Here is a 72,089-nt window from a genome sequence, read left to right as displayed (position 1 = left end):
CGGTTGACTTAGGTACTCGAGCTCTGAGCTGTAGGAATTAGTGTTTCAATACCCTAATGAGCTTTCAGCCTTCTCTAGGGTTCAGGTTTAGACATGAAAGAACCCAGAGCTTTAAAGAAGAATGCTTATGTATAGCATATTCAGAAAGAATAATTATCGCTTACCTCACACTCTTATTTTCAGGTGCTTTGCTTAGAAATCAAAATTCATCATCTTATTTACTACTCACCATTACAATGAGACAGGTGCCATTATGTCCAAATTAAATGTGGGAAAACTCAGTTATAGAGTGAATATACATTGTGCCCAAGGATTTAAAGTTAGGAAGTAACTTAAACTCGATGATTTGAGACTCCTAAGAGACTAATGGTTTACTACCTGTGGCACTGAATACATATATATGTGTTAGACATTTAAGAAAAGTACTTAAATTTTCCAAGTAGATTTCTTAGAGAACTAAAAGTTTATTAGGTTTCTATTTTATTTTTGCTTTTAATCTATCACCTGTGGTTATCAGAGAAATCTTAATTAGGATTTACACATGTATGATTAAGTAAAAAAAGGAAGGAATTACCCAGGTAAATCAGACTCATGGAAATGTTTTCACATGAGTAGTTGAATATTTGAAACTTCGTTTTTGGCTTTAGTTTTGTCTTTTTGTTTGGCTGATTATTTATTGAATGTAAAGGTAAAACTCAGTTTTTAAATTCTGTGGTATGTGGGGTGAGCAGATACTTAGGAAGTTTTCTAGTCCTCAAGGAAAGAAGTGAAGAAAGGACAGGAAAGCATTACTGAAGGGGCTTGAAATGGAAGCTCATCTGCAAGCAAGATGATATTTATGGTTTAATATCTTGGAAAACCAGTTTTGAGGAGCTGATTTAGCATTCTACCATCATAGAGTGAATTGATCCTCTTGTCCTTGCCTGAAGTCAGATGTAGTTAGATGAGATGAAGCTGATATTATTTGTCTGCAAACTCACATGAGCCAAATGTTAACCAGCTATTAAAAGCTGAAATGTTATCTCTTTCCTGTGTTTTAAAAGACAGCCAGAGCAGAGCCACTCAGCATCACTCAAACATTCTCTGCCTATAGAGTTCAGTTAATTTATTTTATTTTAAAAAATGTATTTTCTACTGTAAGAACCTCTGAAAAGGATGATCATAATTGTTTTTGCCCATGGAAAAGCATAATGCCTAAACTTGTATGGTCCAGTTATTTTTTTAGACATGCAAACACAGCAGTTCCTTTTACATTTGACTACCCAGCAATTTCCATAGTATCTTCCCAATTATATATTGTATACATTCTTTCACTACATAATAAATATTTTTATTTCTTGATTCAAAATTTTATGATAGAAAGATCATCATGGCACCCAAAAAATGTGGAAAATTCCTCTTATTTTTAATGCCATCTGGATTTCTATAATCTATGCCAAATGACTATATGGATTCTAAAAATTATATAAAATTGCTTACTTAACTTCAATCTTACAATCTTTAGAACTTGATATGGAATTAGAGTCATTGTATTTCACCTTGCTGTTGATTTTTAAATATCTATTTTCAAAATAGTGAGAAAAATCTGAAAAAAAAATCTTTCCACGTAAAAGATTCCCACTATTATTTTTAATGACAAATGTATACAATTCAAGCAATGAACAAAGTAAAAAAAAAAAATATGAGACTCTGGCAAAGTTGTGGACAAAAAGGAACTCTCATACACTGTTGGTGGAAGCATAAATTAGTTCCACCATTGTGGAAAACAGTGTGGCAATTCTTCAAAGATCTAAAGACAGAAACACCACTCGACCCAGCAATATATACCCAAAGGAATATAAATTATTCTAATATAAAGACACATGTACATGTATGTTCATTGCAGCACTATTCACAATAGCAAAGACATGGACTCAACCTAAATGCCCATCAGTGTTAAGCTAGATAAAGAAAATGTGGTACATATACATCATGGAATACTATGCAGCCATAAAAAGAACAAGATCATATCCTTTGCAGGAACATGGATGGAGCTGGAGGCCATTATCCTTAGCAAACTAGCACAAGAACAGAAAACCAAATACTTCATATTTTCATTTAAAGGGGAAGCTAAATGATGAGAATACATGGGCACATACAGGGGAACAATACACAGTGGGGCCTTTCAGAGGGTAGAAAGAGGTAGAGTATCAGGAAAAACAACTCACGGGTAATAGGCTTAATACATACCTGAGTGATGAAATAATCTATACAAGAAATCCCCATGACCCAAATTTACCCATGTAACAAACCTGTACATGTAACCCTGAACTTAAAAGTTAAAAAAAAAAAGAAGAAAGTGTACATGTAGAAAAAAGGCATTTCCCCAAATCTCATCATCCAAAATGAATAATTATTTACATTTGGAGAAACTAATTCTAGTCACTTTGAAAAACACATGTACAAAAAGCAAAATAGATGAATAGATAAAAGTACATTCAAATAATAAAGTCTATTCTACAATTTAAATGATTTTATGGTCAAGTAATATATACAAGTCATAAAAAGCTATGTAAATTAACATCCTGTCTCCAAAAAATGATACAAATGATACAAATTAGTCTAACATCCTGACACCAAAAAACAGGAAACTAGGAAACACTTCAAAGAAAATATTTGAGATGGTAATCAAAAAACATGGGAGAATTTTCAAGATAAGTATGGTGTGTGTGTGTGTGTGTGTGTGTGTGTGTGTGTGTGTAAGTTCTGTGGTTAATGTGAGCGTAGGCAGTGTTTCTATGTATCCAGAACATCAGATACTATATCGGGAAGCTACAAAGCAGCCTGAATCAATTGGTAAATTCCATGTAGTGGTATAGATGAGATACAGACACAATGCAAGAAACTTAAATAAAGGAAATGAATTTGGTGAAGAAATTAATGCAGTAATAGAGGACTTTGTATGCCTTGAAAAGGCACTTCATTCTGTAGGTGATGTTGTGCAATAGAAGATTTTAATCAATGAAGGACAAATTTATGCTGTAGAAAGATGACTGGCAGTTGTTTGTAGATTAAAGCGATGAATGGTGAGAGTGAAAACATAGTGATAAGACCATCATCATTCTTTTAGTGAGAGATGATGCGATCTTTTGTTTTATCAACATTTTTGGTATTGCTTAGAAAATACAAACAATTCAGGGAAAAACAGTACCTGAAACATGAAAAAAATATTGCCTGAAATGAAGAGCAATATGGTTTCATTTTAGGAAGTTTGAACGGGAGGATGTCTATTTTCAATATGAAAATTAAGTGCAGTGCAGGAATATAACATGAGAACTAATAAGCAATTGCAACAAAATAATACCAAGGTGTCTGTCCAAAATTTGCACGTAATTGACTGCAGTGCTTCTGTATCAGGTGAAATGATTGATCTTGATAAGATACTCAAACTCTCAGACATCTTTTGTCAATAAAACAGGTGAAACATATTATCAAGATGCTTTTTTTTTTTTGTCAGAACTACAGAATCAAAACTGATGCACAACAAAACTCTTTGAGGAGTATAGCCATGAGAGTAACTTTGCAGTCATGTAAAATCTGTGGTAGTCAGGGATATGCAGTAAAGCTCTGAGCAAACAGTTTCACAAGTGTAAGGTGACTTGGGCACATTTAACCTAGAATGGGAATTAGTATCTTCTTTGCCATCATCATTCCCATTATTACGATTAATTAAATTCTAAACGCATATGTACATTCAGCTCTAAGAAGTTGGCACTATTTTAACACTTCTCTCTCTGTCTCTTTTAAATCTCCCTTTCTCTCTCTCTCTCTCTAGCCCACGGGAAAACATGGTATTAAATGATTTAGGTTACTAGCCTCAGTCAATAACCAAGTCACCACCCAATCTATCTAATTTTGGAGCCCATGCTGAATTAAGGAATGTTGAGAGTAAGCCTCTTTCTTCTGCCTGATTCCAAGGGATGGAACTAGAACAGTGAGCAGATAGCTCTGGACTGAATAGCAGAAAGAAATCATCAATAATATTTGTTGACCAAATATAATAGATTTATTTGAGATGACCCAAACAAGACTAGGTACTCAGTGTGGGAAAGGAGGAGGGATGGGTGGGTATCAGGCATGATTTTTTTTTTTTTTTTTTTTCCTTGAGATGGAGTTTCGTTCTTGTTGCTGAGGCTGGAGTGCAGTGGTGTGATCTTGGCTCACTATAACCTCAGCCTTCCAGGTTCAAGCAATTCTCCTGCCTCAGCCTCCTGTGTAGCTGGGATTACAGGGATCTGCCACCATACCCAGCTAATTTTTTTTGTATTTTTAGTAGCGATGGGATTTCACCATGTTGGCCAGGCTGGTCTTGAACTCCTGACCTCTGGTGATTCACCCGACCAGGCATGATTCTAAATGTTTTATATGTAATAACTCGTTGAATCCTTATAATAATATTTTTAACAGGTCCTATTATTGTCATTCCCATTTTATACATGAGGAAAATGAAGCTCTAGCAGGTTAAGTAACTGGCCCCATGCTGAAAGCTAGGAGCTGGGATTAAAACCCATGTAGCCAAGCTCCAGAGTGAGCTTCTCTCTAGAAACACTTCAAGCATCAGAACACATGGTTGAACTAAGTGAGTTTTAAGTTCCCTTCTAACCTTGAGACTCAATGATAGTAAGCACTCAGCTGGCTGACACATTCTTATAGAATATCTCCACATAGCATCTCTTCGATTGTGCACTGTCTGTCAAATTTGGAAATTCTTGAAAAGAACTATCTTTGAAGGTCATTCATCTGCAAGTGCTATAATGTGAAGGGAATTGAAATCCTAATTTGAAGAAATGCTCCATTTGCATCTACAGCAGCTTTATGATTTATGACAGGGAGAGTTTTCAGCTAAGATAGAGAGTTTTACAATGTAAGTGATTTTTCATTTTCCAATCTTAACAAGAACTTAGAAATAAAAAAATTAATCAATACATTTTAATGTTTATTAGAAAGAGTAATTTAAAAGGACATTTCCAAAGTTTTCTTGTTGAACACACTAGTTTACTAATCTTTGGTTGCAATCCCAATATAACATGCAAATAAAGTCTCTAAAAGTGACAAGATAGAAAACACTTTAAAAACTCACAAAATTATAATGTAGTAGTTCGCTAATCATGAGAATTCTCAAAAATACTAGCACTTAGCAACTTGAGGAAGCTCATCAATACAAAAAGTGATTATTGTAAATATTCATAAACCTTTGTGACATTTGACCCTCACTACACAACTTTCAAAATCCTATTTTTTTCATTTCTTTGAATTATTCTGTATAGGAATGTCACTAATAGAAGTGAACACAGTAAAATGTTGTGCTACTCACACCTTTCTATATTGCAACAGATAAAAGATAATTCAGGAATATAATTATTATATACATAAAATTATTCTTCTTCAAGCAGACTTTTTATCTAAATATAATAAAGATGGGATATTTTACATTCTCATGGAATAACATTTTTTTATCTTCTTCTCCCCCAGTAGGCAGAGAATAGCAGCAGTTATTGAAATGAAGGCAGTGAGGAGATACCAGTGTGAAAGATAATGCACAACCCGGTTCATCTAAATAGGTTAGGAAATTTCATTTCCACCAGATAATAACTCCTAGAGAGTCAACTTTCTATCTTAGCTGAAAACTCTCACGTCATAAATCATAAAGCTGCATGTAGATGCAAATGGAACATTTCTTCAAATTAGGGTTTCAATTCCTTTGGAATGAATCAAATGGGAATTTTTTGATTTTATTTCTCTAGGTCAGCATAGCTTGTCAGATTTAGTTATAATCAGTGTTAATAACATACCCACTAACGTTATGCTTATCCAAATGACACAGCTTAATAGTAGGAAAGTATTCCTTGAATAAAATAGAAGTTTAATGAACCACTGATTGATTCCTGACTCCAAACAGGTTCTTACAATGTAAATATAATTAAGTAATAAGCAACTGTAAAGACATTTAAATATAAATTTTTGCCTAACTATACAAGTGTTTGTAGTTTTCATTAGAAATTTCAAAATTCTGATTTTTTTTCTTTTCTTTTCTTTTTTTTTTTTTTTTGAGATACAGTCTCACTCTGTGGCCCAGGCTGGTGTGCAGTGGCACGATCTTGGCTCATGCAACCCCCGCCTTCTGGGTTCAAGCGATTCTCCTGCCTCAGCCTCCCAAGTAGCTGAGACTGCAAGCATGTGCCACCATGCCTGGCTGATTTTTGTATTTTTAGTACAAACATGGTTTCACCATGTTGGCCAGGCTGGTGTGGAACTCCTGACCTCAGGTGATCTGTCCGCCTTGGCCTCCCAAAGTGCTGGGATTACAGGTGTAAGCCACTGTGCCCGGCCTTTTTTTTTTTTTCCCATAAACTAAAAATTTGCCCAAATAGCTCTTCTCCACTCACTCTGGCCCACAGAATTTATGAATAGAATGATCATGAAGTGGAATTTTTGGACCTGGAACTCTTTACAACTCAAGTGTGATTACTTAAGAGTTAAGTGAACATTCTAAAGAAGGCAATTGGGAATGTTAAGATGCAAGGTTTCCATGTAATGGATGCTGCTGCACTATATCCTAGTATAGTTCCTAATGCACTAGACAATGATTAAAGGCATCTTGTAAGATTTTACCCATTTTAAAATCTCTACTTGTGTGAAATATTCAATGTCAGTGCTCCTTTTCAAACTTCAAGCTGAATGATGTGGAGAGTAGGAAGAGATAAGAAATTCCAAATGGACACATCTTCCAGAGAAAAACCTGTGCTAAATACTTGAAATGACAACTGGTTAACTAGTGGTAGCCAGAAAATAACTGCTGAACATTTTACATTTTTTGTTTTGCCTATGGGTATGACTAAATTTCAGTGTTTTACCTGCATGAACCCAATCTCAAATCCTATTTTCAAAAGCAAGCCTCATGTGTTTCTAGATATCTCTGATGCTTGTAAATAATTTAATTAAAATGACCAGGAATTATTTATTATAATTGCATGAAGGAGATTATTGTGGGTTTTAAGTAATTTTACAATATATATGTACTTTAGATGCCAATTGAATTATATATATACACACACACGATTTTGTTTTATATATATACATATAACACAGCCATATAAACATAATTTGCCTGTTTAATTAACAGCATTCTTAAAAGCAAATTATTTACAGTAAAAATGGGATACTATACTGAAACAATATCAATGGAAAAAGGATATTATTAATAGCCATATATCAATAGTTGTATTAAATCCAAAATCACGACTGCCAGCAAGTTTATATTTGTCTCTCTCAGAGTTTCCAGATGGATGCTGGGTGAGATGAAATTGTGTTTTACAGAGGCAATTAGTTTATTCTTAGGATGATTTTTCAACAGTAAGAAGTATGTACACTTAGCAAGGAATTCATTTTGTTTTCCTATGTGACAAATGGCAGTTCTTTGGTAGTTGGCCATTCAGCCCAAAGTGCCAGCTGGGAAACGAATCAAGACCATTTTTGTTTCCTTTCTTGGCATGTTGCCTATATGAATGCAGAAGAGATGCTTTTTAAATTATAGTACTAAAGAGAATCTTGGGTCCTGGCCTAGAAATGTATTAATGATCATGGAGATTTCAGATCACAGCATAGTGTGTGGTTAAAGTTCCAACTTACAGGTATCTAATTTCTCTTTATTGCAATGCTGATCATTGTTTAAGAACCTGTCTATAGGTTATGTCAGGCAAAAACAGATCTGAAGGTAAGAGTTTTTGTATAATCTCACGACTATATTATATACATTTGAGCAATACATATCAGAGTAGAAACTTAAAGTCTTTTAATGTTTCAGGAAAGTGGAAATTGTAAGAATGAGGTTAATTTTGGAAAATGGATTACTGAGGCAAACATACTTGCAGTCCTTGAATTAGAGCTTTTTGTGTGGCTTAAATTGAAATTACTTTTCCATCTGTTTGGTGACGTAGATAAGAGCTGTACCAGTCACTTTCAGTATGTGCTGGGCAGGCCATTTCACCCCTCTAAGCATTTGTGCCCTTATCTGTGACCATGATGTCAGTTGCACCAACCTTACAGGATAAATGTGATCCTATGCCAAAAAAAAAAAGCAATCGCCTATTTCCTGGCAAATGGTATGGGTTATTGTACTTGCTTGCATGCATGGGAAATTTTTTTGAAACTTGGAAAATAAGCATCTTAACTGCCATGCATCAGGCATGATAAATGGTAAGCATTTATAAACATTAACTTATCTAATCCACATTCCAGCCCCATATATATTAAAAGCAACAACAAACACTGAGTCTCTGAAATTTTAAATACCATGTCCAAGGTCATACAGCTACAGAGGTGTTAGGTGGCAGATCTGGCATTCAAATGTTTCCGCTTTCCAAACTCCATGCTCTCGTATAACATATTATTTTAGCTAATTGTTGTAAGTATCATTTATAGGGAAATATATAAATATGCATTACTCATATGTAGCGGAAATATAAAGCAATTGAAAATTTATGTAAATTGATTTATTTCCTTTTATAATTTTCATAAAGTATATGTAGATGTAAATATAAATATACTATATAAATATATAACACAGCAGTTGCATAGATATGTGTCTGTATGTGTGTGTGTATGTGTGTATATGTAAATTGCTTTATCTTCTGTTGATCATTTCTATAGCAAAGTTTCTAATTAATCACAATGTTTCCCAGGCTTTACGCTCACTTTCTTGGAGACGACACTGGTGTATCTGAAAGGTCACTGGGCTGGGAGGAAGAGAGACAGGTCCTATTTCAGACTGTAACTTTACTTTCCTCATTTATGAAATGAAGGTGTTATGTCTAAGGATCATTCAGATTCTAAGAAGGCCTTGTCCTGGGAAGGTGCTAAAGATTTTCTAGTACTGTGCTGTGGTGAGAGAAGGAAGATGAGCATCAGTAGACATTTCAGAAACATCCCATCTGCCATGACGTTTACAACAATTCAAAAAGAACGATAACAACCGAAAAATTTCTGATCAAAGCCATGGCTGAATTTATGAATTTGATTTTCATGCAAATTCAGCTCTGAACATGAAGTGAGTCGTGAAATGGAATTTGAAGGGGTCATGACTGACTGAAACATGACTGACTGAAACATCCATCTGCCCAGCTCTCTACCCAAGCCCCCATGCTCACAAAGAAGATCTCATTCAGGTTGATATTTATCAACTGCTATAAAATGGATTTAATCATTTGAAAACAGGAAAATCAAGTTGTCTTTAGACTGGTGATGAAACTCCTATTTGTTTTGGAGACTTTTCCCCCATTGGAAACATTAAAACATTACAAAATCTTACCTATTAAAAATTGTATGCAAATATATCTTAGGAATATGCTTGATTGCCTAAGTTTGTAGAGAATCAGTAAAAATTCTGATTTGCTGCTAAAGTTGTCATAAAAGTTTACAAAAAAGAGCAAAAAAGAAACGAGGAAAGCTACATTAGTGTAGAACTTTAATATCTTTCATTCAAATAACGAGGATGATAAAGCAGAAAATATCTATAATACATATATTTGTAATTTTATTTTAACTTTAATGTTTAGAACTTTTAATAATTTAGTAAAGCTGAGTTTTCAAGGGTAGTGAATAATTTATGTTTTAACTGAACTGCTTAATCATATTAATAGTTTTCACATCATACCTCCAAATGAGAGTCTTTAATGTTTCAATTCAGATTAGTCTTCATTCTTCAGTCCAGAAAAACTAACTCTCAAACCAAAGAAAAATGATTGATGCTGTAATTTACATCACTTTAAATTTGTTATTTCTATTTTATATTTCACCTCATATTGTATGATTGATTGAGAAGTTTCAATGGATAGAATTTGTTCTGAAAGTTAATATAATAATATTGTCTTGCAAATTCAAAACCAATTTTTATTTTACGTTTTTACAAACAGAATATGTCTTGTTTACTGGCTTTGATAATTTTGACCCACAAATGCATATTATTGTATGTCTCAAAAATGACCATGAAATTAAAAAATAAGAAATTTGTAGACAAGTAACTCCAATGTCCTAAAACTGAATTCATTGTCAGTTCTTTTATATCTAGATACCTGAAATAAAATTTCAACCTTAAGTGATTACTAAGAAATCTCACAGTTCCAAGAGCAGCTTTCATATTGTAAATTTGAGTTGTAAAACATAGATTCTCGGAGCTCCTCTGTGTTGGTTTTCCCATGAAACAGAATAGTATTACTGTTCTTATCAGTGTAATAACCAGAATAGCACTTTTAATATTGTATTTCTAGACTTTGTTTATGTTTTTAATTTATTTTCTTTACCATAGTTGTATTAACATTATTTAATCATAGGCCTAGCTATTTACTTTTCTGACAACAGGATATTATTTATTCAGAACACATAGTTTTCATATTAGCCAAAGCTTTCTGAAATCATTCTTGTGTGTTAGTTGAATGTATAATTAGGCATTTTTCTAAATACACAATAATTACCCAGTAGAAAATGCTACCATTTCTATTTCTTAGTTTTAACATACAAAGAGCGGTTAGTAACAATAACAGAAGTGAAAGATCCAAACACTCTTTGAGTTTTAAAGTAAGTTTCCTATTGAGGCATAACCTCTATAAAGGAAAAGGCACAAACCTTAACTATGCAGTTCAGTGAATTTTCACAAAGCGAAGATATCCAGGTAGCTGCTGCAGAACATTACCAGTTCAATTATTTGTAGTTGTTATGTATCCATATGTAACTCCAATGCTAACTTCTTTTTTTTCTTTGTTGAGATGGAGTCTTGCTCTGTGGCCCAGGCTGGAGTGCGGTGGCACAATTTCAGCTTACTGCAAACTCCGCCTCCTGGGTTCACGTCACTCTCCTGCCTCAGCCTCCCAAGTAGCTGGGACTACAGGTGCCCGCCACCATGCCTGGCTAATTTTTTGTATTTTTTAGTAGAGATGGGGTTTCACCATGTTATTCAGGATGGTCTTGATCTCCTGACCTCATGATCCTCCCGTCTCGGCCTCCCAAAGTGCTGGGATTACAGGCGTGAGCCACCGCGCCCAGCCTCCAATGCTAACTTCTACCAGCATTGATCAGTTTGACTTCTTTCATTAGCATTATATGAATAAAATTATAAGGTAAGAGCTTTTTTATTTTTGGCTTGTTTCACTCAACATTATATTTCTGAGATATACCCATGTTGTTGCGCCTGACGTTAATTGATCACCCTTCATTCCTCTGTAGTACTGCTTTATGTGAATATACAGGAAAGATACAGCCCTTGATGGATGAGGATGTTCATAATGGGGCTGAAGTAACTAAATGATACACCTGGTTCACATATTAAATTTTGACCTGTGTGATGTGTGGAAAAGGGACTGCAGTGCGTCACAGCATAGCTGTCAAGAACAGGTGTAAGAGACTGGGACAGCTTGGAAGGTGGCCTTAGGGCAGAGGTAACTGGGAGATTAGAAAATATTTTTATGTAAACTACAAGGGTTTTCTAATTACTAGTGTGTAGGAGGTGAGAGTGGGAAAACTGTAAAGACGGACATTTCTTTATCAACTGGGTGGATGGAAATTATTTTTATTAAGATTACTATCAGAATATCAATAATATCAATGTTCCTCTCCTGAGCATGTGAAGTCTGAGCTATCCTGAAATATTCATATCTGTTAACTGGGCATTTGACTAAATGGACCTGAAGCTCATTAGAGCTGGAATGTAAGGTTTGAAGCTATTGATACACAGGTAGTATTTAAAGCCATGAGAATGAATGCTATCATCTAGGAGGAAAATAGAGAGTTAAAAGAGGAGATCCTAGACTGAACCTTACAAAAATTCAATATTTTAGGGACCATATGAAAAGAGAACCTTGAAAGAGAGACAGACTCAGAAGAATTTCAGTTATAGAAGCAACAATGGTTAGGGTGGTGATGTAAAAGTCAAAAGAGAAGAGTGTAAGGGAGCGGGGGAACAACGGAATCAAATGCTGTTGGGTGTGTGGTAAGATAAGGACTGAAAAATGCCTATTGGATGTTACAAAATGGGTATGTGAGTTTGGCAGCCAGGTTGGAGTGAGCCATGAATGACGAAGAACTGAAGGCACCATGTGTAGACTACTCCTTTAAAAAGTCACCTGCAGAGGGAAGTGGAGTATACAGTGGTACCTGTGGATTGTTTTTCACGTTAGAAATGATAAGGTGCATTGGAATGCTGATAAGAATGACTTAATTGAAAGCGATACAAGATACTGAACAGATTGACAAATAACCCAAGCCAGAGAGAACTCACTCTCCCGTAGTCATCATTCGAAGCTCCAGAACCAACTTCCCAGTTGCCAGATTCAGCTGAGAGGTTGAACTTTCCCAAGGAGTGGCGTAAAGGCTTCCCAAGTAGCTTCTTAATCACTCAGACCCCCTCAGGTCACCTGAGATAGCACATGGCACAGAGACCACTCAACCAACAAGCAAAGCATTTGCAATCACAGTGCTAGGAGAGCAATAAACACCCTGCCCTGTGCTTTGCATCACCCATTACCCCAGGGAAGAGTCCAGTCATCCATCATAAACCAGAGCACCGATGAACTTTGTTTCATGGCTCATCCTTCAGGTCTCAGATAAAAGACAGTTCATTGTGGTGACTTCTCTGTGGACTGGAAAAGCCTAGAGATGAAGTACTGTGTTTTGTTCTCCCACTTACCTAATGTTGATTCAATAAATATTTATTAAACACATAATTAAGTTCCTAGGGCACTTTGTAATGCCTAACCCACAATAGATGCTGCAAGAAAATTTGTAAAATAAATAAAGAAATTAATTAATAAATGAATAAAGTCTAATAGAAGGAGTAATCAGGGTTGTTTTTTGTGGTAATTATCTCTCTGGAGCACATTTAAAAATTCTCCTGAACTTTGGTATTTAATGTACTGAGAACAATGTTTTGTCATATGTTTACTTACTTTTCCAAAAATTACACCCTTTATAAAACATTGAATCCATTGTGGAATGATATGAATGTTTAAAACACCATCTTTATTTATTAAGAAATCCTTCAAACAATTTAAATACATTGTTTTATGCAGCAAACTAATTTTTCCCTAAGCTCATGTGACATACCAACATAAGCAGCATATAAGTCTATGAAATTCTAAATTGTGTAGTATCCACCCAAAAATTAAAATACAGTGACCAACTAGGGCTTCACTCAAACATATGCTAGAAGGAAGAAACCCTGTCTTATTGCCTTAACTAAAGATCTCACTAGAATCATTCAAAAAGCTATTTATAGTTGAATATACAGACATTATTCAATATGGCTAGAAAATAATCAAATTAGAAAGTATGTTTTCTATTTTCTGACAGTAGGGTGGTGATATTTTCTGACAAATAAATCCAAAGGTAGATATCTGGAGTCTTGCATTTCCTTCTTAACACATGTAAATATATTGAAGGTATGCTTCATTTACCATCAGCTTGTTTCTTTCTTAACTAAAACTACAACACAGTCCTCTCTCCCCATTGCAAAGGCTGAGTGTCCAATGGATGTCAGTGTTACTTATACTGTGAAACATTTTTTTCTGAACTTTGCTTCCAGTTGTATGTGGTTTGAAAGCAGAAACCATGCTCAATTTGTGTTTTCTACCCAGATTTTAGAATAGCATCTGGCCTTTAGGAGAAGCATAATGTATTTATTAAATGAATGAATGAAGGAATGTATAAAAATCTTCCAGCATCAATGCAGGAGCAATAGCTTGAATGGTGAAGCAGTGACCCAGGACTGGTAACTATCACCAAGGCCTAGTGCTACATGTTCTTTAGAACATGATGAGTTCAACTAAGAGAGATTGTGTGTAATTTAAAAGTATTTTCCTGCACAAAACTCATGAGGATGGTCTAGTGTTAGGCGTGCTACTAGAGTCGCATCTGTACTCACTGCCCATCCTGCCACTGTTTTCCTCTGCCTGATTGTGGTTTCACCTCCGCATCCTAGTAGGATTCAGAATCACCATCCATGATGGTTGAAGGATTTCCTCTGCCCCTGCCCCTCCTCTGTTCTACCCTTAGACTGGGGAAGACTTTCAAGTATCAGCCTCACATTTACAGAAGACATTGGTTCTGAACCATTCTTCTCAAATACACAGATATGATGGGGCTGAGATGGGATTACAGAGGAGTACATAGCAAGCCTGCAACTCCATTAAATCTATCCTCCTTTAAGTTAATAGTGACCCAAGATTGCCAAATTTGATGACTGTACTTCTGGCTTCAATTTAATTAATGTCTCTGTCAAGCCTAAATAGCCATACCCCTTTTCTGAGCATAAAATTTTCATCTCTTGTGCATTTATTTATTTTTTGTCCATTCATTGATTTGAACAAATAATTTTGGATGCTGACTCCAAGCCAGCTGATACACAAATGCCTAAGGTATCATAGTAAACAAACAAAAATAAAATCTCTATGAGGAGAGATCTTATGTTCCGAGGGCAGAAGCTAGGTGAAGACATGAGAAACAAACACATAAATGAAAGGGCAGATAGTTATGCAAATCTTAAAGAAAAATAAAAAGGGTACGATGGATAAAGGGCCAGAGATATGGGTCAAGATTACTATTTTATTTATAGTTATCAGAAAAATGCCATGGTCACAAAGTGATATTTGAATTGAGACCTGAGAACATGAAGAAGCATAATGTGAATATCAGAGCAATGGGCCTTCCAGGAAGATGGAACAGCATGTGCAAATGCATTGAGGTAAGAGCATGATCAGTATATCTGCAAGAAGGATGATCTGGATGAAGAGGCATGAATAGATGTGATGGTAAATGATGTTATAAAGTAGCAGGTGGCTAGATTACATGGGACCCATGGGTCACAAGGAAGTATTCTGGTTTTACTTTTACTTTAATGAAATGATCTGACTTATAATACAAAAATGGATGCTTTATGGAAAATAAACATAAGGGGATGAAGAATGCAAAGAGAGAATGAATAGTTAGCCGACTATTGCAAAAATCCAATGAGATGATGTTGGATCAAGAAGTTGATCATGGAAGTACTGAAAAGTGGTTGGATTCCAAACGTATTTTGAATGGACAGATGGGTAATTTTATTGGTGGATTGGTTGTGGCTTGTGGCAAATAAAATGGATTTAAATAAAAAGAACTATGGGATAATTCCAAGTTTTTGGTCAAAGCAGCTGAAAAGATGGCAATATTGTTTACTAAGGTGGGAGAGACCACAAGAAATCAGGAGGGTAGAATTCTTATTAGCATCCAAGCTGTATTGCCTAGAACAATAAATCGGTAGTCTAAAATGTGGAAGTCATATTCATTTATGTGTGCTTCAAAATACCAATACAAAACTTATTTAAGTAGAAAAGTATCTCTACCAATAATATGTGGGTGTGCATGCACATGTTACTGCAAATAAAACACACACACACAACAACAAAAAAGCATTTAGACTTGAAGAAGTTCTAATTTTCACTTCAAAGAATAGATGACTTTCCCCCGATTTGATTTTTCACATCTAGACCATGGTGCTTGGTATGGACTATCATTCAGATTCTTCTAACTTGTGACATCAAAATACTGAATATATGAACAAGTGCCAAAAATAAATGTTCTGCTTCCTTAACGTTTTTCTCTTGGCTTGAGTTTTCTAGGGGAAAATAACCAAGCTGCAAATAGCAGCTGCGTCCTGACTGCTGAACTGTCACCAGACCAAAAAACAAACTATGTAACAAGTTTTAGAATAGAGTAGTTCTTGCTCAGGTGGTTACACAGGGATGGCATAACAGCCCCAAGACACACATGAGCTCAAGGCCTCATCATCACATACCTGGGAGGAAGGGTGTATGTGCTTCTCTCCATTCTCAAATAAAGACTCAAATAATGAATGTCCAGGCATCTCAACAATTTACCCCAGATTGTTTCCTTTCATTGAGAGACAGGGTATGGCCAACTCTGAGGAGAATATACGTACTGGAATATCTCTGATTCAGTCCATCTTATTCCTCCATTGTTATTCTCCTAATTACCTTCATTTTTTCTCCACCAGTTACAGTTGTTTGTGTTGATATGGGATCAATACACTATGAAACACAAAGAGGAAATGTTGTCATATAGTGCCTTTGTATAGATAATAGATTGTAAGGATTGCAATATGAACACTTCACTTAGCCTTCTATGTGTAATCTACAAGATAATTAAAACTAAAAAATGGTTAAAATAGGTGACAGTGGGGACATAAAATTATAGGTTAGAAGAGTTTTACTTTTCATGATAAGTCCTTTGGCACTATTTATTTTTAACATGTGCATCAACTGCTTCGATTATGTATATTTTTAGGTAAATAAAAAGGGAATTTACAATTTTGATAATGTCAATTAAATAAGTACTCTTAGCTATGAATAGCTAATTATACACATAGCTATATATAAAGTCAGGAATATAATGAGTTACTCTCATAGTGTCAACACACCATTAACAATTGCGAAAAAAACCTACATGGTGCACTTTAATGGAAATGTCCATATGTAATTATCTGCTGTTCTTTGATCTTTTATTCTAAGAGGCTGAACTAAGACTAATAGGTCGATAAATGTCTGTAGATTGAAAAAATTGAAAGGTTCTGAAACTAGGATTCAATCCTCATTAGAGACTCATTGGAAAGGCCAATTAAATTTTGGAAAGCACAAGAAATTGTTGTGATATCTCAAAGTTCATTTTTATAAAGTTTATTTTAAATTTAAAACCATGCCATGTTTAATACACTAGCATCTGTTATTTTACTGAAAATATATGCTTCTAATTTCTGTGTAAATCTTACTGTCAATCTGTTATTATATACCACAGAAGTAATATTTCTGGAGGAATCTGTGGGATAGTTGTCATTAAAAATATTACCCAGAATCTGAACACCCTTCTCAAATTAGTGGCAGGCCTTATTGTGTCAGGTGTTCAACATGCAAGAAATCAGCTTAATTCTCTTGTGGTGGCGAAGGCACAGACGTGTGTTATTTGAGTTCTTTCAACTGAATGCACCCACACAGGATTTGAGGGAGAGACATAAGTCCAGAAGGAGTGGAAACATCAATGTCATTAATTATTCAGGAATGCAGGTGTTCAAATCCAGAGTGGTCTTGGTTGTTTTTCCTACTGCCTGTCCTCTCTTTCAGTTCCTGACAGTTGACTAAGCCTTATTCTCCAACTTCCCAGGCATTGTTTAGGCTTTATTTTTTAGGCCTTATTTTTCTACTTAAGTTATCCAGAGTTATTTTGAGTTGCTTACAACCAAGAAGCATTACTGATAAAATAATGTAATGATGACATACTAGAGTAAAATGAACTTACGTGCATGCAAGTTAATTATCAGTATAAAGACTTTAACAATTATTAGCTACAACTTGTATTTTGCAGGACAAATAATAGGGGTATCAAAGCAAACAGAGTGACTAAAAATGATTTTTAAAGCAACATAACTGCTTTGTAAGGGATTTAGAAAATATTTAAGGGCTCACTGTGATGTTTGATTTTATGTGTCAACTTGACCGTGGTACAAGTCCCCAGACATTTGTTCAAACATTATTCTGGCTATGTCTTTGAGGGTGCTTCTGGCTGAGATTAACATCTGAATTAGTAGACCCAGCGGAGTAGATTGCCCTCCCTAATGTGAATGGGCTTCATCCAAGTGTAGGGGAGATGAATTGTCTGCCCGTGGGAATGAGATGTAAAGGAGAAGTCACAATTCACTTGTTCCTTTTCACTAGTGAAGAATATAACTATGTAGAGCAGCCCTGACCGGCTGAAATATAATGTGAGCCACACAGGTAATTAAACAATTTCTGGCTGGGTGCAGTGGCCTAGAACCACTGTACTTTGGTCACACCTGTAACCCCAGTATTTTGGGAGGCCGAGGCAGGCAGATCACATGAGGCCAGGAGTTCGAGACCAGCCTAGCCAACATGGAAAAAACCTGTGTCTACTGAAAATATAAAAATTAACCGAGCATGGTGGCTCATGTCTATAATCCCAGCTACTTGGGATGCCAAGGCAGCAGAATTGCTTGAATCCAGGAGGTGGAAATTGCAGTCAGCCGAGATCGTGCCACTGCACTCCAGCCTGGGCAACAGAGCAAGACTCTGACTCAAAAAAATTCTGGTAACCACATTTAAAGTAAAAAGAAATAGGTAATATGGACTTAATAATTTATTTAAACCAAGGTATTCAAAATGTGATCATTTCAATATGTAATACATGTAAAATTTTATTAATGAAATATTTTATGACTTAAAAGATTTATATTCAATGTTCAAAATTCAATGAGTATTTTTACAGGACATTTCAATTCGGGCTAGCCACACTTCATATCCACAGTAGCCACATGCTGCGAAGGGCTACCATACTGGATGGCAAACCTAGTGCCACCAGGGAAAACAACAATGCTACTTTCAGATATTTTTCACTTCTTTGTTTTAAGAAAGTAGTATTTGGCTAACAAAGAGAATCACTAAGTGGATTTTTTTTTTTTTTTTTTTTTTTCTTCCCCCGAGACAGAGTCTCGCTCTGTCACCCAGGCTGGAGTGCAGTGGTGCGATCTCGGCTTACTGCAAGCTCTGCCTCCCGGGTTCACGCGATTCTCTTGCCTCAGCCTCTAGAGTAGCTGGGACTGCAGGTGCCCGCCACCACACCCGGGTAATTTTTTGTGTGTTTTTAGCAGAGATGGGGCTTCATCATGTTGGACAGGACGGTCTTGATCTCCTGACCTCCTGATCCGCCTACCGTGGCCTCCCAAAGTGCTGGGATTACAGGCGTGAGCCACCACGCCCTGCCAAGCATCACTAAATGGCTTTTTAAATACCTTTGAACCACCAGTGAATAAGTTGTTGTAGAACCTGTGATTTAGAACAAATACCTACAGCTATGAGAACTATGGTTTCACCACTCTGCCAACATTCTCTCTGCCTCAATTCCAGCTATGACCTGCATGCAAAAGGGCTCCATTTTCACATTTCCTAGAAATTCTTATCACCATGATGCAAACCAGTGACTTTTGATTTCATTTCATTTCTTTGTGTGTCATTCAGAGGGGTGGAAAGATGAGGAAAAATCTGAACAGAATGTTTGTATAAAATTCTGTGGTCCAGTTTAGCCATTCACAATATGTAAATAACCAAGGAGACATGTGTGTTCATGTTTGTGTGCAATGTCTATAAATTATCAGTGGCTAAAGCTCCAAAGACAATACAGACCATGAAGACATGTAGAATCATGACTGGAGAGAAATCCAATGGCTGGTTCACCAATCTGTCCCTGTCACATTGGCTTTCTGTTAAGAAAATAGCTATGTAACTCTTAAAGCTTTGTATTTACTTGGTTATATACGTATAAAAATGTGATTTTTGAATTGTCTATGAGCACTGGTGAGCTAAATGTTAGTTCAAACTAAGAGTACAGAGTATACTATAGAGAGCAGATATTCACAGCCATTCCCTATAATTCTCTTGCTATATGGTAGGTACTACCCTGGATGTATCTACTCTGCTTCCTTTCTTCTCTTATCCTTCCTATTGGCACATGGAGGTAATGAGATCTAAGTGCATATATGGAAATATGTGGGTATGAGCATGTGTGAAGGCACATGCCTTTTATGTATTTTTGTGTTTTTTAGCTTCATTGAGGTATAACTGATAAATAAAAATTGTGTATATATTTAAAGTGTAAAACATGATGCTGTCATATATGTATACATTGAGGAAGGATTGCCACCATCAAACTAACATATCCATCACCTCATATAGTTACTTTTTAATGGTAGGAATGCTTAAGATCAACTCTGTTAGCAAATTTCACCTATGAAATACATTATTATTAATATACCACCGTGTGGTACATTAGGTCTTCAGAACTTATTCATCTTATAACTGAAAGTTTGTACCATTTTACCAACATTTTACCATTTTCCCAACTCCAGCCTCTGGTAACCACTTTTCTACCCTGTTTCTATGAGTTCAACTTTTTAAGATTCTGCACATAAGTAATATCATGTAGTATTTATGTTTGTGTGTCTAGATTATTTCATTTAGCATAATGTCCTCTATGTTCAACTCTGTTGTTGCAAATGGCAGGATTTCTTTCTATTTTAAGGCCAACTAATATTCCATTGTACACACATGTACAATGGAATTGTAGAACACATTCCATGTGTCTTTATTCATTCATCTGTTAACAGACTCTTAGGTTATTTCCATATCTTGGTTATTGTAAATAATACCGTAAAGAACATGGGAGTGCAGATATATCTTCAATATCTTCAATATAGTGACATTATTTCCTTTGGGTATATACCAAGTAGTGGGATTGCTGGATCATATGATAGTTCTATATTTGAATTTTTAAGGAACCTCTATACGAATTTCTGTAACAGCTGCACAAATTTTCAATACCACCAAAGCAAAAAGGGCTCACTTTTCTCTGCATCTTAGCCAACACTTGTTGTCTTTTCACCATTTGCTAGTAGCCATAATAACAAGCATGAAGTGATATCTCATTGTGGTTTTGATTTACATTTTACAGACGAGTGATGTTGAGCATTTCTTCATATAATATTGGTCATTTCTGTCTTCTTTAGAAAAATGTTTATTCAGATTCTTAGCCTTTTTTTTAAAAATCAGGCTATTTATTTTTTGCTCTTGAGTTGTATAAATTGGTTACATATTTTTGTTATTAACTCATTATTGGATAAATGGTTCACAAATATTTTCTCCCATTTAGTAGGGTTTCTTTTTCATTTAATTGATTGTTTCTTTGCTGTTCAGGAACTACTTTTCAGTTTGATGTGGTCGTACTTGTTTATTTTTGACTTGATTGCTTGTGCTTTTGGTATCATATTGAAAAACTCCTTGCTGAAACCAATGCATGGAGCTTTTCCTCTATGTTTTCTCCTGAGAGTTTTAAGGTTTTGGGTATTATGGATAAGACTTTTATCCGTTTTGTGTTGATCTTTCTGTATGGTATAAAATAAGAATTCAATTTTATTTTGTTTTGCTTTGTGTGGCTATTCAGTTTTCTTGACACTATTTACTGAAGAGATTATACATTTCCCATTGTGTATACTTGGTACCATATGCCTGTTTTTGTGCCTGTGCCATATTTTTTTACTGTACATTTGTAATATAATTTAAAATAAAGAAGTATGATGCCTTTTTCTTTGTTCTTCTTAATCAAGATTATTTTAGGTCTTTGGGATCTTTCATAATTTTACTTTAATTTGAAGATATATTTTTTCTATTTTACTATCATAATTTTAACAAGTACTGCATTGATTTTATAGATTATAAAGATTAGTATAGACATTTTGACAAATTGATTCTTCCATTCTATGAACATGGGATATCTTTTCATTCATTTGTATCTTCTCCAATTTGTTTTATCAATGTTTACATTTTTCAATGTACAAATCTTTCACCCCTTTGGTTAATTTACTCTTGTGCATTTAATTCTTTTTTATGCTTTTGTAAATGGGATAATTTTCTTACTTTTGGAGGGATAGTGTATAGAAATGCAACTAATTTTTGTGTTTTGATTTTTGTATCCTGCAACTTAGTGAATTTGTTTTTTCTGTTTTTGCTAGAGTATTTAGGATTTCTACATATAAGAATGTGTCATCTGCAAACAAAAACAATTTAACTTCTGACTTTCTGATTTGGGTGTCTTTTATTTCTTTTTCTTGCTTAATTGATCTGCTTTACTTCCTGTAGTATGTTGAACAGAGGTATCAAAAGTGGGAATCCTTCCCTTGTCCCTGATCTTAGAGAAAAAGCTTTCAAATTTTCACTGTTGAGTATGATGTTATCCCTGAGCTTGTAATATATGACTTTTATTGTGTTAAGGTACATTTTTCTATATCCAATTTGTTGACAGTTTCTATCCTGAAAGGATGTTAAATTTTGTCAAACATTCTTTCTGCACTTATTGAGACAATCATGTAATTTTTATATTTTATTCTGTTAATGTGGTATATCACATTTATTGATGCATATGTTGAACCATCATTGCTTCTTGAGGATAAACTCTGCTTGATTATGAATAATGATACTTTTACTGTGCTGTTGAATTTGGTTTGCTAGGATTGTGTTGAGGAATTTTTGCATCTATGTTAATCAGAAATTATTGTCCTGTTATTTTATTTTCCTGTAGTGTTCTTGTTTGGCTTTGGTATCAGGGTAATATTGGTGTTGTGAAACATGTTTGGAAGTGTTTTATTCCCTTCATTTTTTGGAAGAGTTTGAGATAGATTGGTATTAATTTTTATTTAAATGTTTGGTAGAATTAGCCAGTGACGTCATCAAGTCCTGGAATTTTCTTTAATGGAAGACTTTTGATTACTGATTAAATCTCCTTGCTCATTATTAGTCTGTTCTGATTTTCTATTTATGATTCACTCTTCACAGGGCATATGTTTCTAGGAATTTAAATATTTTCATAGATTATCCAATTTGTTGGCATATAATTTTTCCTAGTAATTTCTAACGATCCTTTGTAATTCTGTGGTATCAGATGTAATATATTCTCTTTAATTTCGAATTCTATGTATTTGAGTCTCTTTTTTTCTTAATCTTGATGAAGTTTTGTCAACATCATTTATGTTTCAAAACAATACCTCAGTTTTGTTTATATTTTTATAGTGTGTTTCAGTCTGTATTTCATTTATTTCTGCTCTGATCTTTGTTATTTACTTCCTTCTACTAACTTTCGGCTGAGTGTGTTGTTTTTCCTATTCCAGGAGGTGTAATGTTATTTATTTGAGATATTTTTTCCTTTTTTAATACAGGCATTTATTACTCTTCCCTCTTATAAATTATTTTGTCCCATCCCATAACGTTTGTATGTTGAATTTTCATTTTCATTTATCTCAAAGTATTTTTAAATTTCCCTTTTGATTTCTTTTTTGACTCCTTCATTGATGAGGATTGTGTTATTTAATTTCCACATATTTATACATTTTCTAATTTTTCTCTTGTTATTGATTTCTAGTTTTATACCATTATGTTTGGGAAAGATGCCTTTTATGATTTCAGTCTTCTTAAATTGGTAAGAGTGGTTTTGTGGCCTAATCTATGATTTATCCTGGAAAATATTTTATGTATGCTTAAGATAAATGTGTATTCTGCTGCTGTTGGATGTTATGTTCTGTATATATCTCTTGGTTCCATTTAGTGTAAAGTATGGTTTAAGTCCAGTGTTTTCTTAGTGATTTTTCTATCTGGATGATATATCCATTGTTAAAAGTGATGTGTAGAAATCCTTTACAATTATTGCATTACTGTATTTTTCCTGTCAGATCTCTTAATATTTGCTTTGTCTATTCATTTGCTCCTATTTTGGGTACATCTATATTTACAATTATTATATCCTCTTGAGAAATGGACCCTTTTATTATTGTAAAACAGCCCTCTTTATCTCTTGTTCTAGTTTTTGACTTAAAGTCTATTTTGTTTTCTGTACAGCTACTCCTGCTCTCTTGGTTTTCATTTGGAAAATCTTTTCCCATTACTTCATTTTCAGCCTATTTGTGTCCTTACAAGGGAAGTGACTCTTCTTAAGGTCGTCATATAATTGGATCTTATTATTTTATCAATTCAGACACTCACTATTTTTATTGGAGATTTTAATCTATTTACATTATTGATAGGTATTGCTGCCATTTTGGTAATTGTTTTCTGACTGCTTTGTAGATTATTTGTTCTTTTCATCCTCTCTTGCTGTCTTCCTTTTTAATTTTATCCTTTAATTATTTTCTCCTTATCTTTTGTGTATCTACTATAGATTTTTGCTTTGTAGTTACCATGAGGCTTACATAAAACTTTTTAGAGTTATAACAAGCTATTTTAAGCTAATAACTTTACTTCAGTCATACATAAAAACTATACTCCCTCCCAACAGTATGCTTCTGAGATCACAATTTATATCTTTTTAGATTGTGTAGTTATTGTTATCGTAGCTATAATTATTTTTAATACATTTATTTTTTAAGACAATACACTTACCATTTCGTGTGAGTTTTATACTTTCATGTGTTTTTATGTTACTAGTTAGCGTCATTTTCTTTCAATTCAGAGGCTTCCCTTTATCATTTTGTGTAAAACAGCTCTAGTGATGATGAACATCCTCAGCTTGTATTCATTTGGAGAAGTCTTTATCTCCCTTTCATTTCTGAACAACAGTTTTGCTGGGTAAAGCATTTTTGGTTGGCAGTTTGTCTTTCTTTTAGCACTTTAAATATATCATCCTACTTTTCCTTGGCCTGCAGGGTTTCTGCTTATAAACCCACTGATAGCCTGATGGAATTTCTTTATATATCATTAGCCTCTTTTCTCTTGGTGCTTTCAAAATTCTCGATCTTTGATTTGTGTGTGTGTGTTAGTAATCTTTTATTGGAGCTTGATTCTATGTCTTGGTAAAGTCTTCTTTGGACTGAAGCTTATTGGAAATCTTTGAGCTTCATATACCTAGACGCTTATACCTCTACCTACATTTGAGAATTTTTTAGCCATTATTTTTCTAAATAAGCTTTCTAGGCCTTTCTGTTTCTCTTCTCTTTATTATACACCCATTAGGCAAAAGTTAGCTCTAATGATGGTGTCCATAAATTTCATAGTCTTCATTCATTTTCATTCTTTTTTTTTCTCCTTTCATTGTATATGTTCAAATGATCTGCCTTTGAGTTCACAAATTGTTTTTGTTTGCTTGATCAAGTCTGCTGCTATTGTTTTCTACTGTATTTTAAATTTCATTCACTGTCTTTTTCAGCTACAGAATTTTCTTTGGTTCTTTTTTAATATCTATCTTTTTACTGAACTTCCAATTTTGTTTACATATTGCTTTTCTGTTTTTATTGACTTGCCTATCTGTGTTCTCTTGTAGCTCACTGAGCTTCCATTGAACAATTATTTTGAATTGTCAGGCAATTTGTCTAACTCCATTTCTTTGGAGGTGGTTAGTGGAATATTTTTGTGTTCTTTTGGTGGTGTCTTGTTTCTTGATTTTTCTTGATCCCTGAGTCTTGTGTTGCTTTATTCACATTTTAAAAAGTCATCTCCAGTTTTTACTGGCTGACTGCAGGAAAGAAATACCTTCACCAAACATCTCAGGAATTTCAAGGCTCTTTCAGATCTTTTCTGTAGATGTGCCTGCTATTGTTTTCTATGAGGGAGAATTCTTAATACCATATGCCTTCTCTTGAAACTTCAAAGCTGGTGCTGATACCCTCCTGTTGTTTTGGGGTGGCACCCTAAAATACTCAAGTTTGTGTACTTTTTCCCAATCATGCAGAGTTAGGATGTCCATCTGTACAAGCTGCTTGTAGTTGCCACCCACAAGGGTGTTTCTGATGAGTTGTCCTGGGTGAAAGAGTGAGGCACATTGAGCCTTTGAGGAGCCTGCTGGCCAGTTAGAAGTTCACAGGTGAGGTCTGCTAAGTGACTGATGGATGGGCTTCCTGATGGAGTCTGTGGAGTGGTTAGTAGGGTCTGGAGTTTCACTTCTGTGCTCCCAGCCCTCTCAACCACTCAGACATGTTGATTACTTCAGTATTTTGGGTAGGATGAGAAAAAAAAAGTGGGCCTCTTGAGCAGTACCCCACATAGCTGAAGGAGTCAGATGCTCTGTCACTATGCTGTAACTTTCCCTTGTGGGAGAAACAGCAAACCAGTAGGGTATCTCTCAGCATTAAGCGATGCTGTCTCAGGGATAGAAAATTCCTTTTCTGCCATCTTGCTAACATACCTTTCAGATGTTTTATTAAAAGTTTAGGCTGGGTGTGGTGGCTCATGCCTGTAATCCCAGCACTTTGGGAGGCCAAGGCGGGCGGATCACGAGGTCAGGAGATCGAGACCATGGTGAAACCCTGTCTCTACTAAAAATACAAAAAATTAGCTGGACGTGGTGGCGGGTGCCTGTAGTCCAAGCTATTCAGGAGGTTGAGGCAGGAGAATGGTGTGGACCCGGGAGGCAGAGCTTGCAGTGAGCCGAGAGAGCCCCACTGCACTGCAGCCTGGTCGACAGAGCGAGACTCCGTCTCAAAAAAAAAAAAAAAAAAAAAAAAAAGTGTATTGATGAATAGGTACAGAAAATAAACGTACAACATGTATGTGAGATTCTCGTTCTGATGACACACATTTAAAAATATTTATTGCTTCAGATATTACTTCAACAAATATTAAATGTCAAATTTGTTTGAGGCTTGAATCAAACATGCAGAATGCTGAGAATAAAGTGATAAGACATGTGTAATCCTTACCCTTGAGGAAACAAAATATGTTTCTTTTAGCTAGGCAGATGAAATTAGTAAAACCTGGGGCATAAGATGAGTTATACTGAAGAGTTTAGCCTTTTCCCAAAGACTCTGGAAAGCAGGTAGAGAATCTGGTTCAAGTAATTACATGTTTATATAGGAACTATTACTCTGGTTTCAGGTAAAAATGAAGGAAGGGGAAAAAGAGTAAGAGTGAAGTGTGGAGATCAGAATAAAGTTGATAGAGTCAGGCCAGGCGCAGTGGCTCACGCCTGCAATCCCAGCATTTTGGGAGGCCGAGGTGGGCAGATTACGAGGTCAGGAGATCGAGACCGTCCTGGCTAACACAGTGAAACCCTGTCTCTTTTAAAAATACAAAAATATTAGTTGGGCGTGATGGCGGGCGCCTGTAGACCCAGCTACTCGGGAGGCTGAGTAGGAGAATGGTGTAAACCTGGGAGGCGGAGCTTGCAGTGAGCCAAGATCGTGCCACTGCACTCCAGCCTGGGCAACAGAGCGAGACTCTGTCTCAAAAAAAAAAAAAAAAAAAAAAGAAGTTGATACAGTGAAAGGTGGGATATGATAGCTCCCAAATCACGGCTCATGACTATGAATTAAGGAAACTAGATGAATTTTAGAAATATTTATGATGTGAGCTTGCCTAATTTGGTTAGTAGATACTGCAGAGATAAGAAAGAAAAAAGAGATTAAAAAAAAAGTTTTGTAGCAAATTAATTGGGCACCCAACTTAAACATTTAACCGATTTTTCATATACAGTCTTGAAACAACCTAGAGATGGAAGTTTCACTTGTCAGTTCATGTATGTAGTATCATAATGGGTCAACTGATGTTATTGTGTTGATTTAGTATTTAATACTTTAAATAAGAAATAGGAGGTAATAGCTTGTATTGTCTGAACCTGCACAGAAAAGGTTTTGAAACCTAATATATTAGCTATTGCTTAAAACAATACATTATCTCTTCTATTCTGTGTCATGAGTCGAGGAATAATTTAGTTAGCGTCCCGTTTAGAGTTTAACAAAGCTGCAATCAATATGTTAGCCAGAGTACTAGTCTCATCTAAGGCTCAGCTGGAGAAGGAACTTCGTTTAAGCTCATGTGATTGTTGGCAAAATTCAGTCTTCTTGCAGGTTATCGGACTGAGCGTTATGACTTTTTTACCAGCTGCTGGACAGAGGCTACCCTCGGTTGTCATGTGGCCCTCTCCATATTCTAACTCACAAGATGCTCCGACCTCCCGCCTGGGCGCCCCGGTGGCGCGAACCAGAGTGCGCCTGCGCGCGGGCCACAAGGCGCTTGCAGCTGGGAGAAGCGCGGCCACACTGAGAGTCACGTGGTGCGGTATGCTGGGAAGCCGCCCCGCGTCTCCAAGACCTCCCTGCCGCGTCCCGCCCCGCCCCTTTCCCGGCGGGAAGCTCTGAGCCGCTCTGAACTGCGAACTGCGCAGGGTGGCCGGGAGTGAGTGTCCACGAGGGTCGTGCGTCGCGCAGACCAGCACGGGTCCGCGCTGGGGTGCCGGCTGTCAGTATGCCTTGCAGGGACCAGGGGGCAAAATGGCGGCGGGGTGCGCCTCTTTAACTTTCACAGTACTTTATCACTCTTAAAACTTGAAGTCAGTTTCAGACTTGTTTATTTTTCACATTCTATTTATTTGAAACCGACAAAAAGCAAGAAAACATATGGGAAATTCACCAATGGCAGCTGGTTTCTTAAAAGCCAGCAAGGGAAATAATGTCTCCTAGGAAGACAGCTGTTACAATCTTACATGTCATAATTACATATAGCATGTCACTTTTGTTGTATTCTGCAGGCTAGAACAAAGTCACGAGTCTGACCTAAACTCAAAGGGAGAAGAGTATGCAAGAGCCAAAGCATGAGATGGAAACCATGGGGCCATCTTTGAGTCTGTCTGCCGCAGAAAGATGAACACAAATCCTGTGAGTCTCTAGATTATGTTTTTTCTATATGCTCAAAGATTTAAGGATACAATGATACCTAAACCAAAACAATAGTGTATTATAAACATACCTTTCTTGTTTTAACCTATCTTACATGTTTGCTTTTCAATATCTCAAAAGTTGTGTTTGTAGACTTCAAATAAGTAATTATCCAGATATACTTGACTCAGAAAATACAACATTATTTTCCAAAGCAGTGAAAATTGTGCTTTGCGGCTCTGGAGATACTACTTTGAGCAAAAAAAAAAAAAGCTTAGAAAAAAATGTGCCTAAGTATCAGGGTGTCTTGTAATTCAATTGAAATTCTTAAAGCTTCTTTCTATTCTAATATTCTTTGTGTAATCCCTGATGAGTATTCTGTGTATATGGTAACACAAACAGGCTTAAATTTGGGACAATTTTAATACTGACTGGTAAGAAATTTATAGAAGAGATGAAAGAGCTGTTCTTACTGTTGCTTGGTCATCTTTTCTACTAAGTCTTGCTGAGCAGAATGGTAAGAAAATAACTCCTAATACACATCACATAAGCAATGCATATAGACTACATGTATTGTCATTCATAAAATTTGTCTCTAACAACAACTATGTCAAAGCTATAAATGTTGCATCCCATTTAGTCTTCTGTAATGCTTTTCATTCCTTAATTCACTATTGGCCGTGTTCTTGCCTATCTAAGACCAATTACAAAAGATAGTTTACTTTCATTTTTTTCTCCCGTTGCCAGAGTTTCATATCAATTAGGTAGAGCAGCAACTCCCAAGTGTTCCTATAATTATTTAGCGCAGAATTCTAAGTATCTGAAAATGCAAAATCCTGCAATACTGTCCAATTGTTTGATCACACATATATGAAAGAATTAAAAAACCTGCAATGGTATGGCTAGCATGAGTACTCCAAAATAAATTAGGCATGACTGTTGCCATCAAGGGGCATGCAATCTATTTTGAAAAATATATCTGTGAAACAATGCCTCATGTTCTAAGTGCTGTGAGACTAACAATAACAGAAGAGCAATGGTAAAACTACTAACAACTTTAGTATCAGGAACGGTATATCCTTTTTACATGAAGCATCTAGTTTAAAATTAGTCCCATTTCTTTGAGGATGAGTTCATTTTATTTTTTTTATTGTGAGTATTAAAAATTAACACAATTTTAGTGTCTTAAAACAGTATAAATGTATTATGTTACAGTTCTGTAGATCCAGGTCTAGCACCAGTTTTAGTGGGCTAAAATTGAGGTGTAGCCAGGGCTGTGTTTCTCTCTGGAGGCCCTGGGAGACAATGTCTTTCTTTGCTCATTTAGATTTTTGGCAGAATTCGGTTATATGTGGTTGTAGGACTGAGGTCTTCATTTCCTTGCTTCTAGGAGCTACCCACATTCTGTGACTCATGGTCTCTCTCTCCATCTTTAAAGTCACCCAGAGTTGGTCAGGTCCTTGTGTTGCATCTGACATATTCATCTACCTTGTTCCTCTACTTTTAGAAACCCATGTGATTAGGTTGGACCTACTTTAGTAGTCAAAGATAATCTAATCTCAGGAAGATTTACTCTTGTCTACACAGTTCCTTTTGTGGTATAGGCAATATATTCACAGAAAATTAGGGTGTGGACATCTTTGGTGCCCGCTATCTACCAACACAGCAATTGTTGTAGACGTTTAAAAGATGAGAAAAGTCATTTCCAAAGCTACAAAGGACATTATTTAGACCCAGGGTGTATAATCTGTTTCAAGGCAATAATTAGAATCCATGAGTAGAGTAGAGACACAGAGGTGGGGCTCTATGTGGTTGGGGTTGCTTATATTCTTCAAAGTTTAGTGATCACCATTTTTTGTTTTTGCAGTAAAAGTCCTAGAAATGGACTGAAGGATATTTTATCCTCCACTAAGGGCACAGGTTTATACATGGGTGGATAAACACTAGTCAAATTTCTCTGTTTATATGTTCCCCAAAATCTGTTCTATGGTCCATGCTATCATATTAATATATGTGTGCAATGACCTTTTCACATATTCAGACTCATCCATACCTTACTATCGCGTTTAAGTATAATAGCAGGTATATAATCTAATTTCTGTATACGAATGTCCTGAACAAACTGGTCTTTCAGTGTTTTTTCCTGTTATCTGTTGACTTGTGCCTTAGATGCTTTTCCTTTTTCCTGCCTTTGCCCTTCCATTTACACCAGCTGAGTTATATGCTTGTCAAGAATTGGTTCTGTTCCCTTCAAAACTGCTTATGCTACTTGTAGTGGTTACGTGTTTTAATTAAATACCAAAAATATGATTAAATGAGTTTAAAGTAGAGGAAGTTTGTGGTTCAATTTAAAATGAAATTAGAAGCTTCCAAGAGACTCTAAAGAGTAGATTTAAAATCTCACCAAATTAGGTGTTTACACTATAACTGTAGGAGACCAGAAAAATATTTGGACGAATTTAGCCCTCAGAATGACCCCAAAAATGGCTAATTTTTCACACGGTTTGAAATGATGTAGAACTGGGACTCTAAAAAGATGCGTTATGCATTATTTGGATCTTGAGAAAATTACGGAGAGACAGTATTGGATCACAGTCACAGAAAGACCTTATAGATTTTTCCAAACACTGTTGGGGATAAATATATACATTTATGAGTTTGAAGTTAAAATATTAAGTTGATATCATTATGGTTCAGGTTTCAGTTAAATTTTAATTGACATATATAATTTGCATACTATAAAATCACCCTTTAAAGTATACAGTTTATTTTTAATATATTTATAAAGCTGTCAACTACTATTAGAAGAGCTACTCCTTGCTCCCCTCCTCCAGCTACTGGCAACCACTAGTCTACTTTCTGTCTCAATGGGATTTTATTTTCTGGGCATTTCATATAAATTGAATCACACAATATGTAGCCTTTTGTGGTTGGCTTCTTTCACTTAGCATGTTTTCAAGGTTTGTACACGTTCTTGCATGAATTAGTAGTGCATTCCTTTTTATAGCTGAATAATATTTAATTTATGGATATAACAAATTTTGTTTATTCATCAGTTGATAGACGTGGAATTTTTCACTTTTTGGCAATTATGGACAATGCTGTGAGGAATATTCATGTACAAGCTTTTGCATGGACAAATATTTTCAGTTCTCTTGGGGGCATACCTAGGAGTAAAATAGCTGAGTGATACGGCAATTCTATATTTAACTTTCTAAAGCAATATCTGCTTTCCAGAGGAGAATTGCACCATTTTACATTTTCACAAGCTACATATGAGGGATCTGATTTCTCTACATCCTTGCCAACACTTTTTATTTTCTGCCTTTTAAAATTGTAGCCATTTAGGGGAACATCTAGTGGTATGTCATTGAGTTTTTAACTTGCATTTCACTGATGACTCTTGATTTTGAAGATTTTTAAACATTAGTCACATATATGTCTTCTTTGAAGAAATGTCTATGAAATCCTTTGCTTCTCCTTGTTTTTGTACCATTTTGGATGTTCTTTTGTACTTTTAATTGACAAATATAGCATATATATTGCTTGTGTACCATATGATGTTTTGAAATACATTTACGTTGTAGAATGGCTTAAAATGTTCTTAAATGGAATGAGTTGCATTGGGAAAAAATGAGTTGTCAGTTAACGAATTAAGCACATGCTGGATGAGCATCTATATGGCCTTTACATGTATATATAGCGAGTGATTCATGATTGTCCAACAATGTGTATGTAAGTTGCATGAGCTATGAGATGATGACACACATGTCTTTGCTACAGTTTCTCTTGTCAAACCCTGATTCATTGAAGATATAAATCTCCTTGTAAAAGTCCTTTGCCCATTTTTAATTATCTCATTTTGTGTGTTATCTTTTCACTGTTTTGATAATATCCTTTAAAATACAAAAGTTTTGAAGTTTGTAAAGTTTAATTTGTCTGTTTTTCTTTGGTTGCTTGTGCTTTTGCTGTCAAATGTAGGTAAACCATTGCTTAATCCAAGGTCACCAAAATATACAATTATGTTTTTAAACAGTTTACAGTTTTTACTCTTATATTTAGGATTTGGGTTTTTGATTCACTTGAGTTAATTTTTATAGATGATGGTACAGCACAAGCAAGCCTCAACTTTTGGGTTCAGTCCAGAAGGGTTCTTGGCTTTGCACAGGAAAGAATTCAAGGGTGAGCCAGTGCTGTTAGCCATCTCTTAGAACTGTAGGTACTGTTCTTTGTAGAACAGGCCTAACTCATAGGCAAGGGGCCCAGAGTCACCAACTTATGGGCTCTTTTACAAACTGTATTTTTACTCCCTTACATTCGCTTTCAATTACATGGATGGGTGAGTCAATTCAAATTGAGGGGGGAAGTTTATTTATAACTTTCTAGGAAAGGGGTGGTAACTTCTGGGTAGTTGCCTTGGCACTTGTAAACTGTCATGGCGTTGGTGGGAGTATCCCAGTCCAATGAGCAATGAGGGCAACTAGGGATCGCTTTCATCGCCCTCTGCTGGTTCCTGCTAATTTCTTCATTTTATCCTGTTTGGGCCAGATCTTGTTTTGGTCAGCAGGGTTGTGACCAGAAAACAAGTCGTGGCAGTCTGTTACCACAATATAACGTAGAGTTCCAAAATCTTTTTCTTTTTTTTTTCCATGTTGATATCCAATTATCCCAGCCCATTTATAAAACAGATTACTCTTCTCTAGTTGAATTTTTGACATCTTTGTTGAAAATTAACTGATCATGAATGTATGTCTTTATTTCAGAATTCTCAATTCTGTTCCGTAGATATGTATGTCTGTCCTCATGCTGGTACAAAACAGTCTCGATTACTGTAGCTGTGTAGTAGGTTTTGAAATTGGAAAGTGTGAGTCCTCTGACCTTGTTCTTCATTTTCAGTACTATTGTGACTATTCAGGGTGCCTTGCATTTCCATTTAAATTTTAAATCGCCTTATTTTGCATAAAGGCAACTGAGATTTTCATAGTGATTCCATTGAATCTGTAGATCATTTTTAAAAATATTTCCGTCTTTAAAAGATTGTCTTCCAGTCTATAAATGTGAGATGTCTTTACATTTATTTATATTTTTGTAAATTTCTTTCAAAAATTTTTGCAGTTTTGAGTATGCTCATCTTACACTTTTTGGTTATATTTATTCCCAGGTGTGCCATTCATGTGATGCTAGTGAAAATGAAATTGATTTCTTAAATTCATGTCCAGATTGTTTATTGCTAGTCTATAGAAATATAACTGATTTTTTATATCTTGATTTTGTATCCTTCAAACATTAGAAACTGAGTTTCTAATAACTCAGTTATGGCCTCTAATTTTTTTTATAGATTCCTTAGAATTTTCTCTATGCAAGATCATATCATCTGCAAATAGAGGAAGTTTCATTCTTTCTTTCCAATGTGATTACCTTGTTTCTTTTTCTTGCCTAAGTGCCATAACTGGATCCTGTAGTACCGTGTTGAATATAAGGGATGAAAACTGACATTCTTGTCTTGTTCCTGATATTAGGAAGAAAACTCAGTCACTAATCAGTAAGAGTGAAGATAGCATTGAGCTTTTCATAGATGTCCTTGGTCAGGCTCCTTCCTATTGCCAATAGGTTTTCCTTTTTAATTGTGGAAGGGTTTGAATTTTGTCATATGTTTATTTTCTGTCTACTGGGATGGTCATGTGTTTTTCATCCTATGGTATTTGTTGATTTTTATATGATATGCCAACTATGCATTCCTCAAGAGAAATCCCACTCATCCATTGTGTATAATCCTTCACATGTTACACGTGTACTAGTATTTTGATGAGAATTTTTGCACCAGTGTTCATGAGGGAAATTGGTGCCGTGGTGTGTGTATGTTTGTGTTGGCGGGCGGCGGTGGGGGGGTCTTTGATTTTGTTTTCAGAATAATACTGGCCTCATAGAATGAGTTGTGAAGTGTCTCTCCTCTCTTTCCTCTTCTGTGTTTTTGGAGGAGTCTGTAGAAGATTGTTGTTGATTCTTCTTCAAACATTTGGTAGAATTCACCAGGGAAGCCATCTGGTCCTGTACTTTTTCTTATAGGAAGTTTTTCACTATTCAGTCTTTTTTCTTCTTATAGGTCTATTCCAATTTTCTAATTTTTTTCCTGTTTCTTTTTTTGAGTCTGTTGTTTCTGTCATTCTGAGGATTTGACCATTTCATTTAGGTTATCTTAATTTGTTGGTATATGATTGTTTATAGCATTTCTTTATAATACTTTTAATTTCTAAGATAAGTAAAATATAAGTAAAAATACCTCCTCTTTTATTTCTGATTTTAGTAACTTGCATCTTCTATCTTTGTTTCTTTATCAGTCTTACAGGTTGTCAATTTGGTTTGATCTCTTCAAAGAACCTGCTTTTGGTTTGGTTATTTGATCTTTTCAAAAAACCTGCTTTTGGTTTTGGTTACTTTCCCTACTCTTTTTCATTTATTACCACTGTAATCTTTATTTTTTCCTTCTGTTTGCTTTGGCTTTAGTTTCCTCTTCTTACTCTAGTTACTTAAGAAGGTGCAAAGATAGGTTATTAGTCTGAAAACGTCTTATTTTTTTAAGAGAAGGTTAGAGCTATAAATTTTCCTTTAAGTACTGTTTTAGGTGCATTTCATGTATTTTAATATGTTGTGTTTTCCTTCACTTATTTCCAAGTCTTTTCAAATTTACCTGGGATTTCTTCTTGGCCTGTTGGTTATTTAATAGTGTATTATTGATGTTCACATTTTTGTGAGTTTTCCATATTTCATTGTTACTGATTTCTAATATAATTGCATTATGGCCAGAAAACATACTTTGTATGATTTGAATATTTTTAAGTTTATTGGGCTTTGTTTTAAAGACTACCATAGGGCCTAATCTGTAATCTGTTCTGTTGGGTGGAGTATTTTATAGATGTTAGTTCTAGTTCATTTATAGTGCTGTTCAAATGTTGAATTTCCTTCTTGAATTTCTTTCCAGTTTTTTTTTTATTGTTTAAAGGGGGATTGATTTTTGCAGCTGCTAAGATTGACGTGCCTCTCCTTCAAATCTGCAGTTTTTCTTTATGAATATTGAGCTCTATTGTTGGATTATAATATATTTTAAATTGTTATATTTTCTAGATGAATTAACCTCTTATTATAAAATCACCTTTGTATCTAACAACAATATTTTGCCTTATAGTCTATATTGTCTGGTATTAGTATAGCCACACCAGTTCTCTTACTATTGTTTACATAGTATATCTCTTTCCAACCTTTTAATTTTAAACTGTTTGTGTCTTTGAATACAAAGTGTACCTTTGTAGATAGGTTATAGTTGACTTGTGTTTAGTTGACTTGTGTATATTTGTGTTTAGTTGACTTGTGTTTTAGTTGACTTGTGTATAGTTGTGTTTAGTTGACTTGTGTATAGTTGACCATTCTTCCAATCTCTACTTTTAATTCGAGTGCTTAGTCCATTATTATGTAATGCTTTTACTGATAAGATAGGACTCACATCCACCATATTTGTGTTTATTTTATGTACCTCTTATGCATTTTTGAATTCTATTAAATTACTGTCTTTTGTTAGGTACTTCTAGCATATCATTTAATTCATTTGTCATTTCCTTTAATATGATTTTGAGTTTTTTTTAGTGATTGGTCTGAGGATCACAATTAACATTTAACTTATAAAAATCTAGTTGAGATAATATCAACCTAATTTCAATAGTATACAAGGACTTTGCTCTCATAAAGCTCATTCCCTACTCTTTCAGTGTACCATTTTGTCACACAAATTGTACCTTTATATATTGTATGTCCATCAACATAGACTTATAAATACTGTTTTATACAGTTGAGGAAAAAATTAGTTAATAACAAAAAATACATTTATATTCCGTTTTCTATTTACCTGTAAAGTTACTTTTCCCATGCTTTTCTTTCTTTGAATTCAAGTTATTGTCTAGCCTCCTTTTATTTCAGCATGAAAGAATCTCCGTTTAATTTCTTGTAGAGAACTTCTGCTAGTGATTTTTATGGTTTTCTTCTTGCCCATTTAAAATAAATGATATATTTTTTCATTGACAGGCTGTCCTCCCACTTCTTTATATTACCTTGCCACTCATCTGTTCATCAACCCTGGACATTTGTCTTGTAAGGTTTTCCATAGTATAGACTTTACTTGTTATGTGCTAATGGTGTGGTTTAACGTGTTCTTTGTCCTCGCTATTTCTTTAAATACTTGGTGCTGGATCTCAGGCTACAGCAGGCTCATGTTCCTTCCGTTCCATTGGAAAGACTGTAGGTGGTATTGTATTTTTCTTTTTTTTTCTTTTTTGAGATGGAGTCTTGCTCATCGCCCAGGCTGGAGTGCAGTGGCGCGATCTCAGCTCACTGCAAGCTCTGCTTCCCGGGTTCACGCCATTCTCCTCTCTCAGCCTCCCAAGTAGATGAGACTACAGGTGCCTGCCACCACACCTGGCTAATTTTTTGTGTTTTTAGCAGAGACGGGGTTTCACCATGTTAGGCAGGATGGTCTCGATCTCCTGACCTCATGATCCGCCCGCCTCGGCCTCCCAAAGTGCTGGGATTACAGGCGTGAGCCACCGCGCCCGGCCGGTATTGTATTCTTTAATCAGGAGGTACGTGATGTCTAGTTGCCTCACTCTTTGTTATATTAGCAGCAAAATGCTCAATGATTAGATTCATTAATTAGTTATTCTTGAAAAATTAGAGCATTTAAGTTCTGTCAGTTCTGTCAGCTTTTTTTTTCTTTTTTTTTGTATTATACTTTGAGTTCTAGGGTACATATGCACAATGTGCAGTTTTGTTACATATGTATACTTGTGCCATGTTGGTGTGCTGCCCCCATCAACTCATCAGCACCCATCATCTCGTCATTTACATCAGGTATAATTCCCATGCCATCGCTCCCCCCTACAATCCCCATAATAGGCCCTGGTGTGTGATGTTCTCCTTCCCGAATCCAAGTGATCTCATTGTTCAGTTCCCACCTATGAGTGAGAACATGCGGTGTTTGGTTTTCTGTTCTTGCGATAGTTTGCTGAGAATGATGGTTTCCGGCTGCATCCATGTTCCTACAAAGAACACACACTCATCCTTTTTTATGGCTGCTTAGTGTTCCATGGTGTATATGTGCCACATTTTCTTAATCCAGTCTGTCACTGATGGACATTTGGGTTGATTCCAAGTCTTTGCTATTGTGAATAGTGCCGCAATGAACATACGTGTGCATGTGTCTTTATAGCAGCATGATTTATAATCCTCTGGGTATATACCCCGTAATGGGATGGCTGGGTCAAATGGTATTTCTAGTTCTAGATCCTTGAGGAATCGCCATACTGTTTTCCACAATGGTTGAACTAGTTTACAATTCCACCAACAGTGTAAAAGTGTTCCTATTTCTCCACATCCTCTCCAGCACAAGAACTCAAACAAATTTACAAGAAATAAACAAACAATCCCATCAGAAAGTGGGCAAAGGATATGAACAGACATTTCTCAAAAGAAGACATTCATACAGCCAACAGACACATGAAAAAATGCTCACCATCACTGGCCATCAGAGAAATGGAAATCAAAACTACAATGAGATACCATCTCACACCAGTTAGAAGAGTTTTTTTTTCTTTTTAATTTGCTGTGATGTTTTATAAGGAGACATTTCTTATGGGCTACTCTTTTGTTAATTACCTAGTAGTACTTCCTATAGACAAGGCAGGATAAATGCTTGATACTTTCTCTTTATTTACCGTTTTTAATGATATGATTCAGTTTTCTCTTGTCCTCCAAAGAATATTCTTTTTCTTAAATTTGTTTGCTTGATACTATGTTGTTGTTGTTATTTTTTGGTACTCTTTTGGAAACCAGAAATATAAAATTGGACAGAATGAGAGTCCATGCCTTTGAAACCCCCCAACCTATTTTCAGATTAAGCCATGTTTTGAAGCGATTTAGGAAAAATCACATAAAAATGGGATCTTCCCTTTGATTGTATAAAAACTTTGACCCTCCTGTACACATCTCCGGAATTCAGAAGTACTGAGCAATTCCAGTAATCAACAGCATTTGTAAGCACTAGAAAGGAATCAGGTCATAGAACTTAGAATAGAGATAGGACAGACAATAAGCCAGCAAATCCATTTATAAATACACAAATATCCAAATATTATAGATGTTCTGAATACATAAAATGTAGTGCAATGAGTAAATCTAATAAAGAACAACTTATTGAAACAGAATGGTGATTTGAAAAAATCAATTTTTAAATTGGGTCTGGAAGAATGAGTGGAAGTCAACCCAAGCAAAGACAAGGGAAACAACTTTCAGGCCCTGAGGGCAGCTCATGTGGAGGGAGTTGAGGCATGAAATAACTTGGTGTAATTTAGGCAAAGACAGGAGGCTTCCCCTGAGAATGTCACTTAACTTGACCTGGAAACTGCCAGGTACAGCTTGAGATGCGATAATAACATTGTTTCTTCCCAGTTTACAAATTAATTTTTTTCTAAACATGAACTTACTACTAATCAATGGGAGTAAAGAAAATAACTGGTGTTAACCTTTGGTTGGTTGGTTGTTTGTTTTCAGAGATAGGGTCTCACTCTGTTGGCTAGGCTGGTTTTAAACTCCTGGGCTCAAGCAATCCTCCCGTCTCAGCCTCCCAAAATGTTGAGATTACAGGTGTGAGCCTGTATCTGTTTCAACTGCATCTATTTCTATGTAATTTTGTGTATGATATGAGATAAGAAACAAAGTTCTTCTATTTTTCATTTGGACATTTAATTGTTTTCGTTGGATTTGTTGAAAAGAAAACCTTTTCCCTATTGAATTATCTTGGCAACTCTGTTGAAAATCGATTATTATACCCATGGACATATTTCTAGACACTTTCTTTTCTTTCTTCCTTTGTTTATTTGTTTATTTGAGACGGGGTCTCGCTCTGTCGCCGAGTCTGGAGCTCAGTGGTGCAGTCTCGGCTCACTGCAACCCTGCCCAGGCAACAAATTCTTATTGTTTTGTCAAGCTGCCCTACCTAATATTAGATTTACAACAAGTTTCCAAATCTCCAAGTACAAAAACATTTGTTTGACTACCAGAGAGTCAAAGTTTTCCTCAGATTCTTTGAAATCAGAGGAAGTCAGTTTCTGAAATATTTCCAGTAACTGATAAGTGTGGACAAGTTCATGCACTGAAGGCAAGGTCTCTTTCACTCCTGGAGTTTCTAGGGTGGAAGAAAGAATGGTTTACTCCATTCAGTGCCTGAGATACAGTGTCCACTACCCTTTCTATTGCAGTTTTTAAACCAGATCAATTGATTAATTTACATAAAATAAAATTCGTCGATTTTAAATATACTGTTAGATGAATTTTGACAAATACATACACCCTTGAAGCCATTATCATGATCAAAATGTAGAACATGTCTGTCACCCCCAAATGTTCCATTATGCCTTTTAAAAGTCACCGCCCTCGACTCCAGGCAAGCACTGATCTTGCTGTCACTACAGGTTAGTTTATCTTATTCTAGATTTTTATATAGATAGAACTATAAGCTATCGACTTTTAGTGTAGGTTTTCTTTTTTCCAGCAGAATGTTTTTGAGATTGGTTCATGTTCTCATGTATCCATAGTCCGTTCTTTATTGCTAAGTAAAAATATGTTCTATTGTTTTGATATACTAGTATTTATTTATTCACCATTTGGTCAACTTTTGGAGTATTTCTGATTTTGGTCTATTATACATAAAGGTGCTGTAGACAATTATGTGGAAATCCTTGTGTGGACATAAGTTTTCATTTTTTCCTGGGTAGATTTCTAGAGGTAAAACTGATGAGGCATTTATACATATAGTAAACATATGTATAAGAAACTGCCAGTCTGGTTTTCAGAGTAGTTCTCCAATTTTGCATCCCCATAAAACATGTAGAAGATTTCCATTTGCTCTGCATGCTTCTGAACACTCGAAATTGCCAGACTTCTGAGTTTCAGGTATCTTAGAGAAATCTCATTATGCTAACATGCATTTTCTTGATGATTACAGATATTGATCATATTCATGTGTATTGGTCATTTATAAATCTTCTTTTGTAAATTATTTTATCAAACAAGTTGCACATTTTAAAGTTAGGTAGTTTGCTTTGTTATGGAGTTACAGTCGTCAGGATTATTAATCTATTCTTGATGTGCCCAATTATGTAATGCATCATCTATTCTTGATATGAAATCTAATGATATATAAATCTACTTTATAATGTAATTTATAATCTATTCTTGATATACCCAATTATGTAATTTTTACTGTCTTATTGAAGTTTAGACTTACACAATTTTGATAAAATCTAATTTTTTATTTTGTAATTCATTTACTTATTTATGCTTTTCAAATATCAGATTTTTAAAATGATTTGTGTTCTATTTAGAAATCATTGCATTCATGAATGTTGTGAGGATATTATATAATCTTTTCTAGAAGTTATATTTATAATTTACCTTTCAGTGTTTCAACTGCATCTATTTTTATGTAATTTTGTGTATGATATGAGATAAGAAACAAAGTTCTTCTATTTTTCATTTGGACATCTAATTGTTTTCATTGGATTTGTTGAAAAGAAAACCTTTTCCCTATTGAATTATCTTGGCAACTCTGTTGAAAATCGGTTATTATACCCATGGGCATATTTCTAGACACTTTCTTTTCTTTCTTCCTTTGTTTATTTATTTGAGACGGGGTCTCGCTCTGTCGCCCAGTCTGGAATGCAGTGGTGCAGTGTTGGCTCACTGCAACCTCCCCATCACAGGTTCCAACGATTCTCCTGCCTCAGCCTTCCGAGTAGCTGGGACTACAGGTGCATGCCACCGCACCCAGCTATTTTATGTATTTTTTGTAAAGGTAGGGTTTCGCCGTGTTGGCCTGGCTATTCTTGAACTCCTGACCTCGGGTTATCCACCCTCTTCAGCCTCCCAAAGTGCTGGGATTACAGATGTGAGCCACCATGCCCGGCCTAGACACTCTATTTTCTTTCACTGATCTATTTTTACCCTTTTTTTACACCAGTGCTATACCATTTTGATTAATGTAGCTATAAATATACATTTGAAATCAGATAGTGTAAGTCCCTCCACTTTGTTCTTATTGTACATAGTGTTTTTGTGTCTTCTGGGTCTTTTGAATGGCCATATAAATTTTAGAATTAGCTCATCCATTTCTATTAAAAAGTCTGTAGGATCTTTGCATGGGATTGCCTTGAATGTTTGGTTTAAAGAGAACTGAGATTGGTTTAAAGAGAACTGAAGTCTTCACAATAGTTAGCCTGCTGATTCTCAAGAACATTGTATCTCTCCATTTACTTTCATCTTTTTCCATTTCTCTATGCAGTGTGCTTTTTCCGTTTATCATAAGACAGTTCTTAATTTTAAATCTGTTCCTATTATTTTAAGTTTTCGGATGCTACAATAAACCATTCTTTTTAAATTTGAATTTACAATTCTTATAAGAATATATGTATTTCATTGTGTTACACTGTTAGCTTCCCATATTAGTTCTAGCAGCAGCTTTTAAAATAGCTTCCGCCGGGCGCGGTGGCTCAAGCCTGTAATCCCAGCACTTTGGGAGGCCGAGACGGGCGGATCACGAGGTCACGAGATCGAGACCATCCTAGCTAACACGGTGAAACCCCGTCTCTACTAAAAAATACAAAAAAAAAACTAGCCGGGCGAGGTGGCGGGCGCCTGTAGTCCCGGCTACTCGGGAGGCTGAGGCAGGAGAATGGCGGGAACCCGGGAGGCGGAGCTGAGATCCGGCCACAGCACTCCGGCCTGGGTGACAGAGCGAGACTCCGTCTCAAAAAAAAAAAAAATAAATAAAAAATAAAAGTAAAAACATAAAATAGCTTCCTTAGCATTTTCTCTATACACAATCATGTCTTCTGTCTTCATTTCTGTCTTACTTTCTAATGATTAAACCCATAACCTATTTTGCCTTGAAGTTTTTATTGGAACTTAAAAGTTCTTTCAGAAAAGGTAATTTGAAGACAGGCAACCATCTGTTGATAGTTAGTTTCTTTCCATTCTCTGTGTTCTTTTTCTTCTTCTTGCCTTATTGTACTGGTTACACTTCCAGTGCAATGTTGAATACAGGTTATAAAAGAGAAATTCTTGCCTTGTTAGTGATCTTAAGGAAAATCCAGAGTCTTTCATTGCTGGGAATGCTGTTATCTGTAAATTCTTCACAGGTGCCCTTTAAAATTCTGAAAAGATTCTTCATTTCTATGTATATGAGGGATTGGTCTGTACTCTATTAAAATATTGTATTTTTTGGCTTGTTTTGGTATAATGCTGGCATTATAAAATGTGTTGATAAGTAGAAGAGAAAATACACAACAGAAATTATTGTTAAGTAGAACAGTTAGTGTTTAGTTTATACAAAATTTCAATGTGGAACGTTTCTAGATGGGGGAAGAAAAAGCACAAAGTTTAATAGTACAGTCAGATTTCTTCACATAGAGAAACTAAGATTCAATACAGACATAGATATATAGGTATATACAAATATATTTAATTAAATATACACATTTAATTAAACCAGGAATTGTAAATGATGCTGAAAGTATCAATGTAGTTATTATAGGGTGAATTAATCTGAAAAATCTTTCTAAACAGAATTCTCAGGATGAGCTTTGGAATACATAAGCTTTGTAATAATTCTCCTAATTGTAATGTTCCCAACACCCTTTCCTGAATCTGAAAGAAGAAAATTTCTTACTTGTACTCAGGTTTGTTTTTAGTCAGTGGTTTATTATGTGGGCAGTCTCATATTCTATTATCTGTTTTACTTTCTCATGATGAGACCCAAAACCTCTTTGCTATGAGAATCTTATTACAAATTTTAAATCCCTTGAAAACAGCCAATCCCCAAAAATCCAGTTGCTTCTCTTTTCTGTAATTCCTTGAGTTTTTTTGTTGTTATCTTGAAAAATATTTAGGGATACTCCAGAAGATTTTATACATTATCTCATGGTCAAAGGATGGACCATTATAGATATTACTATTGATATGGGAAAGGTTCCCTTGTCCCTCTGGCAGGACATGCGATGGGGGTGTGGCTTTCTTCTTCAGTGCCCGGCTACTCAAACCCCTAGGGGAGCACACAGACGGGCAGACCGTGGGGCTCCAAACTCACAGCAATGTATAGGGGAGATTGTTTATAGCTTCTGAAGCAGTGGGCACATGTTACAGGGTGCTTTCTTAGTTTGCATCTATAGACAGGTTGTGTTAACCAGCTCAATTAGACCCCATTTATTATCACAAGGACAAAGGGATTTCTGTATCTTGGGGTTTCTTGCCTTGATGTACCAGAAGAATCAGATCCGTGGGCTTGGAGTATGAGTGCAAGGTTTTACTGAGTAGAAGTAGCTTTTAGCAGATGGGGGAGCCAGAAAGGAGATGGTTTTCCCCTAAATTCGGACTGCTGAGCAATCCTCCGACTTCCCCAGCCAGCCAATTGTGTCTTCTTTCTCCCACGTGTTCCTCTCAACGTCCAGAAACTTCTGCCCTTTAGGGTCTAGGGTTTTTATAGGCCCAGGGTGGGGGGTGTGGCAGGCCAGGGTGGTCTTGGGAAATGCAACATTTGGCCGGGAAATGCCTGCCCTCACCTAAGTCCCTGCGGGTGGAGCCCTAGCTAGGGACCCACCCATCTCTATCCAGCACTTCCCTTCCCCACCTTCCATATCATTTAAAGGGACCACACTCTCCTTCCTGGCGCTCCTGTATCACTAAGTTAATTCAAAAATAATCCAGTAAAGTTTTACTTTTATGTCAGTTATCTTAAAACTTTACTTCATATTGCCACAAGCCAATTTCTTGAGTCCGTGTGTGTGTGTGTGTCTGTGTGTGTGTGTGTGTGTGTGCATCAAACAGAAAATCTGGTCTCATCTGTAAAGCTTGACCCAATGACACTTTTGAAATAGGTAATATTTGACAGCTCTTTTCTTCAAAATACAGCCTCACTTGATTGCACTGTATCTTGGGTTTTAGCTTTTCTTTAGTCAATCTCTTCCTTCAACTACGAAACTCCATATTGATGTTTTTCACCTCAAATGGATTCATTGATTTGGTTAAGAAGTTCTAAATTTCGCCATGTGTATAACTGAAATGGATGTCTCTTCAAGACAAAGGGATGTGTATTTTACTGATTCTTTCAGTTAATTAAGTGACTTTATGTTTATTACATTATTATATGCAAATGATCATTGTAAAAGGAAGCACAAAGTGTAAAAATTGAGTCTTTTCTTATATTCACCCTGATCCCACTAGTCAGATGTAACAGTAACAACTTGATTTGAGTCCTTCCAGATATATAGTGCTAGAAAAATAGATGATAGATAGGTAAATAGAATAAATGGAAAGTTGTATGAGATAATTTATTAAATTGTTTTACTCCTGTCTCCCACCATGGAATTTTAATACCACAGATACCTATTTATCTATGTGTGTATTGATGCATATCTATTGTTTTATACATAAAAAGAGTAAGTTTTTTTTTCCCCAAGAACCATTTTTTTCTTCCTTGAGTAAGATATTGCCCCTACAGAGAACATATGATTTAGATTATTGTGTTATTAAAGCTCTAGTTTGTAAAAGAAGAGATGTAAGAGTTTCACAGTTCGGAATATGACTTCATATGAAAGAAATTTATGAAAAGGAATCCAAAATAGAAGTTTTTAATAACAATAATGAATATCATATAATAAAAAGACCACCTTTGATATTTATTAATTTGGATGTCATGATTATTTGCTTAAATTAGCCAGTTCTTGTCTAACATGTTCTGTTTCATAGAATAGTTACGATATGAACATTGTAAGATCCTTGTATGATTTAACTAAATGATCCAGATGGCTTTCGAGACGGAGAACACTTTTTTTAAAATAACTTTTGACTTTTCTCTTTTGTCAGCGTGCAGAAAAGTCTGAGACTAAAAGAGCCAACCTGACACTACTATCCTTAGAAAAGCCTGCATACAAGGTTGGCTGTCATCTGGGAATGTAGGTGATCAAGAGTTCTCTCCACTGACATAAACTTCCTTTAAATAATAAGGATGACTCATTGTGACTAGACTATGCAAATGATGTGGTGTGTGTTAAACATCTACTTTCCTTCTGGGAGTCTGGAATTTTGGTATATGATAAGCAGTGGGTGCCTGCAAGACCAGCCTCAAATAAAAACCCTGGGCACTGAGTCTCTAAAAAGACTCCCAGTAGACCATATTTCACACGTGTTGTCACAACTCACTGCTGGAGGAATTATGCACACCTGTGTGACTCTATTGGAAAAAGACCCTTGGAATCTTACGCCTGATTCTTACCAACTTCTCCACATAATCCTTTTTTCCCTTGTGGATTATACTTTGTATCCTTTCCGTGTAATAAACCTTGGCCATGAGTCTTGTGAATTCTTCTAATGGTCATTGAACTGGGCGCTGGTCTTGAAGACCCTTGACACAGTTAACCTATTTGGGATTCCTACTAGAGTGTCGATATGAGTTGAATTGTGTTTCCTCAAGAAGAAGTGTTTAAGTCCTAGCCCCCAGTATCTGTGACTGTGACCTTATTTGGAAATCGAGTCTTTTCAGATGTGATCAACTTAAGATAGGGTCATACTGAATTAAAGTGGTCCTTCATCTAATGTGCCTGGAATCCTTATAAGATCAGAAGAGAGAGAGAGACAGACACAGAGGGAAGAAGGCCATATGAAGATGGAAGCAAAAGTTGGAGATATACTGCCATAAATCAAGAAGCACCTGGGGCATGTAGAAGCTGGAAGAGGAAAGAGAGAATCCCCTGAGCCCTAGAGGCTGCAGAGGGAGCATGACCCTTTGAAAACCTTGATTTGGGACTTCTAGTCTCCAGAATAGTGACAGAATAAATTATATTCTGTATATTTTATATCATTATATATTAATTACATATATAATGTGTAATATATAGTCTACAATATAATTATATAATAAGGGATTACATTCAGCCTGTTTAATATATATAATTATATATTATGTAATATATAGCAATATACTATATATAATTACATAATATACTATATATAATTATATAATATATAGTATAATAGAATATATAATATAATTATATATTATATAGTCATAATATATAAATATATAGTATTATAGTATATATTTATATAACGTATGACATATCATATGTTATATAACATATATAGCATATGTTATATATGTTATATATTATATAAAATATATAATACATTACATATTATATTATACAGTATATATTATACATAGTATATATTATATGCTGTATAATTACGTATTATATGCATATGCATACTGTCTTTGAAATCCCATATGCATTTTATGCATATGACAGTTCTCATTTGGACTTGCCACACTTCAAATGCTCAACAGTCATATGTAGCTTGCAGCTACCTTATTGGACTGCACACTTCTACTGACATCTTGTCGGTAGCACCAATGTATGTTAAATACATCTGATTTTATTATTATTAAAACATCCCCTGAGTAAAGGCAGATGCTGTTTGCCAGAGTTGCTGGCAAGCTTGATGTTTGATGAGTCTAGTAATGCACAGTATCTGTTCTCAGGTTGCTTCATCAGCTATAGCCTGTCTCCTGAAAGATAGCTCCCTCTAATGTCTCTACTTAGTGAGTCGATTTCAGGATGATGTATATGCCCTTTCAGCCTTTTTCCTTCTCCCACTAAGGATTTAGCATATGCAGGACAGGTAACTGCTGAATTTCCGAAACAGCCTCATGAAATCCAGTCAGTACATTTAGCAACTATTTTGTATGGCCAGGGGATAATTTAAAGGCTTAGACAATTCAGCAGCTACAGCAGGGAGATCCTTGGACTGTGGATCAGGATGGGCTGGAAAGGGTTGGGAGGGTTACTATTGGCTCCAAATGCAAGGGAGAGGTCTATTCATAAATGCTGTGAACTTTGGAACCCCCAGCCAAAGTGTACTCTTGAGCACCATTTTCATTTAACAGTGTGCTCCATTGAGGTGTTTCCTCAATTTGAGTGTTTCTCAGACATCACCCAAGTCATGATGGGTGTTTCTGGTTTCAGGATTGCCGGGTCTCTTGATGTAGGACCAATTTCTGCCAATGCCTAACAACAAGCTCACAATTATGTTTCTAAAGGGCTGAATTGAGCAGCTGCATCAGACCGCTTTCAAGTCCAAAATCTCTGCCGTCTCCACTGAGCAGCAATATTGATTTCTGCCAAAAGCTCTAGTCTGTGTGTGTTCCAGTTGTTGACACTTCTACAATCATTTGTGCATTCGGGTCATAAGGCTCAAGAGACACTGCCTGATTGACAGCCCTTTATAAATCTTTTATTTGCTTGTTTCTGTCAGGGCACAATTCAATCTCAGATTTCTTTCTAGTGACTTTGTGGAAAGGACTAACAATATCCCAGAGTGGAAGATGTGATTATGCCATAACTCAAACAGATTCTCCAGTCTCTGGACTGTTTAGTAACAAGGTCAAGACAGATTCTAAATTATTTCTTATGATAGGAGGAAAGCCTCTTCTGATCTGGCTCATGTTCTTTTCTAAATTTTTAGGACTGGGGCAGGTCTTGAATTGTACGGGGGTTTATCTGCCATACTTTATTGACAGATGGGTGACACAGTCTCTAAAGTATACTTCGCTTTTTCCTCTGAGGAGGCAATTAAGATATCATTGATGTTATCAACTCACTCCTACTGGTTATCAAGATCAAGCGCAGCTACCCTAGATTGTGATAGTGTACTGGTTAACTTCAATGTCTTTTTGCAAGCCCTCTTAATACGTGGAGGCAGTGTTCTTGACTGACTTCTGAAATAGGTGTAGAAAAGAAAGCATGAGCTAAGATCTATACTGAATGGTCTCCTTTGATCCATTTCCGCTTGGTGTACTTGTATTGGTTTTGCTTTCTGTTTTTTTGAGTTATGTCTACAGCATATCCAAGGCTATATTGTATCTACCTAGACGAACTCCCAGTGGCCCACTATCAGTATGTGTAGCTAACTGCTTTATCTTTTTGGTGTGTAAGGGCTATTAAAAGAGAATCAATGGATTTACTGATTTTTTAAAGGTTGAGTAGTATTCTGTTGTGTATACATACTATGTATTCTTTATTCATCTATTGATGGATACTTGGGTTGATTCCATGTCTTGGCTATGGTGAATTATACTGCAATTAACATGGGAGTGCAGCTATCTCTTTGCCATATTCACTTTACTTCCTTTGGGAATATACCAAAAAGTGGGATTGCTGAAACTACCATATGGTAGTTCTAATTAGAGTTTTTTGAGGAACCTCTACATTGTTTTCTATAGTGGCTATACTTACATTTAAACATACATTAAAATTCCACATTGTATACCATAAATATAAATAATTTTCATTTATCAATTAAGGAAAATAATTAATGGAGATCAATATCCCTATTTCTATCATTAATGCTAATTAAGGCATTAATGTTCTCTTTTACTTCTGGAACTCTGTATTATTTAATGTTTTCTAGAGAGGAAGTCTTAGGCAACTGAAAAGATTCTTGTTTATCATTTCAGGTGATACCAGGTGGAGGGTGACTATGGAACGTGGAACACATTCAGCGTAATAATGTAGGGGCAGAGTCCTCCATTCTCACATGACACCCATCCCTGTTATATACTTAGGTGACGGAGGTGAAATGAGAGAATACTTTCTCCAGTCGTATTTTCCAAATTAGAGTTTAACTATTATGTTGTTCTTGTCTACCACAGCATCTCAGCATTCTCCAAGTTTCACCTTTAGGCCTCTTAGACTGTCCTCCCAGCCCCTATGTGGATTTCGGTAGACTGATTGCCAAGAATTAATAATTCCACATATTTTAGTTATTGCCCTCAAGCCATTCCGTCCACATCACTTTCTAGTTTTTTGGATTCCCTCACTGAGGGGTGGTGGGCAGATCCCAAACCCTTATTTAATTTACATAAAAAAGAAATATGGCTTTAACTGAGGGATTACATTCAGCGTGTATAAGTATTTTCCATTCCAAATCATAATCCTTATGATTGGATTTGTACTTATCCATGCTAAGTTATATGCAGTGACTTTGAGGGGGCTTCTTAAGGTATGCATGTCATAGCCAACAATGAAGTTGGATTTTTACCACTCAAGCCTCAAGATTAGGCTGCCAAAACCCTACTGAAAATCCTCTCAATTCCCCCTTTTTCATCCCGTTTTTCAGCAGCAGTGGAACAGTTCCAGCAGAGTAGGTCAAGCATCACTACTTTCTTCTTTCTTCTTTGTAATTTCCCTCTTTAGTCTCACCTTTCTTTTGGGAAGCGTGTACATTCCTGCTACCAATTAATCCCATACATAATAACTGAGGTTACTGTCTCTTGAGTACTTCTTGACCACTAGCTAAAAATATGATACATAAAAAGTACAAATTTAGGGATCCCCCTAATCATAGCATCTATCATGGTTTGGGTCAGTGGTATCAAATGAGTATCCATTGTCTTAATTGTATTTATGATTTCAGGGATGCATACATATGCCAAAACTTAAAGTATATGCAATTTGTTATATGTCAATTATATCTCAATTAAAGCTGTCAAAAACTATTGATGTATTACCCCAATTGCCATTTAACCAATCTAAAGTTGCCTCCACCTTTATCATTTCTGCTGTTTCAGAACCACCAAGCTTGTGTATAATTATCAATGGATAAGAGACAGAAGAAGCAATATACACAACATCTGGGAGGCTCCTAATCCACAGATACGGCTTCCTAAGCTTCCTTTTCTATGCCAGACATATTTTGGTGTTGGAGTATGTCAAGCACATGGGACACATTAGCCGTGAAGGCTGCTGAGTTCTGGAGTTCCACTAGACGCATGGCTTTGCTCTGATTATATGTATAACTTACATGCTTCAGCCCAGCTTCCCATGATTTGCAGGATAATTTAATATAAGCAGTCTAAATGGACCAGAATGTAATGCTGAAATCATTTCTAAATCAGTAGTCAGGATATAGCCAACCCTTTCAGGACCCTCATTTGTCTTCTATGTTAGTGTATTCCATGAGTCGATATTTGCAAAGAATTCTGGTCAGTGTCAAAACTTCTTCAGAGATCCCTGAGGAGGGAGGAATAAATTACAGCCCCATGGTTACTCTTTCATATAATATCTAAAAGGCCATTATGTGAAAAGATTGTCTCTGAAATCTAATTCTTGCCTCAGCCAGGTCAATTTAGGAAAACTGCACTGGCAGCAGCCAGCTCTGTAATGCTGCCCAAGCAGATAAAAGCTTGTAGATTTGAGTAAGGCCCAGACCGCGCTTGCTGCCTCTATGGAAACAGATGTTTTCCTGTGTGAAAACAGCCACTTGCCTATGGACAAAGCTTTTTATAAGCTGGTCGTGGACACAGATGTCTTCAGTTTTTTTTCCCTATAATGATACTGCAGTGGACAGCTTCTGAGATGGCCCCTAGCAATCCTGCCTCCACATCCAGGCCTTTATCCCTTCCCTGTGAATGGGTGCTGGCTGAGTAGTTTGTTTCAAACCAGCAGAATATGGCAAAAGTGGTGAGTTGTCACTCCCATGATTACGTTACATGATATAGTCGAGTGGATGTATTCCTTTGCTGGCTTTGATGAGGCAAGTTGTTTTATCAAGAAGGTCCACATGGCAAGGAACTGAGGGCAACCTCCGACCAACAGCCAGCTAGAAAATGAACCCTCAACCCAACAGCTCATGGGAACTGGATCCTGCCAGTGATCATATAAGTGGGCTTGGCAGTTGATCCTTTCCCAGTCAAAACTTCAGACAAGAACACAGCCCTGGCTGACAACTTAATTACAGCCTCATGAGAAGTTCTAAAGGAGAGAGCCCAGGTAACACTCATACAAACTGTCTCATAGGCCGGATACAGTGGTTAACGCCTGTGATCCTAGCACTTTGGGAGGCCAAGGCAGAAGGATTGCTTAAGACCAGGAGGTGGCGGGGAAGGAGTGGCTTTGGGTATAAGTGCAATTTAGGCTGAATCCTAGAGGAAACTTAAAATTTCCTTTGGAAGATTTGAGGTTTATAATTAAAAGAGATTCCATAGGCTTGGCAATTAAAAAATACCAGATGTTGCATTGTGAGCAGGAGGGTATCAATTCAGCACCTCTACCCCCCAGAAAGTAAAGAAATTCAGGGAGGGAGCAAAGAAACATTCCTAAAATGAATTAGAGCTGGAGGCCATTATCCTAAGTGAATTAATGCAAGAACAGAAAACCAAATACTGCATGCTCTCATTTATAAGTGGGAGCTTAACACTGAGCACATGTGGACATAAACATGGGAATTACAGATACTATGGAATGCTAGAGTCAGGAGGGAGAAAGGGAGCATGGGTTGAAAAACTACCAGTTGGGTGCTGTGCCCACTACCTGGGTGCAATACGCCCATGTAAAAAAAACTGCCTATATATGCCCTGTATCTAAAATAAAATAAAATAAAAAGTTGAAATTAAAAAACGTATATATACACACACATATGTGTATATATACATATAAGTATATACGTATATATGTATATGTATATATACATAAATATATACACATACACACGCACACACGTCCAAGAGACAAAGATAATTGGGAAAAATACAACTATATTTTGGCATACTTTATGGTTCTATATTTTATGTTTTATCAGTTTTTTAAGGAATCACACAATAGCAATCTCTGGAAAAACAAATCCCTTAGAAGCAAAAGAATACTATTTAAATTACTATTCTCATTGCGAAGTATAGAGATAGTGAGACATTCAGATCATTATATTCATCTTCTAACGTTAGATTATTTTTGTATTTAAACTTTGAAGTTCACTGAGCTTTTACGTTTTAAAGATATTAAAATATGAAATTACTTATGTTTTAGTTTGAATAATTTTCTTTAATTAACTATATACTTCTCTGGAATATTTTGAAGGCTATCTAGTTAGCAGGAAAAAGCTAATTTTCTCTACGTTTTACTGCTTCCCGTATGCTGGTGGAAATTACCGAAACAATTCAAAATGTGTTCAGGATATATATAAACTTACCTCGGTAATTTTGAGGATTTCTGCTATATTTAACAGAGATTGGATCATTTTGAACTGAGATTGTAAGGATAACCCAGCAAATCTCCCTTTTTTGGTGAAACCATGTCAAGTCATTCGGTTGGGTATCATTGGAGACTGTTCTCTAAGATATGTAATGAAAAAAATGGAAATCAATAGCTTGGAGGTTGGGGCAAACTGAACCAAATAACAAACATTTCATTTGGAATCCTGTTTGTCATTAAATATCAAAAAAAATTGAAACAGGAATGTCCCAGGAACATAGTAGATGCTCAACAAATTGATTAAATGTGTGTGTGTGTGTGTGTGTGTGAGAAAAACTAAGGGTTTGCCTACTAGTCTTCCATGGGCAGGAAGAAGGCTTTGTACATGACCTGTGGCTTTTTCAGGGTTTTCCCCTGACAAATACTGCAATTCTGCTTATGCCTAGTTGGTAGAATCTACTTACAAATGTTTAAATAGAACACCTGCACTCCCATAATTACCAGTGGATTTAATTCATTGAAACTTACCAGATTCTAGTGGTGTGAAAAAGTACATTACCTTTGAAATGATTTGATCTGTCTGTTTTTCTGGTTGCCTTAAATTCTATCCATTTATTAATCCAGAGGAGGAGTGAGTCATGAACCCATCATTCTGATACAACCATGGGATACCCTTTTCTCCAGAACACAATTTGCCATCATTGTCACTAAAATTTTGAGAGGCGTATTACCATACAGCACGATAAACACTGTGTGACTTAGTATAAGGTATTGTTGAGAAAGTTAAATGCTTTACCTGAGATGTTTTTAATGATGCCCATGGGAGTGAAGGTTTTCTGAGCAGATGTAACTATAATTTTGTTGCCTCTGAGCATCGTCTTAGCATCGTTAAGACACTACCAAGCCGGAGGGAGGGTGTGCTGCCTTCACTGCACAGACTGAAGGAGAAAATGAAACCAATTCAGCTGACCTTTTTGGTAATTTTGTATGGACCAAGTTTTGTGTTGTATTCTGTATGTTTGTTTGTTTGTTTTACCTGATCTTTACTACTTAAGTTTTATTATTTTAAAAAGTAATAGTTCTTATTCTCATTAAACTCATTATACTCTTATTATACAGTTAATATCATACTCAAAATATTTTTATTATTTTTCAATTTATACAAACTTATGAGGAACATATAAAATTTTGTTACAAGTATATAATGTGTAGTGATGAAGTTAAGGTATTTAGTGTGTCTGTTACCTGAGTAAAATAAATTTTTCTTAACTTTAGTCACACTACTCCATGTATTTTGAAAGTTGCTGGAAATCATTTTTGGAAGAAACTAGGATAAATTATTCGATATTTAAATACCAGGGAAAATATATAAAATATGCTCAATACTTTTAAAATATCTGCATTTAGGGCAAAGGACATGAACAGATGCTTCTCAAAAGAAGACATACATGTGGCCAAAAAGCATATGAAAAAAGGCTCAACAACACTAATCATTGGAGAAACGCAAATGTAAATGACAATGAGATACCATCTCACACCAGTCTGAATGGCGATTATTAAAATGCCAAGAAACAACAAATGTTGGCAAGGTTGTGGAGAAATGGGAACACTTATACACTGTTGGTGGGAATGCAAACTAGTTCAGCCACTGTGTAAAGTAGTTGGAGACTTCTCAAAGAACTTAAAACAGAACTACCATTTGACCCAACCATCCCACTGCTAAGTGTATATATCCATAGGAAACTAACTTACTCTGTCAAAAGACACACGCACCCATATATTCATTGCAGTGCTGTTCACAATAACAAAGACATGGAATCAGCCTAACTGCCCATCAACAATGGATTGATTAAAGAAAATGTGGTACATATACCTCACTGAATACGGTGCAGCCAAAAAATGAATGGAATCATGTCCTTTGCAGCAACATGAATGGAGCTGAGGTGATTATCTTAAGTAACGTAGCACAAGAGCAGAAAACCAAATACCACATATTCTCACATATAAATGGGAGCTAAACATTGAATACACATAAAATAAAGGTGCGAACAACAGACACTGTGTATCAGTAGATGGGGAAGGGAGGGTGGGCTCAAGAGCTGCCTGTTGGGCGCTGTGCCTCCTGCCTGTGTGATAGAATCATTAGTACCCCCAGCCTCAGCGTCACTCAATTTACCCATGTAACAAACCTGCACATGTAGCCGTTAATCAGTAGTAGAAGTTGAAATTTAAAATTAAAAATTAAATGCTAATAAAAGGATTTAAAATATTAAAATATATTTATTTTTAGTGATAATATATGAGTGCATTATAGCATATGACTATCTTATAATTAATTTATTGCAAATCATAATAGAGTTTTTAAAATTTTTATCTATTTTTGTAAGCATTGGACACAACTGTTGAGATATTTATAAAGGGATCATGAAGACAAAGTTATAGAGTTAGGATTATGAAGAGGTTAACAACATAAAGTATTGCCAGGAAAGGAAGAGGCGTTATTTTGTTAGAGAAATAACAGGTACAGTTTCAGGCAGGGAAAAATAAATGAGGTATTTACAAATGTCTCTTCGTCTTCTACTCCTGTGATTTTTCTGTTAACTCTGAATACACCAAGGATAAATATTATTGAAGATAATTACTTGCCTTGGGAAATACCATGGGTGTTTTTTTCCTCCTCAAACACAAATAACAGCCTGTTCTGTTCAGTCACATAATTTCTAAAATCTCATTCTGACATTTTCCCCAAGTGATTCAAAGTCTTGTGAGGGAACATTCTAGTCTTCAGAAACAAGTTTAGGATTCAGGTCTCTGACAAATTAAGCCTCATGATGCCTGAAAAAAAGGACTCCTGGGAGTGCAAAACGGAGAAGGTCAGTATCCTCTGCATATTCCTGAAAGAGAAAACTCACTCCTGGGGAATGACTTATTTCCTTCGTAACAAGGAAAAAGTGGATCAGGGTAAATATTTTTCTCTCTGATAAATGTATCTCTTGTAGTTATGGTTGTTTCTATGACAACTTCCATCACTTTTGAGAACAAGATACTCCCTAAATGCAAATTTTTAAAAGTAAACTACTGTAATTTTTGTGAAAGAAACCAAACCAAAACAAAACAAAAACACTTGTATGTAATGCAAAGGTAAATTATTATTTTTTCCATGATGCAGAATTACCTTTGCACCTTTCAGGATAGTTCTCATACGAATTGATTGATCTATGGATGGCATGGGTAGATCGAGTGATTCGAGTTATTTGGAATGATCCTTAGGTATTCAACTTCTTATAGTGTTATTAACAACCAAATATAATAGTAATATGCAAATAAGCATTTAAGGACACTTGCAAAACCAACAGTGCAAAATTCTTGATACTTTAGATTTCAATTTTTCCCTGAATTTTATTAAAATACATATTTCTTTTAACATATAAAGAATGAAAATAATAAAGGTAATAATTGGTAAATTAAACTACAATACGTGAGAATTTCTGTTCCTCATAGTTAATACTAGAATAGGATTTTTTAAATTGGGCAATATTAAGTATTTATGAGGATGTGAAGTAACAGGAATTCTTATTCACTGCTTATGGGACTTTTTATTTATATGACCATTTTAGAAAATAATTGGACACCATAAGATTAGGAAAAAAAATGTTGGCTAACACTTTAAATTATAGGTAAAAGATTGAGCAATGAGATTTATTATTTCTTTAGTTCATTAGTTTGCTTTGAGAAATTGCTTTGAATTATATAGACACATGAAGAGACTGATGTGATCATTCTAGTTTTATTAATGCCAGGAATAGAGCAAAGTATTAAATGGCACTTTGACACTTTGGATATTATTTTAGTATTTGAGATATGAAGCTTTAGGCAAAAGAGGCAGGAATTAGAAGATAGAACTAGATAGCAACCATTATCAGGAAAGAATTACAGCATAACCTTTTATAATGTAGAAAAGAGATCCTTGATTAATAGCAAAAAATAAATCAAGCAATAAAAATGATTTTGAACTCAGAATTTCCCAGTGACAGAAGTTGGAGCCAGAAGATGGGGATGTATACAAATTAAATTGTTTGGCTAAACTTCTGGTATAATACTTGAATTTCCTGAGAAAGTGAAAGGTTCTGAGAACAAAAAGACTTTAATTAATTGAAATTATGAATACTTATAAGAATGATCATTTTACTTATAGTATTTAGAAAATACTTTAAAAAAGTAAATACATCTAGTGACTGACAAATTATGATAGTTTTTATTCAAACAAAAAATTCTGAAATTGATTTTGAAGATTATTTGTGGTAGGGTGAGGAGAAGTTTAAACGGGAAATTATATAATACCATGATCAAGAAAATCAGTTCAATTAATTATTGATGATAGAAGCTAACACCACATAGTATTAGCTGGAAATCTTGGTTATTCACTTGTAAGACAATGTGAAAAAGAAAGAAATAATAATATTAAATATCAGAATGAAATACTTACACATTCTGACCTATTAATTGCTTTTCAGTAAAATAAACAAATTTTATCTGACTTTAAGGAAAGTAAGGGCTACATGAGTGGAATAATACTAAGGATAAAGCTTCTTCAGACCTGTGGTATTTTTAGAAGATCATTTAATCAATCTGATTCCATGCAATTGATCTGAGTCCATAGGTCTGGTTTGATTGACATCAGTGATTCCAGTATATCCTGGAAACAGCCAGGTGATGAGATCTGCTATAGGATGTTATTTTAGGAACATGGAGATAGCACAGCCTCTTTCTCTTGCTGGCACTTATGGTGAAGACTTCTGTTGGTTCTGGCCTGTGTCCATGCTGTGCCTAGAGATACAAGCTTGATCCATTCACATATAATGTTAATACATGAAGGCATCTTTCGTAATCATTTTGGTAACACACTGTAAAGGGTGAAGAAATGTTGAAATCATCTTGTGTGGTGGGTAATACCCAAAGATAGGCACCTGTTACTCCTTCTCTGCACCTCCACGCAGCTGCTTCCATCACGAGATGAAGTCTAATCCACTTCCAGACCTCTTGAGTCTGGGCTGCTCTTAACGACTGACTTAATCAGTAGAATGCAATGGAATTGATCTTCTGGGATTTTGGAAGCAAGTCATAGGAAGGTGGCAGCTTCCTATGCTTGCCCAGGGAAAACTGGGTCATGTAAGAAATCTGATAACCATGAGACCATCATGCTATGAACTACACAGTAGCCTCAAGGAAAGCCTGCCTGGAGAGAGAAGATTCCTGATCACCCTGTAGCTGTTCCAGCCACTCACTTGTACCTGACAAGTGAGTCTTGAGCTCCAGCCACCATCTAATGGCAACTGTATAAGAGACCTCAAATGCATACTACCTAGCTAAGTCCAGCCAACTCTTGTTATTATGACTAATAACACTAAATTATTGTGTAAGCCCATACATTGGGAGTTGGAGGTCGTTATTGCGATTTATAACTAAACATATTGACTTCAAATGGGGATATTTAGCATTTTATATTCTCCATTCTGCATTTTAATAACCTCCAAAAGTATCTTCTTGGCGTGTTTCTTGTTGTTGTTCATGTAATTAGCACCCTGATAAATTATATGCCAAGAGTGGCTTTACTTCAGGCTACATTTCTTGTGTAGGTGTGTGCTTTCTACTGGGCTGTCAGCTCAATGATGCTACAAGCCTCTAAATTCTTTCAAGACTGCAGCACACATTATTTTTTGGCATGCTTTGATTATATCCCCTTTGCTGTCTGTCCCTGAACTATTTATGGTAAAAATTGATGTCGTGAAGGAAGCCCCCAAAAAAGAGCCTGCAAATAATATCAAAGCACAATATGTATGTATCTCTCTCGTCATATTAGCCATTAACAACACAATATGTTGGTCCCTTCTTAAGATCAATTTCCTCAAAATATACTACTGTTTCTCCTGTGTAAGACTGAAATACTGGCTTTAATTTGCATTTTTCCTGATTACCGGTGAGGCTGAACATTTTCTTTCCATGTGTTTATTGCTTTTCAGGTGATTGCTCATACATATTTTGTGCATTATTGATTTTTAGGATTTCTTTATACTGGCTGCCTGAATAAGCTATAAAGATACTCCTTGCCTGTGTCTTGTGTTTTGAATCTGTTTATGATTTATTTTATTGCGTAGGTGTAGCAGTATTTCCTGTTTGATTGTGCAGCTTTGTTTAAGAGAGTCTTCTTTAGCCTGATACCCCGAGAATAATTACCTATATATTTTCTTGACATTTTAGATAAGCTTTACTCATTGGGATGTTTAGTATATTTGAGCTTGACTTTGCTGTGTGATGTGAGCATGGGATGTGTTTTTCCTATGGATGTTCAATTTTCCCATTAGCATTTAATAAAAGCCATCATTTCTCAGTGATTTGTAATGCCTCCCTTTTTCACAAGCCAGGTTTCCAGGCACACCTGAGTATGTGTCTGTGCTCAATATTCTCTTATCTTGTCTCTTTGCCTGTGTCATATTAATACCATGCTCCATTAAAATATAGGTAATAGTTTAAACTTTTGTTTCTAGTTACCTCACAGTATTTTTCTTTTGCTGTTATAAGGGAGAGTGGTTTTTAAAATTACATTTTGTAATTAATCATTGCATTTGAGTGTAGTGTACAAAGGAAGTGAGTATATAACCAAAAGCATTCATGTTGGCACTACACTGCCTGATTTTTAACCCCAACATTACCACCTGGTAGTGACTTGTAATTCTGCTGATTTTTGCCTTTTGCAGTCTGCAGCTCAGTTAATAAAATCAATTATGTTTAGAGTTACACTGCTAAATGACTCTAAAATCCTTTTAACTATATTATTTGCTAATTCTCTGTGTGCCAGGCATAGCAAACTTGAGGTAGCAGGTATTTCAGTTACATGAAAGGAAAATGTTATAATTAATCTTGACACTTGAAGAAAATGTTGCTAAATGATATAAGGTATGGTTATAGTATGATCTGTTCAGCAGAGGGACTAGCAGACATAATACGTTGAAATTGAAATAGAAATATATTTGTTCCACCATGTTGTGTCACTTAGGTTTCACTGTATTTTCAGCATATTTTATATAGCATTTTTCTCATGCCATGGACATCTGCATACATTTTTGCCCAATACTCTTTGCTTTTAGAGAAAAACAATGTTTCCCGTTTTAATCATTTCTGAAATCCTGGTGACTATTTTTGTGATAATCACTAATACTGTTCACAAAATATTCTTGGCTCTTTGCTTTCAATGCGCAAAAATGATTGCATTTCCTGAAACTCGTAGTTTATTGAAGTCATGTGACTTATGATGACCTGTAAGCAGAAGTGACCAGTGACTCTTTGGTCAGAGCATTTAATTGCTGGTTTGAGATCCTCCAGAGATCTTTTCCCCTTTGTGAATGTTTTAAATGATGGTTGTCCCATCAGCCTGTATCCCTGGGTCACTGTGAAGTGCAGAGCCCACCTGCTGCCTGTGATAGGGGAAAGTATAACTCTTGTTCTAAGCACTGAGACTTGGGGTTATTTATTATCACACCTGTCGCATCCTAACTGTTACAGGTAATGATACCTGGAAAAAGGGCCTGCCGTAATGAAAACAGATATATGTAACCGCGTAATAGTTAATTGTCAGACTGAAAGTGAACTGATGTTAAAGGCTCTAAGAGTGGTTATTCATTTTATTCTGTGATGAAAATATTTGGTCAAACTATGGCCTGAAATAGCAGTAAAAGAGCATAGAGACTGTATGGGACACATAGGGTTGTAAGAAGCAACTGCTGTTTATCATCAATTAGTGAAAGACAAAACTCAGAAGGCTTTTGTTAATGAAGGAAGTCGGACTCATATTGCAACAGTATGACCTTCACCCAGTGTTCCAACTTCTAAATGGATTAAAAAGACAGCTTTTAATTTTTTTAGGTTGTGAATGTGTGTTTATTAGCACAATTAAGTGCATACTTGGACAAATTCTTTTCATAAGGCCATGCTTTTTATTTTTATTTTTTTAGAGACAGTCTTGCTTTGTCACTCAGGCTGGAGTGGAATGGTACAATTATATCTCATTGCGGCCACGTCCTCCTGGGCTCAAGGCATCCTCCCACCTCTGCCTCTTGGGTAGCTGGGACTACAGGCACGCACCGAGTACAGCTAATTTAAAAAAAAAAAAATTAAAGATAAGGTCTCACTATGTATGTTGCCCAGGATGGTCTTGAACTCCTGGGCTCAAGTGATTCTACTGTCTCAACCTCCCAGTGTTGAGATTACAGTCATGAGCCACCACGCCTGCCCAGGTCTTGCTTTTTTGATGAATTATTTCTTTTAGATCCCAAACTGGTTTAGCGTATGTATGGCACATCCCTTTAACAAATTTTCTCAGATTAAGTGGATTTCTAAAAAAGCCTCAAACAATTTTTTGCATGCTTAATTTATTGGGTTTCCTTACTCCTAAACGAGCCATCTTTGTTCATTGTTTTTAATAATTCTGCTAATTTTTCTTCTATATTTGTGATTCCTTCTGGCAACATATTGATTTCATTCAGTAGTTACCCAGAATTTTTCACACCGGGGACACTGATTTTCAGACATTTGCATCATCTTCATAACAAAATCCATATTTAAACATTTTGCTACGTCCTAAGCCTAGGGGCTACTCATATTGGATATTGCAATTTCCTATAGTCCCCTGGGTGAATGTATTTTATCACCTTCTTTGCCCAAAAATTCACAGCAGGAAGACTCAAGAACAATACTGCATTTGATGTGACACTCAATTTCTATTTTTCTGTATTCTCTGTAGTAGTTGGGCCTTGACACTTAGGAGCTTGTGCCGCCTAGTGTTCATGTCCTTTATAATTCCCACTCCTTCAGCATAGGCAGGACCTGTGATTTGGTTCTAGCCAATGGAATATGGCAAAGATAAAGGGACTTGTCAGGTGTAATTAAGGCCCCACATCAGTTGGAAGATGAGGCCGGGCACAGTGGCTCACACCTGTAATCCCAACACTTTGGGGGGCCAAGGAAGTTGGATCATTTAACGTCAGGAGTTTGAGACCAGCCTGGCTAACATGGTGAAACCTTGTGTCTACTGAAAATACAAAAATTAGTCAGGCATGGTGGCACATGCCTGTAATCCTAACTACTCAGGAGGCCGAGGCAGGAGAATCGCTTGAACCTAGGAGACAGAGGTTGCAGTGAGCCAAGATCCTGCCATTGCATTCCAGCCTAGGTGACAGAGTGAGACTCCATCTCAAAAAATAAATAAAAAAATAACCAAACAAAAGGAAGATGACACTGGGTGGGCCAGACTTAATCAGAGGAAAATCTTAAAAGAGATTCTACTGGCAGCCTTCACAATTTTGTGGTCATGCTGTGAAAGGGCTATGTGACAAAGGACTGTGGCCAGCCTTTAGAGGGTAGTGCAACCCTGGCTGACAGCCAAAAAAGGGAGACCTCAGTCTTCCAAGCACAGGGAAGTGAATTCAGCCACCAGATAGGTCATTCATCCCAGTCTACATCTGGATTACAATCTTTTGAGACCCTGTGAAGAGGACCCACTAAGTTGTTTCCAGACTCCTGACCCATGGAAACTGTGAGATAATAAATTTATGTTGTTTTATTAAAAATTTAATTGTATTTTAAACTGACAAGTAATAATTGTATATATTTGTGAAATGTTGTGACTGTAAAGTAATAATAAGTATGTGAGGTAATGAATATGTTAGTTCAACCTAATTTTTCCATAATGCACACATGTATCATTACATGAAATGTGTGTTGTTTTAAGCCAATAAATTTGTGAAATTTTACTAAGCAATTTAAAAAAGTACAGTTTCTTGTTATTTTTAATGTTAAACCTCTTTATTGATCTTAACATAGAATAAAATTTTCCTCTTTAAAGTATACAATTTAATGACTATTAGTATATTCACAGAGTTAGGGAATTATTATCACCAAAATCTAAGTTTAGAACATGTTAATTGCCCCTAGGTAACCATTTAACCATTAACAGTCATTTCCCCATACCACCCACAGCCTGGGCACACAATAATCTGCTTTCTGACTCTATCGATCTATTTTGAACATCTCATGTAAATAGAATTTTGTAATATGTAGGCTATTGTGACTGGCTTCTTTCACTTAGTATGGTGTTTTAAAGGTTCATTCATGTTGTAGCATGTATCACCACTTCGTTCCTTTTTATAACCAAATATTTTCCTTGCATGGATCTGTGACATTTTATTTACACACTCATCAGTTTACAGATATTTGGATTGTTCGAACTTTTGAAATATTGTAAGTAATGCTTACATGAACATTTGTATGTATGTTTTTGTGAGGCCGTATGTTTTAATTACCTTGAATATATACCTGGGAGTGGAATTGCTGAGCCATATGATATTCCTGTGTTTAGCACTGAGGAACTGTCAAGTTATTTTTCCAAGAGGCTGCACCATTATATATTCCTACCAAAAACGAATGAGAGTTTTAATTTCTCCATGACCTGTCTGACATTATTTTTGTCTTTCTGTTTTACTATAGTCATACCTGTGAGTATGAAGTCATATTTTGGTTTTGATTTGCAGTTCTCTAATGTCTGATGATGTTGAGTGTTGAGAATTTTAATACGCTTATTGAGGATTTGTATATCCTTTTGGAGAAACGTCTATTTAGGTACATCATTTATTGCTTTTTAAAATTGAGTTGTCTTTTTATTATTCATTTATAAGTGTGATTTATATTCATACGCTTTTCTATGTGTGTACTAAAAATATTTGCAATTTATATATCTGATAAGGGACTTAAATATATATAAGTACTTATGTGTGTATTTGTATCTGTGTATATATACACACTTTTTTATCAGAAATATAATTTGCAAATATTTTTTCCTATTCTATGGACTATATTTTCACCTTTTTGATGGTATCATTTGTAGCATGTTTTTAATTTTGATGGGATCATTTATTTATCTCTTCTTTTGTCACTTGTGGTTTTTGTGTCATATCTGAGGAACTATTCTATAACCCAAGGCCACAAAGATTTACTCCTATGTTTTCTTCTGAATTTTTAACACTTGTAACTTGTGTGCTTGTTTCATAATTTATTTTGAGTTAATTTTGTTTAAGGTATGAGTTAAGGGCCCAACCTCATTACTTTCTATGTGGATAGACAGATGTCTCTGCACCATGTCCGGTGCTGTGTGGGCATTACCCTGGGTCAGCATAAGCTACATATTGGTCAGATGTTGTGCTTAAGCCCTCTTAGCTCACTAGACTTTGGCCTTTACCATTTGATGAGATCGAGGCTTGGAGGCTGTGATTACGATTCATAAAGTTTAGGTTCTTGCCCCCATGTTCAGCCAGGGACTCATAGCTTGGCATTCCCCCTGCAATCCCTCCTACAGGGATATAGCTTTGGGCATGCACACAGCATTTCAGACTGCCAGAGATTGTTCTGATTTTATTTTAAAGCCCAGTTTCCTTTGAGTTTCATCTGAGTCATGGTTGCTCCTGTTTGCCCAGGGTTTGGGTCAGAAGTTACGCTTAGTCCCCTAGTGACAGTGAGACTTCTGCCCTTTGTGGCTGGATCTCCACGTGACTTGTTGAATGATTTTAAGTCTGTGTCACCCTGTGTTATGATTGCTCCTAAGTGGGTGCATCTTAGTACTGTATACAGCTTTCCCAACCCCCAGGGATGACTGAGAATCCAGGATGGCTCTTACTGGCTTTCTCTTTCCTTGGTTCTCTCTGTTAAACATCCAGGTGCTCTGCCCTTTTATTTGTTGCTACAATTATCATGTAGCTGTGCACTGCCCCTTAATCATTCTCCACCAGAATCTCTGTTGTTTTGACAGTGTCCTTAGGCATAGACTTTTCCATATTCTTCTGCAAAGTCCATCCTATCAGGCAAGAGCTCCTCCTGGATACAGAATGAATGGATGTGTGAGTACTGCTTCCAGTGTGACACCTTGCTCTGAAAGCAGGTGCTGGGAGGTTGGCAGCATCTAGGCTTCATGGCTTTCTTCTCCAGCACACAACTTCTGTCTCTCTCAAGAGTAAGCCAGGGCTAGGACAATTAGTGCCAAGCATTCTTGGTCTCCTGTGCTTGGAGTAGAGCTCCTATTCTATGTAGGAGAAGGAGGGCTTCCCTGTCAGCCACACCTTCAAGAGTAGAGCTTGGGCAACAAAGACCTAAGGGAAATGAGAATTGTTAATGACCTACCTCTTTAGGGATGAACTGCAGTCCTAACTTGTGAGCTGAAAAAGAAGAGATTGTATTTGCAGCTACAAGACACACAGTAAAACTTCCATCACACTGAGCTTAGGGACTGGGGAGGGAGTAGGTTGTGGCTCAGATGCCATAGGTTTTCACTGTTCTTACCACTATTTAGTAGATTTTCTTGAGCAGATCTTTCTTCATTCTCTGTATAACTTTAGGACAATTTCCAGATACCTTAGGGGGTTTTTAATAATTTCCTCCAGTTCAATGATTGTTTTGTTAGAGAGTGTGCTGGGCCCCACCATTCTGAAAGCCAATTTCTTTTATTATGTTTTGTGTTCATAATAATTTCACCTTTATGCTGCAAACTTCCTATTACTAATCTGTGATTCAGTTTCCAGTAAAACATATAAATCTTTTTACACATTAAAAATGTAAAGGAATATATTATAAAAACAAGTGGGATTTTTAAATACTGTCATATTAAAGAGGAATTTGTCATGCTTAGAAGTAGATATAAATATTGCAACAAGTTGTAAAGAAACTTATTAAATAAAGTATGATAAGAAGGTACCCTGGAGTTTTGGAAACAGGTATTTTTCTGGGTGTGTAATGATTTCGCATATTGAAAAATAAATACAGACTAAGTAATTAATTAATTAGAGCATGCCAACAATGGATAGAAATTATAGTTTAATTCTTTTTTTTTTTGAGTCAGAATTTCGCTCTGTCGCCCAGGCTGGAGTGCACTGGCTCGATCTCGGCTCACTGCAAGCTCTGCCTCCCAGGTTCATGCCATCCTCCTGCCTCAGCCTCACGAGTAGCTGCAACTACAGGCACCCACCACCACACCCAGCTAATTTTTGTATTTTTAGTAGAGACGGGGTTGCACCATGTTAGCCAGGATGGTCTCGATCTCCTGACCTCCTGAGCTGCCTGCCTCGGCCTCCGAAAGTGCTGGGATTACAAGCATGGGCCTCCGAAAGTGCTGGGGTTACAAGCATGAGCCACCACGCCCAGTCTTGTAATTTAATTCTTAGTAAGTGGAAAGAAAACATTATGACCAGTCATGTTGAGATTAAAACATGAGAAATTGGTATGGACTCATGTCTTTTAACATATGGATGATAGATCAATGTATTTGCTACTTATATTCATATGTATAGTTCTTGGATTCTAATCCACGATAAGAGCTAGAAGCATCAGCATCCTGTGATGAGCATACCTAGTGCCTGGACCTTGGTTTCCATAAACCATGACCCACTAAAGGAATCGGAGATTCTTGGAGAAATGGCTGATTTCCATGTTGGGGTAGGAAAAGTGGAAGCTAAGCCTGGAATGTCTTGTGCCCACAACTACGGGAGTACTTAAAATATTACGAGAGCATGTCAGGTGTCAGCTTGAAGGGGCTCCTTCTGGCAAAATCTGTGACAATCTGGGCATCAGAATAGTAAGAGTAACAGAATATTTATGAAATAAAATACACAAATATGAATCTGTACTGGTATACATAAATTAATGGTGGAAAAGAGATAGCTGTTACATGTGGCAGAGGACCAAACTAGGAAATGCAGAACTAATGATTTCTTATAAAATCACCTTCCTGTAACCATCATATAATGATTGATTCAGGCAAGGATCATTAATAGCTGCTATAATAGTGGGTAAAATTTTAATGAGGAACAAAATATTTACAGAATTTCAAAGTATCTCCTTCAAATACTTATTAATCACACACACAAAAAATGGTAACTTCATAGGGAAGAAACCTGGTATACAATACCTAATGAAGAGATCAACTTCACATCATTAGTAAAGAAACAAACTGACGTTTTGTGTCTCCTAAAATAATGCTGTCCAGTGAGCACAGCATCACGTATACAGTTTTCCTAGTAAAAATGCATAACCTGCATCTAGTCATGAGGAAACACAAGGCAAATACAAGTTGAAGGAAATTTTACAAAATAATTGGCTTGTGCGCTTCAAAAGTCTTGAGGTCATGGAAAACAAAAAACGGTCTGAAAATTGTTTTAGATTAAAGAAGAATAAAGATACATGACAATTAAATGTGATTCTGGTTTGGACTATGACTAAAAATTTATGGTGTGATAGACATTGTTAAGACAATGGGTAAAATTTGAGTATGGGCTATAGAATAGATAATACTATTGTATAGTTGTTATGTACTCTAATTTTGATAATTATACTGTAATTACGTGAGAGAAAATGCAAATTCTTAGCAAATAGTTACTGAATTTATTGTAGAAAAAGGGATGTGATGTCTATGACTTACATTCAAATCATTCGGAAATATATATGTGTATATTTTGTAAAGGTAAAGAAATATATATATACACACATATATGTGAATACACACACATGATTAACAAAAGTCATTTAAAAAGCATACAGCATTTGACCCAGAAATGACACTACATATTATAAAATGCATTTGTTCTAAAAAAAATGACAATGGAGAAAAATCTATTTCCCTATCTATTGAACTGCAGGTTAGTTTTAATCATTTAAGTAGAAGCAACTTTAATTTCCCATAATAAAAGATTGATTAAGAAAACTAAAGCAGGTTTATATAATATTAGGTATCCACAAAATATTATTATAAAATAAATATGGTAATAGCAGAAATGCTTATGCTAACATACCCATATAAAAAGTATTAATGATAGTGGTATAAAATTAACATGTGAAGTTGGAGTGGCAAGAAATGTGAAAATAAGTTGTAATGGAATTCTGAACAACTTTCTTTACTTTTTTATATTCTTGTGTAAATGTTCTCTAATAAAATATGAATGCAAAAAAAGTGGAGAGATCAGTCTTACAACCCAGCAAAATTACACTGCAAATATTCTGAGCTACATGTAGCCTTTGAATTCAAGTGAATTCATTTTTGTGAGCAGTAAATGAAATGGAAACAATGATGGTTGTAGTGTTCAACCAATTTGGATAGAGGATGGATTACCAGCCAAGAAAATTTCACTTAAATCCTTGGTTTATTTACCACATTCTCATACAGTCCTCAGCAAGCCCACAGTAAGTCCATAAAAAAATTATTCCGATTTCTTTTCTTTCTTTCTTTTTTTTTTTTTTGAGTGGGGTAAGTAGAAAAGAAAGTACTTCCCAAGTTTTAGAGGCTTTGTTTCATGTAATCAAGCTCAGTTGGATACATTCATGATACGTACACTATGCAGTGGAGGATGAAACAAAGGTTTTGTCAAAGGATTTTTAAAAAACTCAAACAACAATAGCAAAACACAAAAACAAGCCTTGTCTGAAGAGTACAGATATTATAGTCATGAGCACAAAAAGTAAAAGGAAGATAAATAAAGGGAAAAATCCTGTTTTTGAATTTGTTATGACTTAAAAATATCAAAGATGGGACAGTTGTTTTAAGAAATTGTAAAAGAAAGATGACAATAACAATTTTGTATTCAGAGGAGTTAATATTTGATAAAACATTTAGCTTAAGATTAAGTCAGCTTTATTCTGATTAGTTTATTTTCAGGTCTAAATGAATAAGGAATTAAATTAGTATCCTAAACACAGATTTCAAAGGTACCACAAAAGCAACTGAAGCTAGTATAAAACAAAACTTTTTTTCTTAGGTCTGGGTTCATTTATATGCCACCCTTAAGAACATACCTGTGAAGAATTTCACTGAGTAGTTAGAGGAGAGGGAATGTCATGGGTTTCAGCTGTTAAAAAAGGCATTTCATGGTGGGCATTCTGATTCAGGATTGAAAGCTAGTTCTCGGGATAGGAAGGATGCAGCGATAGTTCTGTGTATGATTAGTTAAAACTAATGACATTTTTTCTTGGTGAGAAAAGAGTCTTCATTTGGTTCAATGGCAGTCTAGCACATGGTGGGAGAGGGGGAGTGTGTAGTAGGAGAAAACAAACAAGCTTTTTTCACCTGCTATATTCTCAACACACAACACAGGACACTTGTGTGACTGGATGTATGTGTGTACGTTTCTTCCACACTAACCAGTTCCACCACACGAGCTCAGTGTCCTATAATTCAATTCAGTTGTGACACTGCTTACCTGAAATTTGTGCCAGATCCCATAGGCTAAGGTGTTAATCCCACAAGACTTTACTTCAGATTCCAGTTGCAAGTCCAGGCTTCCAGTACGTCTGACCTACCAGCTATAAATTGGAGGTTCTTGTAACCCCCTTCTTGGGTTCAATCATTTGCTAGAATGGCTCACTGAACTCAGGGAAACATATTATTTACTATTGCCAATTTATTACAAAGGATATTTGAAAATACATAAATGAATATCCAGATGAAGAGATGTTGATAAGAGGAGGTTCAGAAGGATCCTGAGAGCAGGAGCTTCTGTCCTCCTGAAGTTGGGGCAGGCCACCCTCCTGGCAGTGGTCATGTTCAGCAGCCTAGAAGCTCTGCCAATCCCATCCTCTGGATTTTTAAGGAGGTTTCATTGCACAGACATGATAAATTACATCATTGACCATTGATGATCAATTCAACCTTCAGCAAAAGTTACAACCCTCTATTCACATTCCCCTGGCTGCCAACGGTCATCCAGAGGCTATCTAGCAGCCTCAGTCATCTCACTTCCAGATAAAAAGACACTTATCACTGCAGAGATTCCAACGCCCTTTGTGCCAGGAAATGGGGGCAGAGACTAAATTTATATTCTTATTGTTTTACAGGAAGCCACTCAAAGCCTGATTGTTCAACAAAGCTAGCTGGTTAGAATAATGTTAATGATAGTGCTTTCATTTAATATATCCTGGACAAATGCTGTTGTAAGGGAATATTTTCCTTTTATATAATTATAATTTAGGAAAGATTTCTAGCAGATTGATCTTGCAGAATTAATATAATGTAATATTGTCAAATGTGTTTATTCCCAACAAAATTTAGTTGGAGAGTGTCTATTTCAAAAGCAATTCAATCCAAAAGTTACATAAACAACAGCTGAAGAAAGTAATCTCAAGGGGTTGGTAATAGCTTATGTGTGTATACACACACACCATATGCATATACACATATGTGTATAAATATACAGAACATATTACATATATATAATAAGGATACTTGCAAAGCATAAAGGTAATAACAAGAACGTAGGAATATAACAGTCCAATGAATTAATCTTCCCAGAGAGCTACTGCCCAGAAAAGCCAATGTACTGAGAATAGCAGGTATTGCAGCAAAGAAAGAGTTTAACTATCGCAGGGCCCGTCAAGGGGAAGGACAGGAGGCGTTTCCCAAGTCTGCCTCCCTGAAAGCTCCTGGGGTGGCAGAGTTATCAAGGATAGTTTGGTGGGCAGAGGGCTGGGGAATGGGTGCTGCTACTTAGTTGGGGATGAAATCACAGGAATGCCCAATCTGTCTTTGTGCAGTGAGTCAGCTTCTGGGTGAGAGTCACAGAACCGGTCAAGCTGGTTCCTTGGTAGGAGTTAGGAATCTGAGTGAGTCAGTTGGTCACCAGAATGCAAAAGTCTGAAAAATATCTCAAAGACAAGCCTTAGATATTGACAATAGTAATGTTGTCTATAGGAGCAGTTGAGGAATTTGCAAATCCTGTGACTCCCCAGCTACGTGATTCTTGAGCAGAGCCTGTTTGCCCACAGCTCTGGCAACCAAGTGAATGGATGGTACTAAGAATTGCCTCCTTGGGAATTCCGTGTAGTTCATGGCTTTTATGATTGAAATAGCATTGATACAGGTCTGACCTTGTGGAAAGAAACAGATGTTCATGGACTTGGTTATGCCTGACCTTGCACCACTCATGTTAATGTGCAGTTTCCTGATTTTCACTGTAAGCTATACATTCCAAAACAAATTCTCTGGGTTTCATGGCTTTAAAATCAGGTTTAAACCTACAATTTATTTTCATGTGATAGTTTATTTTTTTGGGATTGTCATTAAGTCTCTGAAATGACATACCATTGATAAGATCTTAGCAATATAAAAAACTAGGCATTTTTTATACAAGTTACTAATATCAAAATGGAGTCACTTATGTGAAGCCCTAAAGAAATGGAGCTGGGAGGTCATGAAAAAGGAGACTTCATGCCCATATGCCTATAATTGGACTTATAAGAGCTTCCAGCCTATATGTCTAGGATGGGAATTATGCAAGGAACTCCTTAAAAATGTAGTATTCCAGATAAGCCACTTGCACGAGGATGCTTGCCTAACAACGATTGTCTCTGCCAAGGAGCTAATGTCAACTCTTGCAAGAACCAATGGTTTTTGTTTCACAGAAACTTGCATGGATTTCTCCTTTTTGTCTTTAAAAGCTTCCCTGCATCCTAGCTCCTTTAAATGTGCCCATGGTTCACTGTAGCATGTGTATCCCAGATTGCAATTGTCTGCTATTCCTGAATAAACTCTCCCTTTGAAATCTTGTCTCTCTGTTATTCTTTTAATAATATAATAAACTCAAAAAACTAAATATTTAGTATTCTGAGTAGAGTATAAAAAAGGAATGCAGAATTTGTGAAAGCAAGATTTAGTATTAAATACAAGCTTAAAAATAGGAAGGAGTGAAGTATGAAAAAGAAAACTAGGGTTTGGGCTCTGACAACTAAGTTAATTATTCAGTGCTATTATGCAGATTGTTGATTTTTGAGAAATGATTAAATAGCTAAAAATATGTTTCCATAAATCTGTGTCCTACATTAGCTAATTTCCTCAATTTGGAGGTTACCATTATATTAGTAGACTCTTTAGAGCTGACTAGTGCAGAATAATAAAGACTCCAAAAAAGGAGGAACCTGTGGGAATGCATTAAAATAACTTTACCTGTAGAGGACTTAGGAAGTTGGCAAGTGGGGCCCGAGGTGTACAGCCGAAAGTATCTTCAGTTGCTGAATAGAGAGAGAGAAAAAAGCGAGTATCTAGAAAGAAGCAATTTGCATTGTAAGGTGTATATCAAATGATCTGAGAGATAGCAACACATCAGGTGAATAGTAACTTCATCTGCTGCAAGCTTTCTTAACGTCTCCATTTAGTGCTTGAATGCATCTTTCTATTTTATTCTCCTATCTCCTACTCTCTCAAAGTACTCAGCACTACACAATATCTAAAGTTATCATTTCTAAGGCTAACTACATCTAATTTTTATCATGGGTTGTAGTTTTCCCATGTAGACTACTCTAAGGAAAGCTATGTTTCCACCTTTCATTTTTGCTATATCACAGTGCAAATGTAAATTGCAAATCTCTTTACCTCTGAGATCGTGTTCTGGGTCCCCTGCAGTTACGGAAATAATGCAGTTATCATCAGAAGGTCAGAATCTCCCTACCTATATGGCCATGGAAAGCATAGTTTCCTGCTTCCAAATTGGATCTTTTTTTAAAAAAGCTGCATCTTGTTTGCCTCAGGGTTCTCTTCTGATATTCACATATTTCCAAACAGATTTTATTATACAGATAAGAAAAAATTATGATTGTTTCCATTTCTCTGAAACTATAAAAATTTA

The 72,089-nt window shown here is 35.9% G+C and overlaps 1 long non-coding RNA gene across 1 annotated transcript; it reads left to right on the top strand.

Annotated features, from left to right (window-relative positions):
* Nucleotides 1-28,143: 28,143 nt before the first annotated feature.
* LOC105546808 lies at nucleotides 28,144-51,793 on the top strand. The gene is made up of 3 exons (XR_001007145.1): nucleotides 28,144-28,270; nucleotides 48,879-48,986; nucleotides 49,992-51,793. It is a non-coding gene; the product is annotated as an uncharacterized LOC105546808 (long non-coding RNA).
* The last annotated feature ends 20,296 nt before the right edge of the window (nucleotides 51,794-72,089 follow it).

Source organism: Mandrillus leucophaeus, unplaced genomic scaffold (genome assembly GCF_000951045.1).
Source record: "Mandrillus leucophaeus isolate KB7577 unplaced genomic scaffold, Mleu.le_1.0 Scaffold37, whole genome shotgun sequence".
Lineage (NCBI taxonomy): Eukaryota > Metazoa > Chordata > Mammalia > Primates > Cercopithecidae > Mandrillus > Mandrillus leucophaeus.
The sequence above is the reverse complement of the archived record's forward strand: the minus strand, read 5'-3'. Positions and strand labels throughout refer to the sequence as shown.